This window comes from Silene latifolia, chromosome Y (genome assembly GCF_048544455.1).
Source record: "Silene latifolia isolate original U9 population chromosome Y, ASM4854445v1, whole genome shotgun sequence".
Classification (NCBI taxonomy): domain Eukaryota; kingdom Viridiplantae; phylum Streptophyta; class Magnoliopsida; order Caryophyllales; family Caryophyllaceae; genus Silene; species Silene latifolia.
In genome coordinates this window covers 186,291,124-186,363,212 of record NC_133538.1, presented here as the reverse complement: position 1 = coordinate 186,363,212, position 72,089 = coordinate 186,291,124, and the positions used below count along the sequence as shown (strand labels likewise).

Below are 72,089 nucleotides of genomic sequence, written 5' to 3'. Positions count from 1 at the left end.
TCACAACAATAATACAACATAATAATAAAGTGGGTAATGGAGGTCTTCACTCTTCCATTCTACCCTTGCCTTTCCTTCGGGGTACATCTTCCCCTTGTTCTTCTTGTTGGCCCGCCTAGCATGGATTTCCTCCCCGGAACGGATCCTCAACGGATCTAAGACGGCGACGGCCTTCGGTGTAGCACAAGACCCCATATTCGACCCAAGACGAGCCAATGCACGGCCCACCATATTCTTGGGACCGGAACTCATCCTCTTCGGTGGTCTCATCACATCGGGGGTAGCTCTATCGGCATACACCTCAAAGAAGGCACGGTTGGCCTTGCCAACCTCTCGATACTTCAAATCGACAACCTCGTCCTTACGAAATATGGATCTCTCTTCCAAGGACGGAGCACGTGACCACTTGACATAAGCGGGAGTCACCCATGTCGTGGCAGCGGGGTTTGGCACCTCCCAAAGCGGCCGAGTGGCCCACCATCTTGGCCACTCCTTCTTCAAGACATCAACAAAGAGGTACACATGGACACGGCAAAACGCAAGAGCCCTTCTCCTAGCCACCTACGAGACATTAGCATCTAGTCGGTTTGAAAAGATGTTGATAAGAGCCAACATATCCACACCATATGGAGCAAGAAGAAAGTTGATTTGGCTTGTTGATAAGCCCAACATGGAACGGAATTTCTCCTTGTAGCACAACCGAGTCGGAGGAAGCACCGGAGCACAACCCGGCCACCCACCAATGACTCCAACTTCTTCGGCAAGAGGACAAATTTCACCTTTCGGGAAAACAAAAACATGGTGTTTCGAATCCCAAAACCGAGAACATGCTTCAAGAAACGAAGGTTGCACCTTGACTTGACGAAGAACCAACATTTGACCGACTCCCATGCAATCGAGTTGATACTTCTCGGGAGGCGACAAATCTCGGCACCATTGTCGCAATGCGTTCTCAAAAGCATCCATGAAATATTTTTGTGGAAGAAGAAGAGGTTTTGTAGAGATGTTTTTGTGTTTCGGATGATGAAACAATGAAGCGCAAACGTCCCTATTTATACCAAATGATCAGCGCATTTTTCAAAAAAAGGGGAGATCTGGCTTCCATCGCCAAGCTGCTCGCGCCTCTTTGAGGCTCCTCCAAGATTCCTGTTGTTGACTTGTCTCTTTAACCGTGTGTTTTCTCCTGACACCTCAAACCTCCCGCTAGGAACCTCGCCCCTCTTCGGCATGATTCGGGAAATTTTGTGTTTCCTCACACTCACATTTCCTTGTTTTCGCGTTTTACGAAGTCCGACACGGTTTCCATGACGCAGCTTTAAACATACGGATTTTTCTTTCTTTTTTTAAAAGGAGGGAAGGGCTAGTCGCCCCGATCCGCGATGGATCGTTTCCATGTCAGTCGAATTCCGAAATTTTTTCGCTTTTTCGCAATTTTTCGGCAAAAATCAAAATCAAAAATTGATGACACGACATCAATTTTCCTCAAAAATTCAAGAACTCACAAATTCTAGTCTTGACCTCAAAAACCAAATATACTCGCAAAAATCTTTTTCTAAAATTCTTTCCCGACGGTCTGAGTTTGAAATTTTCGAGTCATCTTCAATAATTTCGATGCAATTTAACTCACGACACGAGTTAATTGCTCAAATTTTCAAATCATTTCCTTTTGAATTCCAAACGCGACGATTTGTCACGGAATTTTCAAAAGTCATTTCAAAATTTCAAATCTTAACTTCAAGTCATCTTGGTTAATTTTTGTTTTTCTATCAAATGCTTCTACGTGTTTACGTTTATGTATACATGCTATATGTTGCTTGTTTTCTACACTTACGATGCAGGAACTGGTGCAAAGCAAAAGAATCAGACAGCCGACAACGCTCCTCCGAAACACAACACAAAAAAAACCAAAATCACAAAATAAACCACAGTCCAAAAACACATATATACAAACCGCCTTACGCAAAATGTAAATATGTACAGACAAGAGTCCAAGACACGGACAAACTACAACAACTACTCAACGTCTCCCGTCGGACCAGTCCTGGTCTCACTAGGAGTCGCCTCCAACACAGACACCACCACCTGCTCAGGCTCCCTCTCCGGAGAACTCTCCAGCGTCTTCTCCTCCATCACGACGCGAAGCTCCTGCGCCGCAGCCAACTGAGCTCTGAGGGAAGCAATCTCCGCGTCTCGACTCCGCAGCTCGTCCTCATGACGCCTCAGCTCCTGGTCCCGACGAGTCATCCCCAACCCCTGGGCCTCGACCACCGACCTAGCTGCCTCTAACTCAGCACGGCCCCGAGCAAGCTCCGCCGGATCCGCAGCACTCTGCAAAACACAATAACAGATCCTCAAGATCTAAAAACATGAAATGCAACACCAGATACACAAAAAAACATCACACAAAACGTACCTGAGAAAGCCGAGCCTCCCTCGTAGCCAGGTCACCAGCAAGCGCCCTCCAGCGGTTAGCCATCCGCCACAAGTTCTGGTGACTAACAGTCGTCACCTACAAAACAAGAATGTCCTTCAATACAATGTAAGGCGAAATATAATCGGAGAAAATGTTCAAGTCAGGAACTCACCCTCAGAACAATCAACCTCCACTCCATGCCAGCATCGGTCACCTCGGCCACCGCGGGTTCCGGTAAGCGCAACTGAAGCTCCTCACCACCCGGCCCCTGAAAAGTGGTCTCCGTCGGGAAAGCTGGGGGCTGAGTCCTCATCAGCGGGTCGACTCCCTGCCATTTGGATCCACATCAAAGATGACAAACCCTCCTATCAAGGGAGGCAATGAAAATGAAAGAAAAGAGGAAAACATACCTCGATCGGGTACCAAGCAAGCCTCGACAACCGGAAGGTGTCATATTCGGCGTCCCGCAGCAACATCTCCTCACCTCCCTGACCGTGAAGGTGCTCCTCAACCTCGTCATGGGTTGACTCCTGGAACAACACCTTAGGCGGGTCAACCGGCACGACGAAAGTCTCGGTAAAGCACTGGCGAACTAAACGCTCACCCAGGTACCAAACCGGCTCAATCGCCGTCTCCAAGTACAGACGCAGGGAGCTGCGAGGCCGCAAACGCTCCCTGATGGCAGCCGGTACACCCGTGTAGTGCTCCCAAGGCCGCCCAACAAACTACATTCAAAGCAAAGCTATTCAGCTAACTGGGGGCTTCATGAGCTACCTAGTCATCCTATCTCTATCTATTTCCATAAAGGAGAAGGGAAAGAAAGCGGAAACTTACATCAGCAACCCGAAGCTTGTTCACGCGACGCCTGCAATCCTCGTAAGTAGACTTAGTTGACTTCTTCCGAGACATCGTCCAACCCCTCACAGCAGGTTAAGCCGAGGGAACACCGTATGTTGTCCCCGGATGCAGAGGAGTGAAGTAAGCATACAACCAAGCCTGTAATCAAACACAACAAACACAAATTAGCCAATTTCTCAAAAATTGCCAAAGTAAAAATCAAAATCAAACTAAAAAAAAAACTACCACAAAAAACTCGTACCTCAAAGATGAGGCTGGGACCAACCAGAGCAGGAGCACTACCCGCTCCCACTGTCTCTGGATGCACCGCCGCGTGCAAGTACCAAGTGAAACTCGCCAAAGCCGGCGTAACCCAGTCAAATCGACCCAAAGTGTCAAGGTCGGTGAGAAGAGGAAGCACCTTGGTCTACAAGCGCTTGCCCTTGTCGCCAAAGTACGTGGCACCCAAGAAATACCACAACCACAGCCGCGCCTCGTTCGCGTCGGCCTCAATCTCTGCCTCCGGACTCGCCAACGGTGCCGGAGCAACACCTGCCACTCTTTCAGTGAAGTGGTCCTTCACATACGAACTCGCAATCAGGTACGAAGTGACGTCGGAAGGCTCCGACAAAGCAGTACCGATCAACGCAGTAACCGCAGGAGAGGACACTCTCTCCGGTGTCGCGGTAAACTCAATGGGCAGCTCACCGCAGGGAAGGCCGGATACCAAGGCGAAGTCCTCTAAAGTCACGCTGACCTCCCCAAACTCCATATGGAACGACGACGTCGTATCCTGATACGTGTCGTTCAACACCAAAAATAAAAGCCAACAAGCCTATACTATAAATAGCTAGGGAAGTCGGGTCGAATCCACAGGGAGATGGGAATCCTATAGTCAACTAAGCCTGTCGAAAGTAACCAAAATGGGGGGTTTGTTGTTTTTTTTCTAAGAAACTACGAGCAAAGGAGAGAGTAAAAGGAACGAGAAAGAAATAAAGTAGGGATGAATAAGAGAGAAAAATACTAGGATTGTCGGTTCACCACGGCTTCTAAAGTCCGGACTAAATCGTAAATGCCCTAAGTTCACGCTGTGGGTAATAAACGTCACCTTTCGGTCCTTAGTTCGCCCTAGGCAATACTAGTTTAGCTTTCGCCCTAGCTAGCAAAGATCCTAATGAAACGCTGCAGAACTACTCTTTTTCCAATCTTTCGATCTAGGAGAAGGGGATATCGAGACAGTTAATTGAGTGCGTCGACTCAAACAATTAAAAGATATTAAAGCAGCAGATGCATACAACTAGACTACGGGTACTCTAATTAATTCGTCCTTCATACGCCATGGCTACCCTAAATCCTAGCAATGCGATTAGCTATTCATGATCGAAATAGAGGGCAATAATGGCACACAAATAACAATAGATAACATAATAAGAGAAACTGAACTGAAACTATATTAAAGATAATACCGAGTTCAACGAAGGAAGAATTGAGAAATGGCGATGAAAAGTATTTCCGATCCAAAAACTAAAGCAATAGTCTCCGTTTTTCGTCCTCAAATCCGATAATTAGGTCTCTAGTATTCCTTGCCTATTTATATCAAAACAATAGTAAAGAAACAAGGCGTATAAAACAACACAGCCGATCCAAAGCCCATCAGCGCGTGGCCTCTCGATCGAACTATACAGTTGCTCGATCGAGAGCTTTCCCTCAGTATCTCCCTCGATCGATAACAGGACATCTCGATCGAGGCCTTCACCTTCGCATTCACTCGATCGAGAACAGGACATCTCGATCGAGGGATTCTTGAAGCTCATGCCTCTCGATCGAGCTAATTTGGGAGTTCGATCGAAAGGTCTTAACTTCTTGTGTGTTCTCCTATTCCTTTGGATGCCTTCACGCATCTCAAGACGGTAAGATTTCACGCCGACTCTCTTAAGTAAGCTTGGGGACCACAAATAGGTGATTTCCAGTCATTCCGGTTCGTACTCACAAATAATGCAAAAACAGAACAAAGTAGACTATTCGGGGTATAAAATGACATAATATCACTCAAATACATAGAAATGCGTGCCAAAAGAGACCGTAAAAGTCTATGTAAAATGCACGCATCAAACTTTCCCAAACCAAACCTTTGCTTGTCCTCAAGCAAACTAATGCAACTAGCTAGGATGAAATGGATAGGAGTAGAACATAGACAAGCTGAGGACCGTCGGCTCAAACCGTTTAATGCATAAGAATCGACTACTCAAAGCCCAATGTCAAAGCAAACGAATTTATGCATATTTCAAAAAGATGTTGAACTTTCGACCTTGCAAGACTTTCAAAATCGGACTCTCACGGGTCGCTCAATCACACAATTAAGCATAAGGTGATATGTGAAATAAGATCGAAAGAATAAAGAACACTCGCCTAACTGCAACCTATAAGGACATGCATGCAGTCTAACATGAATAAAGTCTCTACAACCGTACATATGCATTCCAACCAAACTGATGACCAAGACACATGCCGAGGACTTACATATGGGTAAGTGAGGTAATGGGTAAGAAGGGGCTAAAATGAATTTGGATATGTGGGGTTAATAGCCGGGCTAGCAACAACGAATCCAAATTATAAAACTTCCCACTTCATACTCAACTAATCAAGACAAAACAGTGCAAAATGAATGCACACAACTCACTAAACACCATAAAATTGCCAACTCCCCATAAGATATAGATTAAACATGGGAGTATAAATCACAACAAATAGTCTTTCATTTTCCGCATATGATTTTGATTTTTTTTCTATTTTTTTTTCTCTTTTCTTTTCAAAATTTACTTTTTTTTTTTTTCATTTTTCTTCACTTCTTTTTCAATATTTCTCTTTCATTTCCTTCACCCATCCATCTCATGAAAAGATATAATAACCAACTGCAAATCAACACATTCCCAACATTGCTACCATTACTAGCTCGGCTAGGGTAGGAAAAATATGGATTGTAGCTAAATAGGGGCAAAATGGGCAATTTGGCTATGTGGAGCTCATGGGTAAAATGAAATAAAGGGGTTGCCTCTCCAAACATGTGTCACCAACCACAGACCCGAATGCATACAGGTACTAAGTAGACTAAACTCATGCTTATGCAATTTGATGTTACATGCCTTATAAGGAGTAACTACTCACTTTCTACATGAACTGGTCATGGATGACACCAGTTATAAGCTCTAAAACCTCGGAAAATGATGTAGTTTGCCAAAGTTTCAAGTCAAGTCTATTTGTTCAACGCATTTTGAAACGAAATTCGAGAAATTGCAAAGACTTTTGCTAAAAGATGTGAAACAATGCAAGGCTTAAGCAAAAAGACAGTCATCGGCAATGAAAAATTCCTATCAGACTCAACCTAAAATAAAGAAATAAACATGATTTTTTTTTTGAATTTTTGAATTTTTATGAGATTATTAGTTTTTATGAAATAAAATACAATGCAAACGTAAGAAAACGTGATAACAGAAATGCAACAAAAACAACATGCAGACACGATATGGATGCAAACCCTCCCCAAACCAAACTGTACAATGTAAGTAAAGGAAAAGAGATGCGAACTACAGAGAGGGAAAACCGAAAACTTACAAAAGCGCGCAGACCACGGGCCTCCCCAAACCGAACCAAAAAGAGAGGTTAGTAGGGCTCTCGATCGACAAGGGAGCAGGTCGATCGAGAAGAACACGGTACTCGATCGAGACAATTAACACTCGATCGAGTCTTTTAGCAGCGCACAAACTCGATCGAGAACAGGACATCTCGATCGAGGGCTTTGAAGGGGAATGACCACTCGATCGAGCAAGAAATCTACTCGATCGAGGGCTGTTGCATCAGTAAGCAACAGTACGGTACCTGTGCTGTACAAATTACGCATAAACTCTATTAAAATTGTTCAAACGCACACCAAACAGAAATAAAGAATGTCAAAAGTTTCAAAAACAAACACAACAAAATACAATCGGGTTGCCTCCCGAAAAGCACAGGTTTATGAGGTCCCGCACGACCTATAAGCGTCAAACATCACTCTCCGCCATCGTGTCGAAAAAGAGAACTTCGACGCGTCCAATCACAGCATCGGCCCCATAATAATGCTTCACTAGATGACCATTAACTTTGAAGCGATTCCCCACGGAGTCCTCTAACTCAACTGATCCAAATTTAGTGACGCCAGTCACCGTGTACGGACCACTCCACCTGGACTTCAGCTTACCAGGAAATAGTCTCAACTGGGCATTAAACAGTAACACCTTTTGCCCCACATGGAACTCACGGGGTACAATCCTCTTATGGTGCCAACGCTTAGTCTTCTCCTTATAGATTCGGGAGCTATCATAAGCGTTCAAATTAAACTCCTCCAAATAATCTAGCCGCAATAAACGCTTCTCACCACACAAGTCAGCATCATAATTAAGCTGGCGGATAGCCCACCAAGCTTTATGTTCTAGCTCAACAGGAAGATGACAAGACTTTCCATACACTAAACGATACGGTGAAGCACCGATTGGTGTCTTAAAAGCCGTCCTATAAGCCCACAACGTGTCCTCTAGTTTAGCACTCCAGTCTTTCCGTGATTTAGACACTACTTTACTCAATATCTCTTTTAGTTCCCTATTAGAGACTTCGACACATCCCGCTAGTCCGAGGGTGATACCCCAAACCTCTACGGTGTTTGACACCATATTTAGACAAAGAAAAGCGATCAACTGTTGTTCTCTAAAATGCATACCCCTATCGCTAATGACGACCCTAGGGACACCAAAACGGGGAAAAATAATCTTACGAAACAGCTTAATCACGGTCCGGGCATCACAATTGGGAGTGGCAATTGCCTCCACCCACTTGGACACGTAGTCTACCTACCGAATATACCATTACCCTGGCTAGACGGGAATGGCCCTTGATAATCAATGCCCCATACATCGAAAATCTCAACCTCTAAGATGCCGTTACGGGACATCTCATGTCTCTTGGAAATGTTTCCCGTTCACGACAAGCATCACAACTAGCAACAAAAACTTTAGTGTCGGCGAAAAGAGTTGGCCAATAAAAACCCGATTGCAATACCTTAGCCACATGACGCAATGGACCGTGGTGTCCTCCACAAGGGGCCGAATGACGGCCTTCTAGGATAGCTTTGGTCTCCCACTCACGGAATACATCGTCTGTAGAGACCGTCTGCGCACTCCTTAAATAAATAAGGGTCATCCCGAAAATATTGTCGTGCATCATGTAAGAATCTCTTGCGGCTGCGATGAGATAAATCCGGTGGCAATGCCTCGATCGACAAAGAAAAGTTAGCATAATCTGCAAACCAAGGTTCAAGCACCATCCTTAGAATTCACGAGGTAACAAAAAACATCAACGAGAAAATAAGGAGTCGTCACAATAAAGAATCATTAATGGGAAGAGAATCCCCCCCCTCATTTGCGTCGGGCGACGGATGGTCATCGGCTACGACATTTTCTGCTCCCTTCTTATCCTTAATCTCCAAGTCAAACTCCTGTAAAAGGAGTATCCATCTCAGAAATCTGGGCTTAGCCTCCTTCTTGTTCAGAAGGTGTTTCAGCGCTGCATTATCTGCAAAAATAATAACTTTAGAACCCAACAAATATGATCTAAACTTATCTAATGCATACACAACAGCTAAAAGCTCCTTCTCCATGGTAGCATATTTCACTTGAGCCTCATCCAGAGTTCGGCTCGCATAATAAATCGCACTCAGCGCCTTGTCTTTCCGCTGGCCTAGCACCGCTCCTAGTGCATAATCGCTGGCATCGCACATAATCTCAAAGGGCAGTTTCCAGTCCGGAGTCTGGATGATGGGTGCAGAGACCAAAGCCTGCTTCAAAGTGTTAAAAGCAGAAAGACATTCATCATTAAAATCAAAAGGAGCATCCTTTAAAAGCAATTGTGTAAGTGGTCGAGCAATCTTTGAGAAGTCCTTGATAAACCGGCGATAAAAGGCAGCGTGACCAAGGAAACTCCTCACCCCCTTAACATTAACTGGAGGGGGTAATTGCTCGATTACTTACACCTTTGCTTTGTCTACCTCAATACCCCTATTGGAGACTAAGTGCCCAAGGACTACGCCCTCATTTACCATAAAATGGCACTTCTCCCAGTTTAACACCAGATTAAACTCAATACATCGCTGCAAAACTTTATCAAGGTTAGCTAATCAATTATCAAAGTCATTCCCATAGACACTGAAGTCGTCCATAAAGACTTCCATGATAGACTCGATATACTCAGAAAAGATCCCCATCATACACCTCTGAAAGGTAGTAGGGGCATTGCACAAACCAAAAGGCATCCTGCGATAAGCAAAAACACCCTTTGGACAAGTAAAAGTAGTCTTTTCCTGATCATCTGGGTGAATAGGGATCTGGAAGAACCCTGAGTACCCATCCAGATAACAGAAAAACTCATGAGAAGCCAATCTCTCTATCATCTGATAAATGAAAGGAAGGGGGAAATGATCTTTCTTGGTGGCGGCATTTAATTGCCGATAATCTATACACATCCGCCACCCGGTCACTAGTCTAGTAGGTATTAGCTCATTGTTTTCATTTCGGACAACTGTGGTACCTCCTATCTTAGGTACCACCTGAACGGGACTTACCCATTTAGAATTCCCAACTGAATAAACAATACCTGCGTCGAGTAGTTTCATAACCTCACCCGTCACAACTTCCTCCATCTTTGGATTCGGCTTTCGCCGACCACATCGTCTCGCAAGGTTTGTGATCATCCTCTAACTCAATCCTATTCATGCAGACATCAGGGCTGATGCCCTTAAGGTCATCCAATGAATATCCCATCGCCTTCCTATTTCTCTTAAGAACAGTCAATAAAGCAGTTAACTGTTCGTCGTTGAGCTTAGCACTCACAATCACTGGGAACTGCTCAGTATCATCAAGAAAGGCATACTTAAGGTGAGAGGGAAGAGCTTTACGCTCGGGGACCTTTACCTCGACTGAGCACAAAGTGTGTGCCAAGTTCTCTACCTGTTCCAAATGAACGTCGAGACGACTCTATCGATCTGTAGTAATTCCCAGCAGCTCCTCAACATCATCCTCGTCATCTGAAAAATCTGCATACTCATCTAGAAACATCAAAGACTCCTGCGGATCCTTAACAGAGGAATCCAACCAAAACTCATAAGCAGACTCATCAACAATATCAACAGAATAACAAGTATCCTCTATCATTGGTCTAGACAAGGTCTCGGGCAGACTAAACGTAATCAAATCATCCCCTACCTCTAGAGTCAAACGCCCGAGTTTGACATCAATAATAGCTCCAGCTATACACAAAAACGGTCTACCTGAATAATGCTGCGGGTATCCTCGAATATCTAATACAATAAAGTCAACTGGAATAAAGAATTTTCCCACCTTAACGGGCACATCCTCTAAGATACCTAAGGGCCGTCTAACTGATCTGTCGGCCATCTGTAGGGTGATATTGGTCATTTTTAGGTGACCCAATTTAAGCTTAGAAAAGACAGAATAGGGCATGACACTGACACTAGCTCCAAGGTCACACAGCGCCCTATTTATCACCATATCTCCTATAACACAAGAAATAGAGAAACTACCCGGGTCCTTCAGTTTAGGGGGAGACTTTCCTGAAATTTGACTACTAGACTCTTCCATGAAAGCGACAGTAGCTGTTTCTCCAAATTCCCTCTTACGCGTAATCATATCTTTCATAAATTTTGCGTAAGGAGGTATTTGGGTAATTAACTCAGCAAAAGGAATAGTTACCTGAATGTTTCTTACCATATCCGCAAATTTGCTGAATTGTCTCTCCGTCTTTGTGTCGCGTAATCGACTCGGGTAAGGGACCTTAACCATAGGAAGTGGGTCCTCTTCTTTCTCTTTTCCTTTATCAGTTCTCGACACCCTCGCAGCACAGGAGGGCACCCCACTACGGTCAGCATTGGAATGCGTGTCTGCAGGCTCAGCTTCTCTCGATCGAGGCTCAGAAGTGCTCGATCGAGAGCTTTTCTTGCTAACCTCTCTCGATCGAGAGGTTTCATCGTGCAGATTACTCGATCGAGAGGTACAGTCTCTCGATCGAGTGTTTGCTTCCTCAGCATTGGTCGATCGAGAGGTAAGTTCACTCGATCGACCACCCTTCAGCAATTTTTCGTCATTTTGCTTTGCAGTGATCCCTGCCTCGGCGTTTGAACCTTCTGGAGTATGTTCTGGTCCGTCATAAGTGCGACCACTCCTCAAACTTATTGCATTGACCGGGTCTTCCTCTAAGCACATTGACTCACACTTTTCGAGTAGTTTACGGAAGACATCCGCACCAGATTCCTGCTCAAGATGTTGTGTGTGAATGGCGGCCTTAAGGTTGTACTCGACCTGAACATTATCAGAATAAAGCTCGAGGGAAGGGCCTCCTTGCCTAATCTTCCGATAGGCTAGAACGCTTTCGGACGTAGCCATACATGAAAAGGGACTGTGTCCCCATTCGCCACATCTTCCACAAATGACCTCCATAGTTGAACTATAACCTGTAAGCACAAAAACACTCGGGCCAAGAATGAGAACTGTCTCAAGGAATAAATTCCCGGAGACAAAAGACAAACAAAGAAACTATAAAATTGCACCCCCTCCCTGGCAACGGCGCCAAAATTTGATGCGTGTCGTACAACAACAAAAATAAAAGCCAACAAGCCTATACTATAAATAGCTAGGGAAGTCGGGTCGAATCCACAGGGAGATGGGAATCCTATAGTCAACTAAGCTTGTCGAAAGTAACCAAAATGGGGGGTTTGTTGTTTGTTTTTCTAAGAAACTACGAGCAAAGGAGAGAGTAAAAGGAACGAGAAAGAAATAAAGTAGAGATGAATAAGAGAGAAAAATACTAGGATTGTCGGTTCACCACGGCTTCTAAAGTCCGGACTAAATCGTAAATGCCCTAAGTTCACGCTGTGGGTAATAAACGTCACCTTTCGGTCCTTAGTTCGCCCTAGGCAATACTAGTTTAGCTTTCGCCCTAGCTAGAAAAGATCCTAATGAAACGCTGCAGAACTACTCCTTTTCCAATCTTTCGATCTAGGAGAAGGGGATATCGAGACAGTTAATTGAGTGCGTCGACTCAAACAATTAAAAGATATTAAAGCAGCAGATGCATACAACTAGACTACGGGTACTCTAAATAATTCGTCCTTCCTACGCCATGGCTACCCTAAATCCTAGCAATGCGATTAGCTATTCATGATCGAAATAGAGGACAATAATGGCACACAAATAACAATAGACAACATAATAAGTGAAACTGAACTGAAACTATATTAAAGATAATACCGAGTTCAACGAAGGAAGAATTGAGAAATGGCGATGAAAAGTATTTCCGATCCAAAAACTAAAGCAACAGTCTCCGTTTTTCGTCCTCAAATCCGATAATTAGGTCTCTAGTATTCCTTGCCTATTTATATCAAAACAATAGTAAAGAAACAAGGCGTATAAAACAACACAACATCCAAAGCCCATCGTGGCGTGGCCTCTCGATCGAACTACACAGTTGCTCGATCGAGAGCTTTCCCTCAGTATCTCCCTCGATTGAGAACAGGACATCTCGATCGAGGCCTTCACCTTCGCATTCACTCGATCGAGAAAATGACATCTCGATCGAGGGATTCTTGAAGCTCATGCCTCTCGATCGAGCTAATTTGGGAGTTCGATCGAAAGGTCTTAACTTCTTGTGTGTTCTCCTATTCCTTTGGATGCCTTCACGCATCTCAAGACGGTAAGATTTCACGCCGACTCTCTTAAGTAAGCTTGGGGGACCACAAATAGGCTGATTTCCAGTCATTCCGGTTTGTACCTGCAAATAATGCAAAACAGAACAAAGTAGACTATTCGGGGTATAAAATGACATAATATCACTCAAATACATAGAAATGTGTGCCAAAAGAGACCGTAAAAGTCTATGTAAAATGCACGCATCATATCCCAATACCGATCCAACATAGCGCGGATCAAACACAGGTTTACCATAATCGAGGACCTGTAAATGTCCCGGCAAGCGGCCACCAACGGCCCAAAAGCCGACCTCTCTATCAATGCCCTCAACCAGGCTCGAAGAACGTCGTAGAGACCCAAGCAGGTAGGAAAGCCCGAGAAAGTCCTCATGGTGCCGATCTCCTGAAATCAAAAAAAGACAACGTCAGAATGCCTATTAAGGCTCGACACTTCGAAAATGACAAAATTCAACCAGGGAATGCGACTCACCATGCCCTCGTGAGCACTGTAGGAAAGGTTTCGGTCCAGTCGAAGCAACAACTGGCTACCGTCAAAACCCTCGGCCCACTCAGGGGCCGCCCGTAAAAACAACCCCCGCGGGGCCGTAACTCGCCTGGCTCTCCAGCTCGCGACGTCAGCATCGTCCTCGGCTGTCTCCGCTCTCCGCCTCTTATGACCGCGAGACTCGACGTGGTGGATAGGGCCCAACTCAACGACCCTGTTGACGTCACGCAACAACCGCCTAATCGCCCGAGGACATCGCTCCCCCGAAGAAACTCTCCTCCCGGAGGTACTCGCCTCAACCCCAGTCTGAGCTCTGCCGGTGCTAACAGCCCCAACAACGGGCTCCTCACGCCCCTCGACGGCCCCTGAGGCCCCAACAGTCTGCTCAGGAGGTCTCTCCTCCTCAGTAACGTCCTCCACAACCACGGCGGGCGTGCTAACCGGAGTACTAACCGGGCCTGACCAGAACAACTCCTCTAGGGTCGCAGCGACAGACCCAGTCTGTCCCGAACACTCTCCTACAAACAAAATACGTCAGCCGAAATTTCGGCATTATGACGGCATGAAATGGATAAATCCAAAAACAAAAAAGAACACAACCTGCAGTACAAAAACAAGAGGCAATCCCGCCCCAAACCATTCACAAAAAAAAACACAAAAATGACTCGCCCTTCTTTTCAAGCAAAAGACGAGTCAAAACCACAAAAACGGCATTTCAAGACCCATACAAGGTCTGCCTACAACCCAAAATACATTCCCGACACAATGGGGTATCTTTCTACGGCTCAAAAAGGCAATTCATACGCTAATTTGAGCCCAAACCGGTCAAAAATTCAAAATCAACCGCAAAAAGGCAACCGTGATTTTATCACGCCTCAAGGTGGCCCAAAATACCAACAAGGTCCATTTCAAGGCAAACTGACTCAATTCAACCCCAAACAGGCGCTTATTTTGTCAGACGTAAGACCGTCGCAAAAGGCAAAAACCCAATTTTGCCCATAAACATCCAACGAAGGTCCTTAGATGGCAAATACGGGTTTTCCCAACTACAATGCAACCTAGTGGGACCCACTACCCAAACAAATAAACTTGGCATTGTGAAATGAGACAGTTTCTCGCCTCACTCACGTTTTTCGAGCATAGGGAGCAGGAACGGGGACCAAAATGCAAGCTAAAAGCACCCCTACACTCCTAAACAGGTTTCTAACCTAATGCAAGCATCAATTTCACTCGAAATAGGCTCAATCAAAAACGCCCAATTCGATGTTTTAGGGCAAGATTCGCCCTAATTCAATCAAGCTAAGGATCAACTGTTTTAAATGGATTCAAGAGGAAATACATACCTTGAGATGACATTTGTTGACGATGGCACAAGTGAAAGCAAGCTATAAGGTCCTTCAATGGCGATTTTGCGGGATTTTTGAGGTTGAAGATGAATAATGAATCATCCGCAGCTCAACCTCGCGTCTTTTAACAGAAGAAAGGGAAGCCGGCTTCCATCGCCAGATGGCTCGCGCCTAAACGAGGCCTCCCCTTTGCTTTTCAGCGGATTTTGGGCTTCAGCCCAATTTCCCATAACAAACTTCAAAGTTTTCATTGACGATATTGAATGTCGTCATTTCCTCAAAAGCAAACAAAACCAAATAGTGAAAATTTAAATTCGCAATTTTCAAAAATTTCAAGCAAACGGTGATCAAAACCGCCAATTTCAAAAATAATGGTGAAATCAAATTCGCCATTTTCCTTCAATTTCAAAATAATGGCGAATATTCAAAATTGTTATTTCCTCAAAATCCGAACGACGGCGATTAAAACCGCCAATTTCAAAAATAATAGCGAAAATTCAAAAACCGCTATTTCTCCAAATTTCAAGCAACGGCGGCACATAAACCGTCACTTCAATCAATAGTGAAGATTCCAAATTCACTATGTCCATCACATGTCAACGGCGGCACATAAACCGTCACTTCAATTAATGGTGAAGATTCCAAATTCACTATTTCCATCACATGTCAACGCCGGCACATAAACCGTCACTTCAATCAATAGTGAAGATTCCAAATTCACTATTTCCATCACATGTCAACGGCGGCACATAAACCGTCACTTCAATCAATAGTGAAGATTACAAATTCACTATGTCCATCAAATGTCAGCGGCGGCACATAAACCGTCACTTCAAGCGCTATAGCAAACTCAAATTTGCTATTTTCCTTCAATATTAAGACAAACGGCAATCAAAACCGCCACTGCAAATTCAAGCCAACGAATGGTGAAGATTCCAAATTCACTATTGCTTCAAACACCAGCAGGGGGCTTCCTCGCGGAACCCACTCATTCCAAAAATGGTGATAGTGAGAATCCGTACTCACCACTTCCCCGGCGACATCACGAGTTCGCTACTTTCAAAAAAAGCCCATTCGACGCGGCTATTCCCATGGTTCATTAACCGACCGTATCATTTGGTTGGCGAGCCTTTGTCCGCACCCATTCAAGGACATATCCCGAAGATGCCTCGGGTACATTTCCGTACCATTGGCTGGCGAGCCTTTGACCGCGACCATTCAAGGACACATCCCGAAGATGGCTCGGGTACATTTCATTACCACTGGCTGGCGAGCCTTTGTCTGCGACCATTCAAGGACAGATCCCGAAGATGCCTCGGATACATTTTCTTATCATTCGGCTGGCGAGCCTTTGTCCGCAACCTTTCAAGGACACATCCCGAAGATACCTCGGGTACATTTCCTTACCATCGGCTGGCGAGCCTTTGTCCGCAACCTTGCAAGGACATATCCGAAGATGCCTCAGGTATGACTCCTTCTTATAGCTGGCGAGCCTTTGTACGAAGTCTAACGGACTTTAAACGACCCGCACGGACAGTCAACAGACTCTAAACTTTTCCCGACGATAGGTCCTTGACTCGTACCCTCAAGTCGCCTTGGCATTGCCCTTTCCGACGGCAGGTCCTTGGCCCGAATCCTTTCGAACCGCCTCGACGTCGCCTGGGTCTCCAGGTTGTAATCTTCGATTGACCTGGGGGCTCTACTTTGAGTTTTGCCCTGTCCAAGCTTCAGTCAAAGTGGGGGCTCTGTAGATACCCGGTATCTGCTGAGACTCCAACCAACACCCGATGATTATCGGACTACAACATATTTTGGAATTGCGGCGTTTGATCGACAGTTTGTGTACAACTTTACGTCGGAAAACTTAAAACAATTTCGAAAATAAAACATTTCAAAACATTTCAAAAATACCTGGAGTGTTAAATGCACGACGACGGGGTCGCAATGACACTAACTAGAGTCAAAACCGACACCAGACCAAAAACCGACTCAAAAATTCAAATCCCGACTCCAACAACGAGTCAAACCGAGCCAACCACAAAAAACAAAAATTTCAAACCTTCTATGCTAAGATTTCCCGGATTTATGAATGGTCAAGTACCAAACATATGATTACAAATCCTAGGATAGAACAAATCATGAATGCGTTTGTTGTGAAAGCGACAACACAGCTCGAAGACCCGCGACGTGGCTCGCGCCTCTTTGAGCAGCCCAGGTGGCCACGTCGCTCAAAACTCACACAACCACTCATTCTCCTAAAAATACCCCTCAAATGCCACCCATTTGAGAGTTACGCGAGTGTCCGCCCCCTCTTTTCTCCCTTAAAATTCTCGACTCGACTTCTAAAGTCACAATCCGACGCGTATTTACGACCTACCGATCGTAAACACGAGCCTTACACATTGTTTGGTACCGTCATCGTGCATTAAACCACTTGACCGACCACTTCGACCACTACACCATCACTAAACTTTTAAAACACTCTTTTACTTACCAAAACGGTTTTAAACCGAGTTTTTTCCGATCAAACGAGTTGTTACACTTACGTCGGTCACTCGCCATAACCAAACATGTAAGTATGAGGGTGTAAAAATCCTATTTTATTATGTTTTCATTTGTTTCATGACTCTAACATGCTAAAACATGCATTACATGAACCAAAACATGGAAAAAACGAGCAAAAACTGATTTTTGGTCTGAGGCAGAAGCCCCTTAGGTCACCAACTGGCTCGCGCCTAAATGAGGTATTCAGACCAGAAATCAACCGTGTTTGTTCTCGTCATTTCCCTTAATCCATTTTTCATATGTGTAATCGGTTTTTACCATTTCAAGTATTTTCGAAACTTTTTTGTTTCATTTCACATGTTTTAACCATAAAGCATTTTTCACCCTTGGTTCTTCATACCATGACGGTTAAATCCGTCTTTCGGTGATAATATTTGGTTAATGACATTTAGAAGGTATTTTAAAGCCTTTTATTTCATTTCTTCACATTTTTCAAACAAACATATTAGTTACCAACACAAAGTCATCCTTTGTTCTACATACCATGCCGGATTTTAACCCGGGTACGATGATGAGTATCGACTAATTACCCAAATGGACTTAAAACAATTAGTCCATCATCATTTTCAAAACTATTTATGTTAAGTTTGTCAAATCGAACCCGACGCCGAATATTATTAAATAATGATGATTATTCGAGTCTAGTTCTTCTAATCAACAAATGCGGTCTAAACGACCCTTTCAAATCAAACCGGGTTCAAATAACCATTTTTAACACGTTTTATAACGTTTTCTAAAAGGTCAGAACACGGCACATAAACCGTGGGCTTACCCGCGCCTAAACAGGCTCCCCATTTCTCATTTTCAAAACCAGAGGGAGGCCCCTTACACCGCCGGCTGGCTCGCGCCTCTTATAGCCGTCTGGTACAGGGCATGTTCCTTTCCAGCATTAGTCTAGGACGATCTCGACTCTGGTTAGCTCGGATATTGGACGGATCAGATGATTATTCGATTATTCAAAACCATATTTGCAAAATGCCTTACTAAGACAAATGGATCATGTTATGCACCCTAAACCTAATACGGTAAATGGATGTTTAATTTCCGTCTTGCATGCAAATCAACCATTAATCCAATTCGACATCTTATACTTGATACTTGGATTAAATTAACCGACTTAGAAAGCTCTCACATGTTAGGTTTAAATCATTAGATGCGCATTCATGCATTTAAATCGTTTTATCAACTTTTGGATTCAACCAACCAAGATCGATCAGTAGAGGCCGCTAAACGCGGGCAGGATTGGGTGTCTGATTAAAGGGCTTCCCAATACGTACCTTCACCTCTTACTCAGAAACTTTGGATAGTGGACGACCTTATCCAGGGCGTACGAGAGTCATTCTAGAGATAGGATGCTAAAGAGGGACGATTTCCTTATCTTTAGTACCTATGTCAAACGTTGCTTTGTGCTTCGATTTGGCCGATGTATAAAAAGGAATTCGAACGGGTTCCAGGCATCCCACAAATGCTTGGTGGCGACTCCGAACATATCTAATCGTTTCGAGACCCTTACCGAGACCAAACCGACCGATCTAAAACGACCCGGTCGAAAGCACCTTTACGCCGCCGAGCGTGGCTTTCAAAAAATACCGCTGCCATTGTCCACAGATTGGCTGGGTATACGCAGGTGGGCCATGTCCACAGGGACACGTTTGTTTTTTATATCCTATAAGAATTGAATCCTATATATTTCATAACCTACAAAAAATTAGAAAAATGCTGCAAAGATTACACTTGTTTTTGTTTGTTTTTCGATAGTTGTAGTTTTGAAAGGATCTTTGCCTTTCTCGAGGGCTTATGATCTTCAGCCTGACTGGTGGGCTTTGATTATGCCTGTCTGGAGGGCTTTGTATGAGTTATCAGGATCTTTCACCTTCGTCCCCGTATAAAAGGATTTTTACCTGGCTGGAGGGCTTATTATACTTAGCTTGGCTAGAGGGCTTTGATTATGCCTATCTGGAGGGCTTTGATTTTGTCATTTTGGTGTTGGTAACAATTTACATTTAGGCACGATTGAGTGCTATAGAGGCTAAGGGAGTGGCCCTCAATCCTGAACATTTGTTTATACATACTATAGAAAATTGATAAATGAATATATTGAGCATAAACAATTTTTCAGGATTCAAGTAAAGCAGTTTTTATTAGAATAGTAGGCATCTGAATTTATAGACAGGTAGGCAGGAAAATAATGCACATTGTCACGTATCATATTCAGGAAAGGCATATTGATCATTCATGAATTGCACATGATACATTCAGATGAGTAGGTTAGGGTTTTTACCCTGAACATGCAGGATAAAATTTACCACGAGTATGATTATTCTTTATGCGTGGAACATTTTTGGATAGGTGACATTCCAAGATGTTGGAATCATGTAACCTTGTAGTGTTTATGGCCTGTAAGTGTGTTGTCCAATAATTGAATCAATTGGGTATGAGCCTTCTAATGTAACAGCAAGTTTTGCCTGATGACATATCTTTAGTATTTGAGAAGACTTTTCGCCAGATAAGGTGCTCTGTCTTTGAGAACTTTATGCCTGACATTCTTGTTGTAACTCTTGGCTACTGCGTGGTGTTAGGATGTTATCTTGATTCTAGCTGCATCTCTAAGTTCTTCCTTCAAGGTAAGGCTTGTCATTTGTTTTAATGGTGTTCATGCCGTATCTTGGTGTTGGTATGTAGACCTCTGCAAGGATTAGTACTACGAAACCATAGACCAGGGAACAAGGAACCTGACCGCCGGGGTAGAATTTTCGGAGTTATCATATCTGCTCATTGGGTAGTGGTACCTCTTTAGCCCATCTACCCTGCTTCCTGATCAGCTTCTTTTTCAAATATTTTATAACCACTTTGTTGTTTGATTCTGCCTAGCATTTTGCTCTTGGATAGCTTGACATCCTGCTGATAAAGAAAAAGGAGACAAGTAATCGTGTTAGATTATTGGAGCATGTTTGTGTCAAGCTTCACATATTGTGTTGTAGTCCAGGCAATTGTCCCTCAGCGTTGGCCAATAATAGTCAGCCCTGAGCATTTTTCTGGCCAGACTTCTTCCTCTTTGTGGTTGACACAATATCCATCATGTATGCCCTGGAGATCTTGCTTAGATTTGTGTGGTTCAAGACATCTCAAGTATAGTTCAGCCTTGAGCCCTGCTATGAGAGCTTTGTATCGAGCTTTATTATTGACAACTTTGAATAAACAGCTTACAACATGTGCTATTATGTCCCCTTGTGGAGATTTTAGTACTAAACCTAATCATGTCCCCTTCATGTTGGTTGCTCCATATGTAAACATGGTTCATCCCTGACCGGAGGTCTAGGTGTCTAATTGGTTTAAAGTTTGATTCTAGGTTAGGACTGAAATCAGCCACAAAGTCTTCTAGGGCATATGATTTGATTGTTGTCCTAGGTTTAAAGGTGGTATCATGTATGCTTAGCTGGACAGACTACGTGGCATCTTATTGCCTGATTGTTCAGGCTTTCTCAGGACATATTGAATGGGGAGGTTAGTCCTGACGATAATGGGGCGACATTCATAGTAGGGATGAAACTTAGTATATGGCATAACTGTAGCTAAAACTTATTTTTTAAGAAAGTCATACCTCATGTCCGCGTTTAGTGGACTTTTACTTACATAATAGGCTGGGTGTTGCTGATCATTATCTTCCCTGACTAGGACTGTACTGACGGTTGTCTGAGTCACAGGAATGGGTAAACTGATAGTGGTTTTCTTTTGTCTGGCTTGGCCAGTAATGGAGGAGTAAAAAGATAGTTTGTAATATCGTCTCATGAACAGGAGTCCACACGAATAATTGTGTTTTCCTTCCAAGGAGGTTATAGAAAGCTTTGCATGTTTCTGAGGCCCTGGATAAGAATCTATCTAGGGCTGCAACTTTTCCTACCAGGCGAGAGCTTTTGGATGCCCCTGACTGACTTTGGTGATTAGAGTTCCAGTTTGCTTTAATCTGTTCAGGATAGGCTTCTATGCCTCTTTTGGTTTCCTTGTAAGTTATAAACTTACCACATGGCACACAATGTTGTATTTGACAGGACTGAAATTATATCATATCTTCCAAAATAGTCACAAGTAGTTTCTAAATGATTCATATAAATTATTCAATTACAACCATGTTGACTAGCTGATCAGGATAGATTGTGTCTTTAATTGTCCGGGCATCGTCAACCATTAATACTAACGATTTTATTGGTGCAAAGTTTTTAGTTTTATACTACACAAGTTTGAAGATAATAGGAAAAGTTAATGAGTAATCATGTGAGAATTCATTAAGGTAGTACGATGATAGACCTAAGCATATCGGGACTGACTGGTCAGGCCAGGCCATGCCAATTTATCTCTCCAAAAAAAAGTCAGGTCAGGCTGATTTTTCTCTCCAAAAACAGTCAGGCCAGGCTGATTTTTCTCCCCAAAAACAGTCAGGTCAGGCTTATTTTTCTCTCCAAAAATAGTCAAGTCAGGCTGGGCTGACACTAGTGTATCAGGACTGACTAAGACTATCATACTTAAGATGCTTGCTGTTTAATAAATATTTGATTTAATGTTATTTCGGAATCAATACTGCGATGATGTATTTATTGAAATATTATAGAAATGATAGGGACATATCTGTGTAGGAATATTTGAACACCCTTGGTAGGCCAGGATGAAAATCCTATCCTGACTAGGCTTTGTGAAGCTTGGAAATATCTGGTTGGGATATTCTAGGCAGCCCAGCAAACGACGACCAGGCATTAGCCAGGAGGGGGAATGAACGACAGCCTATCATAGTAGCCTTGCACAATAATTCCTGGTAGAACTTTCTCCCCTGCATGAAATTCTGTTAGAGCAACTCTTATGATTCGTTCCTGGGCTGCTGCGTTACATAGTTTTGGTAAGCATTCCATGTCCTGATAAGACTGGTCTGTGTTACACTGCTACTGTTCAGGGCTCGCTTTTAAGCCTATTCCGGTCAGGGCTAAGTTGTCCAGCCAAGCTTGTATTTTGATGTTCAAGGTTGAATTTCCTAAGAATATAAAATTATTAGAATTAACAAAATCTAAAATTTAAATGTAGAAATAAGATCAAAGTACCAAAATTTTAAGATATATTGTTTAGAGTTTGCGAAACTTGTATTGGATATGAGAAAGACTTATCTTTGAATTTCTTTAGTGGGAAATTTGAACCTTAACTCCGCATTATCTTAAGCAATGCTATACTTATAGTTATTGGAAGGGCTTCTAGCTTGTCTTGACAATATTTCTCTTGGATTCAACTTTTGTTCGTTCGAAGTGTAGAGTTATGGAAATTTGTGTATCGATTTTTCTTAAGGCTCTCAAAACTTGTTGTGGAGAAGAAAAGATATTGTGAATAATTTTTAGGAATGATAAACTAGTTGCCCCACGTTGGGCGCCAATTGTTTTAGCCGATTTTCACGCAGCCTGGAATCCGGCCAGGCTATTCCAGGGTATTCCGGCCAAGTGTGTCACCTTCGGGAGCACCTGTGTTATTTGTCAAGAAGAAAGATGGAAGTATGCGGCTGTGTATTGATTACAGGGAGTTAAATAATGTGACCATTAAAAATCGGTACCCTTTACCTCGAATTGATGACTTGTTTGACCAGTTGAGTGGGGTTGGGATATTTTCTAAGATTGATTTGTGGTCGGGATACAATCGGTTGAGAATTGAGAATGAAGACATTCCAAAGACTGCATTTAGGACTAGATACGGACACTATGAATTTGTTGTTAAGCCATTTGGGTTAACTAATGCACCATAAGTATTCATGGACTTAAGGAACCGTGTGTTTAGTCCTTTTATGGATAAGTTCGTAGTAGTCTTTATCGATGATATCCTCGTGTATTCTAAGGTTAAGGAGGAACATGAGAATCATTTGAGCATTGTGTTGCAGACTTTGAGTGAGAATAATCATTATGCCAAGTTGAGTAAATGTGAGTTTTGGTTGGAGAATGTGGCGTTTTGGGTCATGTTATGTCAAAAGATGGAGTGTCGGTAGGTCCAAGTAAAACTGAAGCTGTGTCCAAATGGGAGAGACCGAAGAATGTGGGTGATATTAGAAGCTTTCTAGGGTTGGCTAGCTATTATAGGAGGTTTGTAAAGACTTCTTTAAAATAGCGAAGCCTTTGACTACTTTGATGAGGAACAAAATTAGATTCAAGTGGGATGAGAGTTGTGAGAAGGCATTCCTAACCTTCAAGGAGCGCTTGACTACAACACCTATTCTTGCCTTGCATGAAGGGAGTGAAAATTTTGAAGTGTACATGAATGCCACGAAGAATGGTTTGTGGTGTGTACTGATGGAGAATGGGAAGGTAATTGCTTATGCCTGGAGACAGTTGAAACCTTATGAGGAGAATTATTCTACTCACAATTTAGAACTGGGAGCCGTGGTTTTTGGCTTGAAATTATGGCGCCATTATCTTTATGGAGCTACTTTTAAAGTGTTTTCGGATCACAAGAGCTTGAAATATTTATACCCAGACAGAGTTGAATATGAGACAGAGAAGATGGGTTGGGCTAATTAGCGACTATGACATGGAGATAGTTTATCATGAAGGGAAGGTAAATGTAGTGGCCGATGCACTAAGTAGGAAATCTGTGCATGCTAATTGCACTGCTATGTCAAGGGTGAAATTGCATGAAGAGGTGAAGAAAATGGGAATTTGTATGATTCGAAAGGGTGATTCAATTAGGGATTTGACCATAGAGATCGAGTCATATGATGAGATCAGGGAGAAGCTGAAAGACAATCCTAGAATTGCTAAGTGGCGCGCGGCCGTGGATAACACCGTGGACACTGGGATTGTTTCCAAGTTCGAGATTCATTTTGATAACAGTCTTAGATTTGCTGGAAGGTGGTGTGTACCTTATAATGATGAATTGAAAAGAAAGATCCTTACTGAAGCTCATTCTACACCTTATTTTGTTCACCCTGGAGGAGACAAATATTGTAAAGATTTGAAGAAGACTTTTTGGTGGCCAAAGATGAAGAAGGAAGTAGCTGAATTTGTTGCAAGATGCTTAGTATGTCAAAGGGTGAAGGGAGAGCACAAGAGACCGCAAATAAAGTTCAATCTTTAGATGTGCCAGAATGGAAGCGGGAGAGCGCTTCCATGGATTTTATTGTTGGCTTGTCAGGAACTCAGAAAGGGAATAATATGATATGGGTGATTGTGGATAGATTAACTAAGTCAGCACACTTTATTCCAATGAAAGATACGTGGAGTAAGGCAGAGTTGGCTAAGGCTTATATCAAGTAAGTGGTGAAGCTTCATGGTGTGCCTAAAGATATTGTTTCTGATCGTGATTCGAGGTTTATATCTAAGTTCTGGCAGGAGTTGCAATCTTTGATGGGAGCTTAGTTGAAGATGGGTACAGAATTTCATCCAACAACGGATGGTCAAACTGAGAGGTCTATTCAAACACTGGAGGATATGTTGAGAGATTGTGTGATGGAGTTTGATGGATCATGGGAGGAGAGATTGGATTTGATTGAGTTTTCTTATGATAATAGTTATCATGCTAGTATTGACATGACACCTTTTGAGGCATTGTATGGGAAGAAGTGCAGGAGTCCAGTTTGTTGGGACGAAAGAGCAGATGAAGTAGTGTTGCGACGTGAAATGATATAGGAGATGGTGGAGCAAGTACAAGTTATTCGACAGAAGATGAGAGCTGCGTAGGATAGACAGAAGAGTGATGCAGATTTGAAAAGAAGTGAGATAGAGTTTGAGGTAGGAGACAAAATGTTACTAAAAGTATCTCCTATGAAGGGTGTGATGAGGTTTGGGAAGAGAGGTAAACTGAGTCAAAAGTTTATTGGACCGTATGAGATCTTAGACAGAGTTGGAGAGGTAGCTTATCGATTATCACTACTGTAACATTCCGTTTGATGTTATGAGTATTTTGATATTAGATTTTCTAGTGGATGATATGTTACGGAGCTAGCAGTAGTGTATGGAGTTAGTGTCGAGAGAGATATAATGTAGTTGATACGATATCGTGAGACATGTTGTGGAGGTAAGTATAGTTGGTGGAGTTGGTGTTAAGAGTTCATGTGTTATAGGGTGAGGTTTTGTTTTGAGTTCTTAGTTGCGTTGTTGTGTCTTAGTCAAGTTGGTAGGTTTGTTTTTATGTATGGGTTGAACATCAGGGACGAAGTTCTTTTTAAGGAGGGAAAACTGTAATACTACGGTTTTATGAGTCTCCGGGTACTCTATCGAGTGGGGCTTACTCTGTCGAGTAAGCATGTTTTGATTTAAGAATCAGTGTTCTGCCTGTAGGGTACTCGATCGAGTAGCCTTGGCACTCGGTCGAGTAAGTGGCACTCGATCGAGTCTTAACGGGTTATATCTCAAGGGGTTTTGTAAATAATGTGAAGTAGTAATTATATTACACCGTCATCTTTCATAAACACTTTTTATAAACCTAATACACTCAAAAGAGATTGCAAACTATGTTGTTCTTACTATTCGCATTATTGGCGAATCCCGGAGCTAGAGAGGTCGGATTTCATCGTTCTTTGTATCATTGTGATCCTTGCGTCAAGGGTAAGTCCTACGTACCATTTTTATAGCATTTGGTTAAGGTTGTTTAAACCCTAATTTTGGGATTGGGGGTTTTCTATGTTTATGTTGATGTGGTAGTGATTGTATGATTATGTGTATATGAGGAGGGTTCGTAGAGGAAAGGTTTTGAGACAGCTGGTAGATCGTCTGCTGTTTGTGTTGCATTCTAGGTAGGGTTTCCCTACTCAGTATTAGTCACATGATATGTGTGGTGATTGTGTTGTAGTTAGTGATTGTTGATTGATTCAGACGGTTGTAATTTCATATTGTTGATTGATTCAGACGGTTGTGATTTCATATTGTTGACTGTTTCAGACGGTTGTTGATTTTGTGTTGTGGTTACTGTTTATCTGTCTGTGTTCTTCGGGGTGCGTCCCTGGCTGAGTGGTGTCACTTGCGGGTGTGGCTTCAAGCCCCTGATTCGCCTCCTGTGGAACCCGCCACAGGAGGGATGTGCACATTAAGGAACATGAGTTTATCGCTCGATGAGATGAGCGGGGCTTAGGTGGGAACGGCTGCGGTCCCCCGCTTGCGGCGTGGAATACCTCTTGCGATGGGTACTCTGGCAGGGCTACACACTTTAGTGTGTAGTCAGTTGTGTGGAGGTTGATGATGGAGACTGGGGATTGATGTGTTGATTGAGCTGCTTGGTATTTGCTTCATGTTGGTTTGTATCGTGTAGTAAGTACTGACCCCGTTTAAATGTTTTAAAAACTATGGTGATCCATTCGGGGGTGGTGAGCAGTTATTGAGCAGGAATGATATGACGCGTATGGGATAGCTGGGATGAGTCATCACGTGGCAGTTAGAAGTCTTCCGCTCTGTCAGACGATGTTTTATAGCTTTCATAGTTTTTGCAGTAGACCGTCTGAGAATCTTGTATTTCAGTTTTAGAGTTTTGGTTTTGATCATGTAATCACTTTAAACTATACTGTTATTTAAATTATGTTTCTTCATTGTCATTTGATTATCATTGCCTCGGGTAACCGACATGGTGACGTTCTTATACCTTAAGTGGTCCTGGTAAGGCACTTGGAGTATGGGGTGTCACAAAGTGGTATCAGAGCGACGATCCTGAAACCTGTAACCCATGAATCTAATAAACCTAGGGAGTCTAATTTAAATGAACCCGAGGTAGAAGTTGTAGGAGCTAATGCAAAGGCTTGGGAGACGCCCTAAAGTCGCGAACTCGCCCTACAATTTTGAACCGGTCACCATCGGATATGAGTCGGGATCGCTATGTGTTTATCTTGTGAATTGTGCATCTTTGTAGCAAAGTGTAGTATGAATCGGTGGATGTATGTATGTGGAGAATGGGAAATGTGTAGAGAAAGATGATAATGAGGTGATGTTATACATTATTGATTGAAAGCATGATAGTGGTTTTACGATATGGCATTATAGAAATACGCAATGAAAATTTGTTTGATTTGAGTTATACATAGAGTTATGTATACATATATGTTGTTGGTAATGTTGTACGAGTTTATATAGCTGAAAGTTTGAGTAAGAGCATGAATAATTGGTGGAAAAAGATGATAATTGTTGCATGATAATATGATTTTTGATAAAGCATGTTGTATGATGGAAGAGATTTTATAATGTTGTTATGCTAGTAACACGTGAATAGGAGACTTGATGTTATATATTTGTGATATTGTTTACGTAAAGTTATAGAATAAATACATGTAGGTAATACATGCTTGGTAAATTGAATGATGCATGTGCATAATAGATGTTGTTGCTTGGCTTTTAAAGATAGTAACATGTGATTAGGGATACTGGTTTTATGAGCATCAAGTTGTTTTTGTTTACCTTGTTGTCGTTGAAGTTGTTTGGAAGTAAAATCAAGTAGTTGTGTTTTCGATTATAGAGAGGTTGTCTTTAAACTGTTATAACTTGAGATGCATAAACTATTTTAATGTGATTCCAATTGGAGGTGATAGCTTGTTCTTTTACGATTCTAACGATAGGTCACACGCCCAAAACGACCAAGAAACGAGTGAGTTATGACCGTTTTACGAAAACTGGACAGTGTTGAGAAATGCTTAGGGTACTCGATCGAGTGGCCCTCACTCGATCGAGTGCACCTTGGTACTCGATCGAGTACCCCTTAGTCGATCGAGTTGTCCTGGTAATTTTTTTTACGTGCTTCTGACCTTCACCCACTCGATCGAGTAAGTCACTCACTCGATCGAGTGGCATGTACTCGATCTAGTGACCCCTGTTTTGGGTCATATGCTTATCTTTTGACTTCGTTTCATATTATGTTTAATTCAAAGGTGTTATTTTACTTCTTTATGCATTGTTTTACATGTACGTTGGTTTTGATGCGTAAGTTACCCAATCTTATGGTGTAGTGAGTGACACCTGTGGTGAGTATGAATTCGGTGGGAGAACATGAGTTATGTGTGGTTGTGATGGATAGTGGAAAGAGCAAATAAGGATTGGTAAGGCTTATTAAGGCATGGAGCATATTTTATGAGAAGATATGAGTGATATGATTTTGTGTTGAGTAATGTAAAAGTGAGTAAATATGGGCAAGGGATGATGTGAGTCTAAGGTACGTGAGAATGAATAGATTGAAAGGAAGAATGTGGATAGTAGCAACATGAAATGTGTAAAGAATTATGGAGGGAGATGGTTAGGAATTGTGACGGTTAAGAATATATATAATGAAAGGTCGTTTTAGAGGGATTGAGAAGAGTGGTATATAGTGAACTTAATAGAGACATGTCGCGACGTCGATTTGCAGATAGTGACTGAGTTTGGGAATTTGTGTTATCAAGAGGTTAAAGTAACGTGTGATTTCCTTGGGCAATTAACGGTATAAAATGAATTTTGATTTCTAGAGATGTAAAAAGGGAGATGCAATTGTTTGAACAAGTAAACGATGATTCTATGGATGGATTGTTGGCAAGGGTGAGTGATAGCATAATAAGAGAATATTTATGGTAAGAAAGAGTTAGATGATATCGATATGAAATAATGAGATGTGAGTTTTGGAGCAATGAGAAGGTAACCGGAGCATTAAAGAGTTAGGTAAGAGGTAATAAGGAGTTGAATGGTTAATAGGTTTTGTCGAGTGTAAAAAGAAAAGAATGAGGGGAGTAAAACTAAGAAAATGTTCACCGGAGATATGTGTTATAAAAGTAAGCAATCGTCGAGATGTATGATACTATCATGAGGATTTGAGTTAATGGTTATATAAGAGTTTCAGAACAACATGATTAGTCAGGAGTTTCGAGGAATTAAGTAAAGTAAAAATTGGGTAGAGAATTTGCACGATATGAGATCCTGGTGGTGAGTCGGGTGACGATACAATTAAGGATGGAATTGGAAATAGTGTTGAGATGATTTTTGTTGATGTATTTGATGTTCGTTATTTGGGATGATAACCAAAGATAGGAAAAAAACTGTGATGTTTTGATGTACGAACGGTGGTAGTGTGGAGGTGTTGTCACTAGTGGTTAAGGGTGATGATAAATAGGAAAGATGGCAATTCTAAAGAGGTTGATTTTGTAGAGACCGAATTGAGATGTATGGTTATAAGGAAGTATAAGACGTAGTCTTAGGAGGCGGTTCCTCATAATGAGGGTTAGCTGTATGGTTATGTAAGGCAGAAAGTGTTGGTTATGCGAATGGGAGAATGTGTTATAAGGGGCATACGAGTTAAGCTCGGGTGAGAGGTAACCTTTACCAGGTGGTAACTTACGTGATCAGGATTGACTAGTTGGATGTGATTACTGGTCTATGATGTGTATGAATGTTTGTGTGAGGTTTTGACCTCACAAGAAGTGGTATTGTGTGATAATTATAAAGTTGTCTGAATTTTCTATATGTTGAGTACGGTAACCTGATTGAATGATAAAAAAAATGGTAATTGTTTGATTGATCTGGCATGGTTAGTTATAATCGTATGTCTTCCGTGAAATGGTAGGGATGATTGTCATGAGGTGCTTATCCGTTTATTCATATAATATGTTGCGTTGTGATTTAGTAAAGTGGATTTGAGTAAGGTTTCTTGTCCGAGAAGTTATTTCTGAGTCAGTGTTTATGGGATTGTGTATGTTGCGATGTCTATCAGTGTGGTTGTGGTGCCTCGGGCGGTGATCCGGGCACGGTACTTAGTGTTGTGATGCGGATATTTTCGCACTGCGGTGTGGCTGTTGGTGACGTTGTTGGGATGCCGTCACCGGTTGTCGTGGAGTAGGCGGGATGATTATGATTCGAGTTTCGAAAGTGCATACCAGTTATACATAAATTGTTGTTTTGTTTGATGTTGCTTCCTGTGAGTTTCAGTTTGTACAGATAGACAGTTGTTTTGTTTATTGATGTTTCTTACCAGTTAAGTTTTGGAATGAGGGTAGAGTATGATATGAAAGAGAGAGTATTTGTTTCCATGGTTGTCATGGCATCGGGATATTCTGTTGATGAGACACAGTTGTCAGAAGTTGTTACAGTACATTTGATCTTGTTGTAGATGAGGCATTGGTGCACATAATCATGGCAAGTAATTCGTAGAACATGTGTGGTAATGATCTGAAAGCTGCAGGTGGTTCATAATCTTTCGTTGAGACAAGGAGTGTAGGGTGTTGGGAATTAGTGTCATGTTAAGTTATGTATGAGTTTTGCGGTAAAGAAAGAAAAGAACTTGAGGATCTAGTGTGAGTGTATATAATAATTGTGGATCGGGATTTATGAGTATGGAGATAGGTGCAGGTATAGAGGATTATGTCGTTTTGGCAGTAATAGGGAACAATTGAAGTTTTGGTTAAGCTAAAGATTTTGAGGTATAGGTTAGGTGGCGTGGCGAGTGAATTGAAGTATGAGAATTGTTTACGTAAGAGAGCCTTAGATTTATGCATGGCGAGTGTTCAGATTATAGGTGGTTATCTTTGACATGCGTTGGTGATGGGGATAATGAGAAGATATAGCTAGGATTTAGTATTAGTGAGTTACGAGGACGTAACATTTATCTGAAGACGAGTAGGATGCGATAAAAGAGATTTTGATGGTTGTGCATATGGTAGTATAATTGGAAGTAGAGTGTTGGTGTAGCATAAAGGACGGATATTTGTTTTGATTTTATTAAAGGTCATGACCGTGCTTGTAGTAGTTCGATGTTTAGGAATGAAAGAATATTTCAATAGTGTTGACAGTTGAATGATGATGTTATGAGTGTGAGTACACTTCGAGGACGAAGTTCCTTTTAAGGGTGGTAGAATGTAACATTCCGTTTGATGTTATGAGTATTTTGATATTGGATTTTCTAGTGGATGATATGTTACGGACCTAGTAGTAGTGTATGGAGTTAGTGTCGAGAGAGATATAATGTAGTTGATACGATATCGTGAGACATGTTGTGGAGGTAAGTATAGTTGGTAATGTTGGTGTTAAGAGTTCATGTGTTATAGGGTGAGGTTTTGTTTTGAGTTCTTAGTTGCGTTGTTGTGTCTTAGTCAAGTTGGTAGGTTTGTTTTTATGTATGGGTTGAACTTCGGGGACGAAGTTATTTTTAAGGAGGGAAGACCGTAATACTACGGTTTTATGAGTCTCTGGGTACTCTATCGAGTGGGGCTTACTCTGTCGAGTAAGCATGTTTTGATTTACGAATCAGTGTTCTGCCTGTAGGGTACTCGATCGAGTAGCCTTTGTACTCGATCGAGTAAGTGGCACTCGATCGAGTATGTTAGTTACTCGATCGAGTAAGTCGGATAACGGGTTATATCTCAACGGGTTTTGTTAAGAATGTGAATTAGTATTTATATTACGCCGTCATCTTTCATAAACACTTTTTATAAACCTAATACACTCAAAAGAGATTGCAAACTACGTTGTTTTTCCTATTCGCATTATTGGCAAATACCGGAGCTAGAGAGGTCGGATTTCATCGTTCTTTGTATCATTGTGATCCTTGCGTCAAGGGTAAGTCCTACGTATCATTTTTATGGCATTTGGTTAAGGTTGTTTAAACCCTAATTTTGGGATTGGGGGTTTTCTATGTTTATGTTGATGTGGTAGTGATTGTATGATTATGTGTATAGGAGGAGGGTTCGTAGAGGAAAGTTTTTGAGACAGCGGCTAGATCGTCTGCTGTTTGTGTTGCATTCTAGGTAGGGTTTCCATACTCAGTATTAGTCACATGATGTGTGTGGTGATTGTGCTGTAGTTAGTGATTGTTGATTGATTCAGACGGTTGTAATTTCATAATGTTGATTGATTCAGATGGTTGTGATTTCATATTGTTGATTGTTTCAGACGGTTGTTGATTTTGTGTTGTGGTTACTGTTTATCTGTCTTTGTTGTTCGGGGTGTATCCCTGGTTGAGTGGAGTCACTTGCGGGAGTGGCTTCACGCCATTGATTCGCCTCCTGTAGAACCCGCCACAGGAGGGATGTGCACATTAAGGAACATGTGTTTATCGCTCGATGAGATGAGCGGGGCTTAGGTGGGAATGGCTGCGGTCTTCCACTGGCGGTGTGGAGTACCTGTTGCGATGGGTACTCTGGCAGGGCTACACACTTTAGTGTGTAGTCAGTTGTGTGGAGATTGATGATGGAGACTAGGGATCGATGTGTTGATTGAGCTGCTTGGTATTTGCTTCATGTTTGTTTGTATCATGTAATTAGTACTAACCCCGTTTAAATATTTTAAAAATTATGGTGATCCATTCGGGGGTGGTGAGCAGTTATTGCGCATGTATGATATGACGCGTATGGGATAGCTGGGATGAGTCATCACGTGGCAGTTAGAAGTCTCCCGCTGTCTCAGACGATGTTTTATAGCTTTGATAGTTTTAGCAGTAAACCGTCTGAGAATCTTGTATTTCAGTTTAAGAGTTTTGGTTTTGATCATGTAATCACTTTAAACTATATTGTAATTTAAATTATGTTTCTTCATTGTCATTTGATTATCATTACCTCAGGTAACCGAGATGGTGACGTTCTTATACCTTAAGTGGTCCTGGTAAGGCACTTGGAGTATGGGGGTGTCACAACTACCTCTAGCTTTGGACATAGTTCATAATGTATTTTGTGTTTCGCAACTTAGGAAGTATGTGAGTGATCCTACTCATGTGTTAGAGCCTGAGCACGTGGAGATAGATGAGCATATGTCTTATGTTGAGATGCCTAAGGAGATATTGGACCGCAAAGGTGAGAAAGACTCAGAATGGAGAGGCAGCTTTAGTGAAGGTTTTGCGGACTAATCATAATGTAGAGGAAGCTACATGGGAAGCTGAAGCTCCTATGAGGTACAAGTACCCCTAATCTTTTTGTTTAATTTAGTTGGTTACGGGGACATAACCATTTTTTTAGGGGGATATGATGTAACATATCGTATCTTATTTTATTTCTGATGATAAGTGATACCGTCGTTTTAGTACCAAAAATAAATACCTAAAACAACTAATAGAAGTTAGTGGAAGTAGGGTCGATCTCCACAGGGAGGCGGTCACTATCTACTCTTTATTCAGTCTGTCTACGGTCACAAAGTAGGGGGGTTTGTGTTGTTTAAACTAAACTAAAAACAGAATTAAAAGTTGTGAGAGAGATAAAGATGTGGTCAAATGAGAGAAGAGAGTGCTAGGATTGTCGGTTCACCATGGTTTCGTAAGAATGAAAAACTAGCATCAAAGGTCGGCATAAATTCGGTCTGCAGGGTAGTGAAAAGGTCCTTCCGGTCAGCTATTCACCCTAAAACATTACTAACTTAGCTTCCACTCTCATTTCAATGCTCTAATGTTCACTGCAGGTCTTACCTCTTCCAATCTTCCGATCCAGGTCAAGGTGTACCAAATTTATTAGCTAAATGCGTCGACTCAAGCAGCTAATTATAGTTAATAGCAGTGATTAACATCACATTCCGATCCTAGTCACCGTGGCTCCCCTATACCCTAGCATAAGGAATCTAGCTACTCATGATAGTAAATAAAGTATTAATGAAGGACAAAGCAAGAGTAAACATTTTAAAGAGAGATAAGCAAAGGAGAATTGAAATAAATAGAGAAAGTAAAGAGAAATTACAGAGGTTTTTAATCCGGCAAAACAATAGCAGAGTAACATCCAACAAGAATAGAAAAGTGTTTTTGAGATGTGGAAGAGAGATATCAGGAGAGAAGAAGGAGAGGAGACCCCCTAAACCTAATGACGACTTTCCTATTTATAGGTAAGACAAATATTAAACCTAAAACACGAATTTAATGTTAAAAAGCCCCCGTCCAACAACTAAATACTCGATCAAGGACTTTCATATCACTCGATCGAACAAATCCAAGATAAAACCTCTTGATAGAAGACTTTATGTACTCGATCGAAAACCTATCAAAAAGGCACCATTCGATCGAGTAGAAAAAGGACTCGATCGAACAAGATAGTAATCGATCGAGTACTTTTCAGCGCACAATTCCTGCTTCGCGCACTGAACTTCAAATGGCCGCCATTTATTCGTTACTTGGGTAAACAGAGCGTTTCTGGTGGAGTTGGAAATATAATAGGACAAGCTTTCATTTTGCAATTTGAATCACTTGAAAATCAGTTGTAGAACTCGAGATATGGCTCTTCAAAGTAGGCACTAACGATATGAAATTCTTCCTTCCCTCGCCTAGCTATCTTACTTCTTTGCGCATCTCAAAATAGTAGTCTCCAAGCTCCGACTCAACTCATCTCCTAAATGCATACAAGAGAAACCAAAGTAGACAATTCGGGGGACATTTGTAGCTTAATACTACGTAATATGCGTGGAAATGCATGCAAATATGGTACAAAAAGTCTATATAAAATGCACGCATCAATAAGTTTAATAATTAAAGTATGTTTTAACAGTTAATAATAAGTTGGAGTTTGATTTTATTCGACTATTGTGAAGTACTTTGAGTGAACTTTGGGACGAAGTTCTTTTTAGGGGGGGGGGGGGAAGACTGTAATACCCCATATTTTAGTGACATTTAAAATATCTTTTAATGAATTATTTACGATTCTTATAATTTATAATAAACATAAGACGGAATAATAGAATAAACAAAGAGTAAATAATAAATAATGGTTGAGTTGGGATTTTAGTAGTAGCCGTGTAGTAGTCGGGATTTTTAGTAATATTCGTATAAGGTAATAATCATAATAGTAGTGGAATTTTCCTAATTGCCTTTCTATCAATTATAAATTGAAAAGAGGGGACCTTATCCAAGCGTACACAATCATAAATCTGAAAATAATTTACATAGAGGGAGAATAAGAGATCTAGAGACAAAGGATGGAGATTTAAATCGCATAATAGACAAAAGGTAAAATTGTCTCGCAAACTAATTCTTTTACGCTTTCTATTTGTTTTAGCCGTGTATATAACTGCCTTTGACCACTGTGTTACCGTCGGTGTGATCGTGTCTTTGACCGTAGCTGCTTCTAGGACCACCACCTTTTCGCCTGACCTTTTCCTGACTGTCGACGACCTTCACCTAGGTGTTTGATGGGGTGGTTTTAAGAGTGGTCGTGAGTTTAGCCATGTAACTGAAATAGGGAATTGAACCCCTTTGAGTGGTTGTCGTGACCTGGGTGTTGGGTGGCTGGTCGAGGGGGGTTAAGTTGCCCATGGTGGTGGTAGGAGGGTTAAAGGTGGAGTCTTGGTGGTCGGAAAAATGCAAAACAGGGGTATTGTTGTGGTTAGGGTGAAACCGTTATAAGACGGTGGTTTTTACTACGGTGGTTGCATCGAGGGTAATTGGATGCCACCACTGGAACCGCCGTCAGCCAATGGAGGCCATGATGTTGGCCAAAGGAGGTGTGGGGCAGTGTGTTGACCGTGGGTCAGGGATGTATACACGGTGGTTATGGGGGTTGCTGAGTGTGTCCGTACAGATTATACCTAGGGCAGGGGCGTTTGTCATGGTGGTTGGGATCGAAGGGAAACCTGGTGGTTGGCTGGGTTCACCGTGGTGGTTGGTGGTTGACCACGGTGAGGCACGAGTGTTTGGGGATGGTGTCGGGTTGTTTGAACCGTGGTTGGGACACAGGTTAAGAGGTGTTTGTGGGTTTTGGCGAGTTGAGTTTTATTTTATTAAGAGGGGTTTTACTTTCGTAAATCGTATAATTATTAATAATAAAACCTAAACTAATTAATAACTGAATTTCGGTAAAGTTTATAATTAAATTATAATATTGTATTTAGGTGACAGATTTCAAGTGGAGTATTTCTGATTATTATTCTCTGTGCTGCGTTATTGGATTATAGCTGCTGAGGTAGGTTATCTACTCAACTTGAATGCAATTTTGTGTTAAAATAATATATGGATGTTATTTGGAATTGAATTTTAAGTGTTGGATGATTATTGCTAAGTATTGCTATTGTTAATCCATTGATTAAATAATTTATGTTGCGTATATTTATATTGTTACTGTATGAATACCCCGGTCCAGAGATTGGTGGGATAATTTGGTGACTCGGAGTTATATTTGGGTGTCTTGGAGTTATATTTGGGTGTTTCGGAGTTGTGAATGGGTGTCTCGGAGATGTGAATTGGTTTTTAAGCATTTGCATATCTTGATAATATATTCTCGTGTTCTATTCATATTGTTTAGATATTCCTAATCAACCGTTTGGTTGACAGTGTATTCGTTAAACACCTGTGATGAACCAATTATTGGAGAGCAAATTGATTGGCAGGTACTAAAGGATAGCTGACTGGGAGCTTGGGATGTGAGATGAATAAAGATGGACCACATAGAAGTCTAACTCACTTAGATACTTTATTAGATACTTCACTATTTTCTCTCCGCTACGAGTATTGTATTTAATTATTTCTATTAAGTCTTTTGGTTAAATATATTGTAATAAGGCCATTAAACATTATTTATTTAAAGTACCGCGGTTTGTTTTACTTTGTTATTCACTATCTCGGGCAAACCGAGATGGTAACAACTTCTTTTATCTGAGAATGCCTAGTTAAGGCTCTTGGATAAATAGGGGTGTTATACATCAACTTTCAGAACAGCAATAGTCCAAGACAATGTTACTCCTGGAGAGTCCTCAATCTCTGATGTGGAGCCATCTTCTGACTAGCAAACAACAGTCACGGAGACTACATCTGAGGGGGAACAAAACACTATTGTTCCAAGAAAGTGGAAACAACAAAGCTCCCGTCCACTCTCAAATGTAACAAGTGACTTAAACTCTGGAGTTAGAACGAGAGGCTCCCTCAACAACCATGCATCTCTCGGCGAATTTTGTGCTCAAAATGCCTTTAGTCCTTATTTGGACAAGTTCGTGGGGGTGTTTATTAATGACATCTTGTTCTATTCAAAGACAAAGGAGGAACATGAAGAGCATTTAAGGATAGTGTTACATACTTTGAGAGACAACCAACTTTACGCCAATTTGAGCAAGTGTGAATTTTGGCTAGAGAAGGTTGCCTTTTTAGGCCATGTGATATCCAAGGAAGGTGTGTCAAGGTAAGAGTCAACCAAGACTGTGGCGGAAATAAGAAGTTTTTTGGGTTTGGCTGGTTCTTATCGGAGATTTTTGAAAGACTTCTCCAAGATAGTAAGGCCTCTAACCGCTTTGATGAAAAAGAAGAATTGTTTCAAGTGGGCCAAAAGTTGTGAGACGGCATTCCTAACGCTAAAGGAACGCTTGACCACCGCTCCCATCTTGACTTCGCTAAATGGAAGTGAAAACCTAGAAGTTTATATCGATGCTTCCAAGAATGGGTTAGGGTGTGTGTTGATGCAATAGGGTAAGGTTATCGCTAGGCTCCAACTTAAAGCATATGGGGAGAACTATCTAACTCATGACTTAGAATTGGGTGATGTGGTCTTCGCATTGAAAATTTGGAGGCATTACCTCTATGGGGCTACCTTCAAAATGTTTTTCGACCACAAGAATTTGAAATATATCTACACCCAAAAGGAGTTGAATATGAGACAACGGAGATGGATCGAGTTGATCGGCGATTACGACATAGAAATATTATACCATGAAGGAAAGGCCAACGTGATGGCCGATGCCTTGAGTAGAAAGTCGATGCATTCCATTTGTACCGCTTATCAATGATGAATTTGAAGGAAGAAGTGGGCAAGACGGGAATTCATGTGATACAAAAGGGGGATGCTCTAAGTGACTTCACCATTGAGCCGGAATTGTACATTGAGATCCAAGAGAAAAAACTAGAAGATCCAAAGATACGAAAGTACATGGAAGCATATGGAACAAGTAGGAATTCAAAGTTTGGTGTGCATGAGGATGGTAGTCTTCGATTCAAAGGAAGATGGTGTATCCCTAATGACGATGATCTTAAGAGGAGGATCATGGAAGAGGTGCATAATACGCCCTACTCGGTACATCCGGGTTGTGACAAGCTGTACAAGGACCTCAAGAAAACGTTTTGGTGGCAAGGCATGAAAAAGGAAGTAGCGGAGTTTGTCTCTCGATGCTTAACTTGTCAACGAGTAAAGGGAGAGCACAAAAGACCGCAAGGCAAAGTGCAATCTTTGGAGATACCGGAGTGGAAGTGGGAGTCTATCTCTATGGACTTTATTGTATGCCTACTAAGGACCCCGAAAGGGAACAATATGGTATGGAAAATCATTGACCGACTTACAAGTCCGCTCACTTTATCCCAATAAAGGACACTTGGAATAAGGTGAGTTGGCAAATGCCTATAGGAAGCATGTATTAAGGATGCATGGAGTGCCTAAGGACATCGTGTCCGATAGAGATTCTAGATTCCTATCAAGGTTTTGGCAAGATTTGCAAAAGTCGATGGGAACTAACTTAAAGTTGAGTACCGCGATCCACCCAGCACGGATAGACAAACGAAAAGGACGATACAAACTCTAGAGGTCATGTTGAGGGCGTGTGTTATCGAATTTCGAGACACTTGGGAAGAGAAGCTAGATTTAATCGAGTTCTCATACAACAATAGCTACCATGCAAGCAGCGGCATGGCACCATTTGAAGCCCTATATGAAAGGAAGTGTAGAAGACCCGTTTGTTGGGATAACAGTGCCAAAGCGGTGTTACTAAGACCACAAATTATCCAAGACACCATTGAACAAGTGAACATGATCCGCCAAAGGATGAGAGCCGCACAAGACCGAGAAAAGAGCTATGCAGATCTACATCGCCGTGACATTTCTTTTGAGGTGGGTGACAAAGTGTTGTTGAAAGTATCACCTATGAGAGGAGTGATGATATTTGGTAGAAGAGCAAGCTAATCCAAAGGTACATAGGTCCCTAGGAAATCTTGGATAGAGTCGGAGAGGTGGCGTATCAGTTGACACTACCACCGATACTTGAGAGAGTGCACAATGTTTTACACATATCACAACAAAGGAAGTACGTGAGCGACCCGACTCATGTACTAGAGGTGTAGCACATCGAGTTGAATGATGCGCTATCATATGTCGAGACTCCTAAAGAAATCCTTGATCGCAAAGTAAGGAAGACAAGGCACGGAGAAACAGTTATAGTGAAAGTTCTTCGGTCTGATCACAAGCTAGAGGAAGCAACATGGGAGGATGAGGAAAGCATAAAACAACTCTATCCTCATATCTTTGAACAGGTATGAGTCCGGTTACGAGGTCGTAACCTTCTTTATAGGAGGGTAGAGCGACGCGCGCAAGTATGAGTCATTTTGCCTAGTTGAGTCTTTTATTTCATCTTATTATAGGGATTATATAACTAGTTGTCCTTTTTTGTCTTTTAGGTACCATATGTCGAGAAAAACTCGTAGGAGTGTAATCGTTGTGGAGAGTTGGACGAGAGGAGATGTACGAGGAGTGGATGTGAACTTCGGGGACAAAGTTCGTTTTAGGGGGGGGAGATTGTAATACCCCTCCCTTCAAAGTGATCCACTCGATCGAGTGTGAGGGAACACTCGACCGAGTGCCCCTCTACTCGATCGAGTGAACTGACCGAGAGAGTTTGTGTGATCCACGTCTGAGTAGTCACACTCGGCCGAGTGAGATGTACACTAGACCGAGTTGGATCCACTCGATCGAGTGCCCTAGCCACTCGATCGAGTGAATTGGGTTCAGCCCAATTTTCTATAGGGTGTCGCTATTCTTCGTGTCAATTACGTTGTAAGTTCGATCTTCGTCTTTATTTATATTTTACAAGACCTAACCCTAATTTGGAGTGGTTTGGGGGAGTTTTGATAGTAATTGTTATAGAGTTTTGTTATAGTAATTGTTGTTGCGTTATTCATGTAGGGGATGACTTTGTAGACGAACATTTCTATTTGCCTGGCGTATTTGTGACGGATTTGCAATTAAGGTAGGTTTTCCTACTCAATATAGTTATATGATTAATGATAAGATCAAATGTGTTTATATGATTATGTAATTATTGTGATATTGTGGTTATTGTTATGATGATGATGAAGATGGAGATTATAATGAGATTGTGAAGAAATGTCGAGAGATTGACTTCACCCCTATGTATCGTCTCTTGTGACTCTCATCACAAGGGGAATGTGCACATTAATGATCTGGATTCGCTCGTTGCGATGAGCGGGAATTTTGATGTTCAGTGCTGCGGTCTGACATTGCCAGGGGTTTGGAGTTGATGGAGATTGGAACGGGATGTTTGTGTGGAATTGTATGTAGATTTTATATAGCTTGTGATTAATTGTATAACCATACTGACCTTCGTATGTTTTCGAAATTGTGGTGAATCATTTGATATTTCCGGCAAATGGGGAGCAGTGAGTCTAGCAGGTGATGATGATTGAGCTTTGATGCGTGCATTTTATATAGTCTTTCTAAACCGTATTTGCACGCATTTCTATGCATTTTCTGTAGTGTTTACATACAAATGTCCCCCGAATAGTGTACTTCGGTTTGTCTTGTATTATTTTCAGGTATGAACCGGAGAGGAGCATAATCAAGCTTAATACATGTCCCGATGCATGCATTTAGGAGATGAGTTGAGTTGGAGCTTGGAGACTACTATTTGGAGATGCGCATAGAAGTAAGGAAGCTTAGCGGACAAAGCAAGAGCTTTATATTACTAGTGCCTATTTTGAAGAGCCATATCTAGAGTTTTACAAATGATAATAATGTGATTCTAATTGGATATGAAAGCTTATCCTCTTAGCTTTCCAACGCCACCGAAAACTCCTGATTTGCCCAAGTAACGAAGAAATGGCGTCCGTTTGAAGTTCAGTGCGCAAAGTAGGAATTACGCTCTGGAAACCGCTCGATCCAGTACTCTAGTGCTCGATCGAGTACTTAATGTCCTCGATCGAGAGGTGCCTTTTTGATAGTGCTCGATCGAGTACTAAATGTCCTTGATCGAGAGGGTTTTGCTAGGAGTTACTCGATCGAGGAGTTCTAATGTCCTCGATCGAGTACTTGTCATCATATCTTAGGGAAATAAATATCTCTCCTATAAATAGGAGAGAGTTAATTAGGTTTTATCATCTGGGACATCACCTTTTCTGCTCTTTATATTGTTCAACGTTACAGTGCTCTTTAACTTCCGGATCTCGTTCTATGTAATCTCTCTCTTACTCTCCTTCTATTTAATCTATTTCTCTTTTGCACATCTCTTATTATTATGTTTGTTCTCGCTTTATCTTTCGTTATTGTTTTATTAGTTATTATACGTAGCTAGTCCCTTAATGATAGGATTAGGGGAACCATGATAGTGAATTGATGATGCTTTAATTGGTTTAGGAGGTTTTGTTGTGAGAATTGTTTGACAGCAATTTAACTGTAATTGTTAGGTTGAATGCATGCAACTGAATCAATTAAATTGGTTAAATTCAGACCTAGATCGAGAGATTGGAATGAATAGACCCTTTATGAACAATAGACTACACTAATGAGGGCGAGAGCTAAGTTAGTAGTATTCTAGGGCGGATAGCGGACCGAGAGGACCTTTCCTTTACCCTTCTCACATCAAACCGACTGACCTTACCTTTAGCTGATTTGTATAATATTATGGTGAACCGACATCCTAGCATCTTTCTCTTTATTTTCTCTCAATCCTTTTCACTCCTACCTTATTAATTGATTTTCCTTTTATTGCTCTTTAGTTTAGTCAAAACTACTCAAACCCCTAAATTGTGATTATAGACAGACTAGAATAGCGAGTAGATAGTGACCGCATCCCTGTGGGTACGATACCCGACTTGCCTCTGATGCATTAGTTAGAGTTTGTTGGATTTATTTTTGATAGGGTTGCGACAGCCTTGTCAAATTTCGGCGCCGTTGCTAGGGAGGCAACTATTTTATTTACTTGTTTTATTTTTGTCTGTCTTTAGCTTCAAGGAATTTATTCCTTGAGGCAGTTCTTATCTTTTCTTCTAGTGTTGTTTTTATAGGTCCTACATGTGCTACCTAGACAAGTTTCTAGGAGAAAATCATCAAAGGGAAGGCTTGAGTACCTTTGACTCTTCTTCCAGGATGTCTAACGTCTCCAAAATCATAGCACAATTTGAAGCTTAGAATGAAAGATCTGGCAAGCTGGAGAGTAGACAATCTTGGGGTAGTCCACCTCAGTTCCATAATACAGCGCAACAGGTGGTCTACTGTGAGAGATGTGGTTCTGCGGGGCACGATGCTGTTATTTGTTTGGCAGAGATCGACGAAGTCTATGCGTTCAAGCAGCATAGACAAGCTAGTCACTCCTTTGCACATATGCCACCAGATGCGTTTCAGCAACGAGACTATCAAAAGCCTCCATTTATCTGGCCGCCGCAACTACAAACCTCTCATCCCGCTAAAAAGAGTGAAGAAATTACTGAATTGAAGTCTTTGGTGAAGGCACTTGCACTTCAAGTGCAAGAATATGATAAAGCTAGAGAGGCTCATTTCAAGCTATTTGAATCTCAAATAGCTCAATTAGCTGCCGAGTTGGATTTTAGGCACTCAGGGATGGTATATGCTATCTCTACCGACAGCGTTCTTTCTTATGAAGGGCCTGAGTTGCCTATTGACGATGATGATATGTATGACTCAGAATTTGAAGATTTAGCTGAAAATGACGCATCATAGGAAGACTTATGCACTGTACATCAACAAAGATTCGATCGAACAGCCTACAACGTTCAATCGAATGACTTATAGGAGGAGGAAGTGTTCGATCAAACAGATTACACCATTCGATCGAACAATTTGTACGAGGAAGACCTCGATCGAACACCCTACATTGTTCGATCGAGCACTGCTGAGGAAAAAAGACCTCGATCGAATGGTCAGTAATGGTCGATGAAGTAGTTTTGGTGAAGAAACTCTACGATCGTGTACTGTTCTCTCTCGATCAAATGATTTGGCTGTAGAGAGTGTTGACTCGTCATTTGCGCCTATTTCGAATGACGACATAAGGTAATTGAAGAATAATGCTGTCAAATTGGAGGTAATGTTATTCCATCTGTTGAACTCAATAGGATTCCTTCTATTCCTTCCGTTAAATCATATACTGTTGTTGATTTGACGCCCCCGCCCTAGTTTGGGAGCAATTTGGAGGAATGTCGTCTTGTTTCTTCTTATACAGGTCTTGACAGGTTAGAAGACCTGGGAAGGGGATTTGAAGATTCCATCCCACATAAGAAGAAGGTGTGGGATAAGGCCAGGAGAAGACGTGACGTAGTTGATGCTGTAAAGAGCCGCTGTTCTTCCAATGCTTTGCTGTGGCAACCAAAGGTAAAAATTATGGACGCTGAAGGGACTGCATTCAATCAAAACCCTTGTTGTGGGCCATTAATTCTTGTTGGTTGATGAAGACCAGAAGGTTGAGCTGGGACCCATCTGAAACTAGCGCTGTCCGGGAGGCAACCCGGAGTTTAAAACTTTTTAGTGTTTTTCGAACATTTCAGTTTTGTTGTGTGCTTAATAATTAGTTTTCAGACTATAAACTGTGAATAATTTAGACTTGGTTTTTGGTCGCCATTTGTAGTCTGCAGGTACATCTCGACCGAGTCCTTTTGTTCCTCGATCGAACATTTCCGCGACCCATTGTACTCGATCGAGTTCGCTGTTTTGATTCGCTTCAAGTGATGCTGCTATGAAGCTATTAGCAACCTCCCATGTTGCTGGCTGGTTTGAGAAGGTCCCTACTTCACGTTATCTTGTAAGTTTTCTGCATCTTTACTCTTCTTTTCAGTTTGCATTTCCTTTCCCTATTTTTGAGTACAATGGGGGCATTGTACAGTTTGGTTTGGGCAGGGTATATGCATCCATATCTTTGTCTGCATACTGTTTTTATTGCATTTATGTTATCACGTTTAACTTTCCGTTTGCATTGTTATTTATTTTCAAAAAATAGGAAAATCTCATAAAAATTATAAAATTCGACAAAATTCAAAAATTTCACGTTTACTTTTGCATATAGGTTGAGTCGAAACGGTGTATTTCGATGATGAAATTGCACTACTTTTTGTCATTTTGCTTAAGCCCTGTATAAACTAATTATCTTTTTAGCTTTGTCATTTTGCATTCTACGAGTTAATGTAAAAATTTAGCTGAACGAATAGACTTGACCTGAGATTTTGGCAACCTACTCATATATTCTAAGATTTAAAGCCTTAAAACTAGTGTCATTTATGACCATTTCATGTAGTATTGTGAGTAGTTACTCCTTGCATAACATGTATCATTAATTTGCGTAAGTATGAAATTCAATTGGTTTTTGCCTGCATACATTCGGGTTAGTGGTTGGTGTCACATGCAGGGAGGTGATTACATTTCCCTGTTCTTTCATTTTACCCATTAAATCCACATTTAGCCAAATTTGCCTTTTAACCCTTAACTACATCCAATTTAGCCTGCCTTGTCAAGCTAGTTTAGATTAATTTTTGTGGTATTTTACTATTGATCCGAATTTGGTTTGTATTTGATTATCGGAGTTGGTAATGTTGGAGTAAGTGTCCTAAACAATAGTGCGATCACATGATTAAACATCATAATTAAATCTCATAATAAGAATACGTAAGGAATGATTCAATTATATAGTCAACTGATCAACTTTAATCGGTAATGATTGGCTAACTAGAGTTTGACATTACTGTCATTTGACGGTGGTGACCAGTTGATCCCTTAAGGTCACACCTATAGGACGATTCCCAAACTGAAAAGTTAATTAATCGTATATTGATACGGATTAATTAAATCCTTAAATTGAACAAATTTATTTATAAGTGAGAATTATATATGTTATTGTAATGTGATTAAATAAGATTCAATTTAGTAATTAATTTGTTATATTACTAAAATTGATTAAAGTTTATGAAACATTTGAAATAAGAGTAATTGGTTAGTTATAATTACAAAATATTTTATATTTTATTAACTAGACTTAATGTGACCCATTTTATATACATATAATTGTGAATTGCTTGTTAATTTGTTAAATGTAATTTACTTAATATATAATGATATTTAATTTGTTAAATATGCATTATTATGCCTAATGACATGTTACATGTCACACGTCACAACATATTACAAATGACAAATTACAAAAGATAATATGGAGTCCATTTTAAGTCATGTGCACCGGTTTTAGTGGGTTATTTTAGAGTGTTGATAGTTGTTGTTTTTAATGAAAAAGAAACACTATAATTACCTAAGGATGCTAGATCCCTACCTATGGTTTTTGAGAAGGCAAAAAGAAAAGACCACTCACCCTTACCCATGTAGAAAACCGGTTGCCCTATGCTAAAAGGAGAAGAGGTTCTCATTTCACATTATTCTTATTCCAATCTTCATGTTTATCTCTCTCTTTTTCTCTCTCTACATAAAAATTGTTTTGTGCATAAAACTTGTTCAATAATTATAATAATGCAGTCATATTGCTAGAGTAGTAATAATAATAATATTAGAATTAATATTTAAGGTAACTAATACATATTATCTAGTTCATAATTGTATTAGTGTTTAGGTTAGTCTTGGGTGCAACTAAGAGGAGTGTCTCTATACTTGAGACTTGAAAATCTTGGAGGATCATTCCAAATGTATTGAGCTCAAGAACAAGTGAAAGTGGGAGACCTTACTTGTGCCCAAAAATTCGAACCATATAGAATGTAAGAAATGTAATTTTCTTCTTATTTTTGTTCATTTTGTTATGCATGCAACTAGATCAACTAGTATATAAATTATGGGTAATTTATAAAATGAATTAGATGAGTCTAATAAGGGTTTATGAATCCAACAATTGGCATCCAGAGCTTTGGTGTTGCATGCATAATCGGTTTGGTTTTTCCGAGTTAAATGTAACTTAATTAAAACTAATAATTTGTGATTTATTCGATAAAGCCACGAAATCATAATATATGTTGTATATTCTGTTGCTAAAATTTATTTAGGTCCTTTTTATGATTTATGGTATTTTATTTCTCATTTTAATGATTTTTAGTGATTTTATTACATTTTAATAGTTAAAATGGTATTTAAAATGCTAAAAACAGTTTTACATAGTTTCTGACCTTGAAATTTTTATATGACCTCACATGCATATTTTAGTTATTGTATGTAAAATTTCGTATAAATTTTATTTATTTTGCATGATTTATGATTTTTATGATATAAAAATGGATTAAATGGAGGTAAAATGGTTAAAAAATGTTAAACTTCGAAACAGGCCATGAAATTTAAATATATGTCACATGCACATTTTAGTCACCATGTGTAAAATTTAAGATGAACTTGATTCATTTTGCATGATTTATGAATTTTTAGTGTAAAAATGACATAAAAAGGAGCAACCCATGGTTTGGTTTCTGAGCAATTTCTTCTTGTAATGTCTTCCTTCTCGTCATCCTTGCTTTTTAGCCTAAGATGCTTCTATATACTCTTTATTTATACGTCCTTGGTCATCATTCTTACCTCTTCTTCATACCTAGTCCATCAAATATCGTCAACAAGCTTCCAAAAATGCACGAAAGACGGGAATTTCCTCCTTATTATCTTTTTTCCTATAAAACATATAAAATGCACTAGGAAAGCAAAATAGAAAGCATTTGACGGGTAAAATGGTTATGAAATATTATAAAAGTATTCAAAATAGGTTCAATTAGGGGACTAAATGTGCGCAAATAATGTTCACATCAAATATCCCCAAACCGAACCTTTACTCGTCCGGAGTAAAGTGGTGACTAAAACTAGACCTTTATTTAAACTATCCTACTAATATAACCGATATGAGACAATTAGCGGGTCTCACTCCGCCCCTTCAACTCACAACAAGACATCCATGAGGTAGGATGCCTTCTTGCAAGGCAAAGTGGGGCTTGCCAAAATGGCGACACATCCAAGCATTAAAGCACACAAAATCAAGTAATGGATGCATCTACAAAAGAATAGCCACTTTCCTCATCTAAGTGGCGGAAATTATCTATAGGGAAAGCAATTCAAGGGTACACACTCCTTTATAGTTATGGTTTCTTCAAACTACTAAGCCTAGAAGGATACAAATAAATCACCTTCAAGTTGTGTCAAGCTAGGGTACCTTTGTCCTCAATTGTTAAATGCTTTCATCAAGAGTAGTCTCCCTATGGTGTTAGAAACACTGGAGGATCGCGGAATTCCCCTTCTTGGCAAGACAAGAAGAAGGGTCGTCAAGAAGAAGGGTCGTCCCTCTCTACCATGCACAAAAGTGGATACGATGGAAATGGATCAATAGATTTTGAGTTTCATGTGGGAGTTTGCTTCTGTTGTTGTTTTTTCCTCCAATTTCTTGTAGCATATGACGTTTGAGAACACTTTCTTTTTGCCATTTCTTTTGATGTTTGGCATTTCAATACTTGACAATTTTTCAAATTTTTTGCATTTTGTCTTTGAACATTTTCAAAGCTACCCCATTTGTAGGGAGGGTGCTTATATTTGAAGCATAAGAGTTTATTTTTGCTCCTCTTTTCATTTGATGCAATTGCAAACTTTTTGACTTTTCATTTCAAATCTTGAACTCAAATTTTGAACAATTTTTGTACCCATTCCCTTTGATGATAAAATGTGGTAGAATATGCATGATGGTTGCATGGTTTCAAGGGTCACCTTGGAATAAACGGTAGCCAAGGAGTTATCACACCTCAAGATACTCTTGACTAGGCCTTAATCCATGGGTCAAAGGATACTAGCATGACACATCCTAGGGTGTTTTACAAGTATTCTAACAAGCAAACTCTTAAGAAGAAAAAGTATCTACAAGGGCCTTATATACACTTGTCAAGTTTCCCTAATAGATGTTTTCACAAAAAATTTCCTAAATGCAACTATATGCCATGATGCAACTAACATTTATACATCATAATGCATATGCTTCTACCAACTAGTATGCCATATAATCTAAATGAAATCCTAAAATCACATTATTTTTACCGCATCAATCAAAATAAAGCCACATAGTCATTAACATAAAGAGGAAAAAGGAGATTGGAAAATTCATACCATGCGGTCTTCAATATCGTCATGTCTCGGATGTGGCGTAGTCAATTAATGTGAATAAGGATGAACAAACACAATATATACAAACAATATATACAAGACTACACTACAAAGGAAATGAACATGTTTTTGTGTTTTTCAATTTTTCAAATTTTTATGGGTTTTATTTTTATGAAATTAAAAGACATTTTTGTGATTTTTCGAAATTTTTCAATTTTTATGCATTTTTGGAATATAAATTCCCATCCCCCGCTTTATTTTGGACATTGTCTTCAATTTACATGTATGAGTAGGAATGAAAAAGAAATACATTTTTATGAAATTTTGATATTTTTTTTTGAAATAAAGTACAAATGCAATGATATGATATGAATGAATGCATGCTCTAACTAAACGCAATTCTATATGACATATATAACAAACGAATGCAATTTAAACTATACTAGATGATGCATGCTAAATGCTTAAGTCACCTATGATCAAACCTCCCCAAACCGATTTATGCACTATTTCTAGTATAGAAAAGAATAGGATTGGTCATTAGTGATTATGCATGAATTCTAGTCTATATGCAACTATCTACATGAATTATATGAGATATATTACAATCCAACTATACTATATGAACTAACTAATGTAAATGCAAGATAGTACAAATGCAAGCTAAATGTATATGTATATAACTAAATGTAAGTCTAAATGTAATGCAAAGTCAAAGGAAAGGGTATCTTACAAATGGTGGTTTGAGGGAGGACTCCACCAAACTTCTTCATTGTTGCCATGATTATTGATGTTGTCCATGTTGCTCAATAATCGGTCAAATGCTTGAGCACAATCCTCAAATAAGCATGAATACGGTTTGTTCCGATTAAAAATAAAGCTTGGCTAAGGAAGCTTATCACTTATTCTCTCTTTCACCTTGCCCTTGTCACTTGAGTCTTTGTAATGCTTCAAACCGGAAAGCCCATGATTCTTGTCAACATAAGGTATGAAGTATGGTTCATATTCGTCTGGAGACTTCCACTCACCACCTTCTCCTTCAATTTTTGTGATGATGATAGCATTTGGATTTATCAATCCTTCAAGAGTAGAAGGAGAATTCTCATAGCATTGATGATCGGATACCTTAGGAATTGATGTTGTGGGTGCCAAATTTCCACAAGCAAGCTCATTTGCAATTTTCTTCTTGAGCTTTTCCACCAAGTACCCTTTATATGATGATTTGACTTTTTGGAGAAGATCCATCATATCATCTCCAATAATCATAGGTTCCATGGTGGGTGCAAAAAGGTCTTCATGGTCAATAGGAGAGAGGAATTCATCTTCTTCATGGAAGCATACCTCAAACTTCTCAAGGATGAGCTCCTCAAGTGAGGCAATCTCATAAGTCCATTCCTCTTCTTCATTCCATGACACATATCCCGCATAAGCTTCTTCCATAGGCTTGTCATCATCACTATTTTCATATGAATCATAAATGGGGGCTTCACTCTTCTTCACCAACTCTTTCTCCAACACCTCAACATCCACTTCAAATGACACATCCTCATACTCACAAAGGCTAAGAGTACTTGACTTACTCAATCTCATATCTTCTTCATCAAACACCACACTTTCATACTCACAAGAGCTCAAGAAGATTGGCTCTTCCCACTTCTCATTTTCCATATCAAAGGTTACTACTTCAAATTCACATTCATGATCAATGTCCAAGGAATGGTGGGGAGTGATTTCTTGGGATTCTTTCATTTGGGCAATTTGAATCTTCAACTCCTCACCTTGGGGAACAATGTCTTGAAGAACATTTTCCCTTTTTTGGCTCTCGTCTAACTTTTGTTTGAAGAAGTTTTATTGATCTCCCATCATTTGGAGAATCACATTTTGAATGGGCTCATCTTCTAGTTGTGGGATTTATCAGTATGCATCCCTTTAATTTTAATGACTATAACGAATTATAACATGATGAATTACTAGTCATAAAATAAAATGCATAAACAAGATCCTAAAGGATTAAGAAATAACTTTCGGTCCTAGCAAATTCGGCCTAAGAATAATATCGCAATGATATTCGCCTATTAGTTGCACCCAAGACGATATGAGAAATGCCCTTTGATTATGCTAGAATCGATCCAAAAATTAACTTATTAATTTTTAGGTTTTTGTGTTTTTCTTCTAATGAGATGGAGGCAAGAATGGGAAAAGAATTAGGTTAAGAAAAAAACCCTACTCTCCTCTTATTGTCACCGAAATTAGGGTGAAAGAGGGAGATATTTTTTCCTCCTCAATTCGGCCCATCTGACCGAAATTAATAAGGAATAATATCTCCTTATTTTCGGTTTTGGCAAAAATGTATAAATGTGTTAAATATAAATTGTCATCTAGTGAGGATCGAACCCATAACCTCTTGGTTTGAGTACCCTCACTATTACCACTATGACACATTCATCTTGTTGATATTAAATATAACCGATTACATTTAATTACGAATTAACATATTAATTCGTCCAATCTAACATTACATACATTTAATTAAATATAACTTATTATATTCAATTTACGAATTGACAGTTAATTCGTCTCAACTAATATTATTTAATCTTCATTAAATAATTGGCTCATCAACACATTGACTAACTGTTTAGTCATCTAAGGCATCAATGTGATTATATTTCTATAACCACATCTCTCAAACACATCCGATAGGTGTGAACTTTAGGGACCAGTTGATCACCGCCATCTGTATCATAATAACATCAAATTTTCTAGCAAGCCAACCGTTATTAGGTAATCGTTAATCAACTGATTAAAATACGAAGTATACCCTTGTGAACCTGTAAGAGATTTACAAATGTTATCACATTAATTTGTGGAGGACACAAGCTCCAACAAACTCCCACTTGTCCTCACAAGTGTATGTGCGATAACCGATTCTCATATCCTAAAATTTCTCCCACTCAATGTAAAACAATTTGCAAAATCCGTATTCGCAAAGGTCGTATTTTACAAGCGATAATCATCAAGAGTGGTTTCCCCGACTAGAGAGTAACTTAACTGATAAACGAATCATCATTCAAGCATGGCCATGCATTTCAGTTATAACTCCTCGAGAAGCCATGAGAAATAACTATACCTGATAAGGGTTGGATATTTTCCTCAACTCGAATCCTGCCGATGTAAGCATAGTATGAAATGACCCAGAAAAAATCTACTTAGCCTCCTGTTACGGCAGACCGTGAGAAAGAAACCAAAGTCACCCAAAAACTACCTTAATCTCAAGAGACAGTCGATAGTCAAAAGAATCGACTCTAGGAACACAATGGATGTCCTATCCACGACCCGGCACCGAATGTTTTAAACATTTAGGACTCCATTACGTTGTCACAAAAATTTTTTTTTCCTACGAGGTATCGTTATAATCTCGTATTTGTGAACGATCAGTCAACCGTTTGACTTATGGCTCGTTGAACCCACCATCAATCGACTGCACAATATAATAGCCAGAGTTATCAGCTCTTGGAGGCGATTACGGACCAAACAAAATAAAATGTAATTCAGTTCACTTTGTGGCGTTCAAAGTTGTCAGTACAATCCACATGAAAAACAAAATATTATAATAAAACGATGAAGTTTTAAATAGTATATGAAAAAGATAATGTATCAAATTCATAATCAACTACTACAACTTAGGAACACATTTAATTCCCATGGAAATAAAGTGCCCTTCATGCTTATCAAAATTCAACGGTTTAGTGAGAGGGTCCGTGATGTTATCATCTGTCGCAATCTTGTCAATCACTATCTCTTCTTGCTCCACGTAATTACGGATCAGGTGAGCTTTCCGATGTACATGTCTAGATTTGTTGCTAGACTTAGGCTCCTTAGCCTGGAAGATGGCACCTCTATTGTCACAATAGATGGTGATCGGGTCATTCGAATTAGGAACTATCGTAAGTCCTTGTAAGAATTGACGCATCCATATCGCTTCCTTAGCTGCTTCCAAAGCGGCATAGTACTCGGATTCAGTAGTAGAATCTGCTACAACACTCTGTTTGGAACTCTTCCAACTGACCGCAGCACCATTAAGAGTGAAGACGAACCCGGACTGAGATTTTGAATCATCTCGATCCGTTTGGAATCTAGCATCTGCGTAACCGATTACGCATAGCATAGTATCGCCTCTATAAGTCAATACCTTATCCTTAGTCCTCCGTAGGTACTTGAGGATATTTTTAACAGCTATCCAATATGTTTCACTTGGATTCTTTTGGTACCGACTCGTCAAACTCAATGCATATGCCACGTCTGAACGTGTGCATATCATGGCATACATGATTGATCCTATTGCAGATGCATAAGGAACACGACTCATGTGCTCAATCCCTTCAGGCGTCGTGGGTGACTGAAACTTGCTCAACTGCATCCCAGACGTCATTGGAAGGTTCCCCTTCTTGGAGTTGGTCATGCTGAACTTCTCAAGAATCTTATCCAAATAAAACTCCTGACTAAGTGATAACGTCCATCGTGATCTATCTCGATAGATACGGATTCCGAAAATGCGTTGTGCCTCACCCAGATCTTTTATCTGGAAATGGTTCTTCAACCATTCTTTAACCGAAGATAGGAGAGGAATGTCATTCCCAATCAGGAGTATGTCATCGACATACAATATCAAGAATACAATCTTGCTCCCACTCGACTTGATATATAAGCATGGTTCTTCGACCGATCGAGTAAAACCATACTCTTTTATCACCTGGTCGAAACGATGATTCCAACTCCGAGAAACTTGCTTAAGTTCATAAATGGAACGCTTAAGCTTGCATACTTTCTTAGGATGTTCAGGATCTATGAAACCTTCGGGTTGCACCATGCACAACTCTTCCTCCAAATAACCGTTTAAGAAGGCGGTTTTCACATCCATTTGCCAAATTTCATAATCATGAAAAGCGGCAATTGCTAAGATTATCCGAATGGAACGTAGCATGACTATAGGTGCAAAAATCTCATCATAATGCAATCCGTGCACTTGAGTGAAACCTTTCGCCACTAGTCGTGCCTTATAGGTATCTGGTTACGCGTCTACAGAACGCTTTATTTTGTAAAGCCATTTGCACTATAGAGGTTTTACCTTATTAGGTAAATCAACTTGATCTCATACGTCATTCTCGTACATGGAGTCCATCTCGGATTGCATGGCTTCGAGCCATAGCTTTGAGTCGGAACAGGCCATAGCACCTTTATAGGTAGCGGGTTCATTACTCTCTAGGAGTAAAACGTCATTCTCCTCGACTATACCAATGTATCTGTCCGCAGGATGAGAGACTCTACCCGATCTTCTAGGTTCCTCAGGAATATTAACCGTATCATCAGTTGGAGGAACAACTTCCTCCATCTGTTCCTCGGTTGTTGGTTCTGGAATCTCCGACAGCTTGAAGGTTCTATTACTTGTCTTGTTCTCGAGAAATTCTCTCTAAGAACGTCGCACTAGCCGCAACAAAAACTCGATGTTCGGTAGACGAATAGAAGTAATGACCAAATGTTCCTTTTGGATAACCTATAAAGTATGTCTTAAACGATCGCGGGCCGAGCTTATCCTTGTGTCTCCATTTGACATAAGCCTCGCACCCCAAACCAGAATAAAGGACAAGTTAGGGACCGTTCCCTTCCACATTTCATATGGAGTCTTGTCGACAGCTTTAGTTGGACTTCGGTTAAGTATAAGAGCAGCTGACAAAAGAGCAAAACCCCATAATGAATCAGGCCCTACCGTGTGACTCATCATGTATCGAACCATATCAATTAAGGTTCGATTTCTCCGTTCGGGCACACCATTTAATTGAGGTGTTCCAAGTGGAGTTAACTGTAGAACGATTCCACATTCTTTAAGGTGTTGATCAAACTCATTTGAAAGATATTCGCCATCCCGATCTGAACGGAGTGCTTTACCCTTTCTACCCAGTTGGTTCTCAACCCTGTTCTGGTATTCCTTGAATTTCTCAAAAGACTCACTTTTATGCTTTATTAAGTAGACATATCCGTATCTACTCAAATCGTCCGTGAAAGTGATAAAATATCTATAGCCATCTATAGCGGTAATTGACATAGGTCCACAAACATCAGTATGTATGAGTCCTAATAGGTCACTAGCGTGCATTCCAACACCTTTGAAGGAAATTCGAGTCATTTTGCCAATGAGACAAGACTCACACGTGCCATATGTAGAAAAATCGAATGCGGGAATAGTCCCATTATCGACGAGTTTCTTTACGCGTTTCTCATTTATGTGTCCCATTCGACAATGCCATAGATAGGTTTGATCTTTGTCACCAACCTTTAATTTCTTATTATTCATGTGTAATACTTCCGTGGTTTGATCTAAGATGTAAATTCCATTCATGGAAACTGCTTTGCCATAAATAATTTCATTGAAAGAGAAAATACAGCTATTATCCTTTATTGAAAATGCAAAACCGTCTTTAGCAAGTACGGAAACAGAAATAATGTTGTTAGACAAACTAGGTACATAGTAATAGTTATTTAAAAATAACTCAAAACCACTAGGGAGTTGGATTACATATGTTCCCTTCGAGACAACAGCAACTCGTGCTCCATTGCCGACTCGCAGGTCCACATCACCTTTTTCGAGAGGTATGATGTTCTTTAGGCCCTGGAAATGATTACATACACAGATGAGAACCACAACCAGTATCAAGTACCCAAGTTCCGAAACTTGCATGGTTAATCTCAATCATATGAATATAAGATGACATACCAACAGGAACGACGCGGCCTACTTTGATGTCCTCACGGTAGACGAGATAGTTCCTCCTCTAATGTCCAGTCTTGTGACAATGGTGGCACTCCATGTCACCGCCCTTGCTCTTTGCCTTGCCCTGTGAGCCACTAGTCTCACCGGGCCCACTCTTACGGTTTCCTGGCTTTTAAAACTTTGGCATACCTATAGCTAGGTCGCCATGAGCCCTGCCCTTACGTTTACCCTTGTTGGAAATTGTGAGAACATCCTGCTTCATGCTCCCACTCAATTTCATATCCTTCTCGGTCTGTACGAGAAGGGAGTGTAGCCCATGAGGACACTTTTTCAAGTCATTCACGTAGTAGTTCGCCGTGAAAAGGGCAAAAACATCATGAAGAGAATGAAGCATTCGGTCAATGACAATGCTCTCACTGATTTTGCAATCAAGAGCCTCCAGCTTCTCGACATTCTCAATCATGTGAAGAATGTGTGGGCTAACCGGTTGGCCCTTCTGGAGTTTCGCATCAAAGAAGCGACAGGTATGCTCATACATAACGATTCTCGGTGCTTTTGAGAACTTCTTAGTGAGCATGGTGAAAATCTTGTTCGCACCTTGGGCAATGAAGCGTCTCTGCAAATTGGTTTCCACTGCAAATATGAGTACGTTCTTTATCGCACCCGCTTCCATAACGAAGTCACTATAAGCGAGTGACTCGTTGACTCCTGCATTGGGGCCTGGGTTTACCGGTATTGGCTCAGTTAAGTACCTGAGCTTACACGGCAATGGCGACATTCAGTAGTCTTTGCCTCCCAATCCGCAAAGTTGGACCCGTCGTTTTTCAGACGTGTGAACTGATTCATTTGGTCCATGAATATTTTAAGCCAGGACTCGCGTCCAAGTGTGGCACTAGGCATTTAGATTGCGTTATTTCCAGACATTTTGTTGTAACAGTAAAATAAACGTGTTCTACACTGCGAAAAGAAGAATAAATAATAAGCATGTGCATCAATTTTAATTTAAGTCTGATGATCTAATGTCATAACGCGAAGACTCAAAACATTTATACAATTGACCTTCCTCAAGAATTATATAAATGATGTCAAGACTCAATTATCTGTAAATTGATAAGCCAACCTTTTGGCTAATTCTACTGTTAGAATTCTTGGTCGATAAGTTTCTGTAAATTCTATCTTTAGTCCATCATAATCACGAGAAACTCTTCGGACTATCATGTTGAGATAAACTAAGTCAACAAAAACTACTTACCCAACGTAGAAGAGGTCATATTATGCCTACCGACAAAAAAGGGATTCATAGTTGTTTGCCCTTATAAAGACTAATCTCAATTTCCGTTTTAGAGGAAGATCCCATCAACTTTATTTTAATTCATTTTAAGTGAACTAATATCTAGCATGCGTGAATGATTAAATTAAGATGATGGCTTAATAAACATGTGACATCTGTATGTCTATGAAAACTAACATACAACCTATATGTGTCAATTTTCATGCATTTTAGTAGGTGGTTTGGTTTTAGGCGGAATATGATGCATAAACTATCATGTGAATGAAAAGCAATAGGAATGAAAAACGTAAAAACAATAAAAAGTCCTAGTGTGGCCTATCCGATCAAAATGAACATTAAAACAAGTTTGGAATCCATCCTTGGACCCGAGATGCTTGTCTCGATGTTCCATCTTGATCCATGTAGCGGGAGTGAGCTCCAATCTCCATCTTTTAGTCTTCTTCGAAAATTACAATAAATAAATTTACATGATAAACCTATTTATTACATTTTAATTTCAAAACCCAAAACTAAAGGAAAAATAAAGGAGATTCGAGATCTCATAATTACATAAAAATGATGTTTCCTTCATTACGAAAACATAATTTGACTAAGGCCACACTAAGTATTACAAATTACAACCGATTGCAAAAAAAAAAATGCGTAAATAAATTCATTCAACGATTCATTCAACAAAAAATAAAATGCATCAACTAAAAATAAATTAAACATACATGACACAATTCCTTAATTATGTTGATTAATTTATCCAAACCACCTATTTAAATTAACAAATTAAGTGACAATTCCTCAATTAATCACATTAATTTCAAACTTAATTCATATTAAACTTGTAATATGAATTTAATCCATCAATATTTTAAACTGCTTTAAAATAATTCGGTATCTATTAATTATGAACCGCTTCGCAATAATAAATTTGCCAAAACAAAACAAAATAAAGACTCCCTTTTTTTAATTTGTCTCGGTAAAACCGAAAAAAAAAAACAGAAAATATATATATTTTTTTTTTAATTCTGCCCAGTCGTGAACAGTAATAGAAACTAAAAAAAAAAATTATTTTTTTCTCGGCTGAAAACCGAAACAAAAACAAAAACCCTTTTTTTTAAAATTTTTATCTTCACGGTTTTTTTCTGTAAAAACCAAAAAAAAATTTTATTTTTATTTTTATTTTTTTTATAATCAGGCCACTGTGAACAGTAACCGAAACATAAAAAAAAAAATTCGGCTCAAATTAAAACAAGAACCCTAATGCCTCTTTTATGTCTCTTTTGCGGCAAAAATGCCCTAAAACATAAATTCGATGAAGAAAATCGTTTATAGTTGCTATTAAAACATGATGAGCATATGAATTAATAAAACATGATTAATCTTATATGCCAAAAACTATATAGCAAAAACAATTTTTATATCATCAACATGACGATTCCATTTGAATTTTAACTTAATCTTCATTAAATCAAAAACTACCAATTTATCATATGTTTATATTAACTAATTAAACAACAATATGAAAAATCGAAATGGAAATAATCATCAACAACAAAGGGAAAAAAAAACAGACGGCTAAAAAAAACTTTCGGCAAATTTTTTTTATTAAACCGAAATCCCCTTTTTATTTCGAAACCCTAAACATAAGTTTACATCCAATTTTATGAAAATCATCAAAATTAAAATCCGTGGCCTTGGCTCTGATACCACTTGGTGATTTATGTGTATGCATCCCTTTAATTTTAAGGACTATAACGAATTATAACATGATGAATTGCTAGTCATAAAATAAAATGCATAAACAAGATCGTAAAGGATTAAGAAATAACCTTCGGTCCTAGCAAATTCGGCCTAAGAACAATATCGCAATGATATTCGCCTATTAGTTGCACCCAAGACGATATGAGAAATGCCCTTTGATTATGTTAGAATCGATCCGAAAATTAACTTATTAATTTTTAGGTTTTTGTGTTTTTCTTCTAATGAGATGGAGGCAAGAATGGGAAAAGAATTAGGTTAAGAAAAAAACCCTACTCTCCTCTTATTGTCACCGAAATTAGGGTGAAAGAGGGAGATATTTTTTCCTCCTCAATTTGGCCCATCTGACCGAAATTAATAAGGAGTAATATCTCCTTATTTTCGGTTTTGACAAAAATGTATCAATGTGTTAAATATAAATTGTCAACTAGTGAGGATCGAACCCATAACCTCTTGGTTTGAGTGTACCCTCACTATTACCACTATGACAAATTCATCTTGTTGATATTAAATATAACCGACTACATTTAATTACGAATTAACATATTAATTCGTCCAAGCTAACATTACATGCATTTAATTAAATATAACATATTATATTCAATTTACGAATTGACAGTTAATTCGTCTCAACTAATATTTTTTAATCTTCATTAAATAATTGTCTCATCAACACATTGACTAACTGTTTAGTCATATAAGGCATCAATGTGATTATATTTCTATAACCACATCTCTCAAACACATCCTATAGGTGTGACCTTTAGGTACCAGTTGATCACCGCCATCTGTATGATAACAACGTCAAACTTTCTAGCAAGCCAATCGTTATTAAGTAATCGTTAATCAACTGATTAAAATACGAAGTATACCCTTGTGAACCGTAAGAGATTTACAAATGTTATCACACTAATTTGTGGAGGACACAAGCTCCAACACTAGTTGTAGGTGGGTGTGAAAGTGGTTGTATTGTGGCAATTGAAATTCATTGTGAAGTGGGTATTGGGTGGGTGGTTGTTGTGGATATTGAGTGTGGGGATTTTGGTGGGAAAAATTGGGGTAGTAGTTAGAATTTTTATTGTATGAGGTGTAAGGTAGGTTTGTGTTGACTTGCTCCTCAAACTCCCCGAACCCATAGTCATACTTAAAAGATCCACCACATACTCCATGTACCAAGTCTTGGGTCATCATCATAGCTAAGACAAGGAAACAACTACAAGCATGGAAACTACACAAAAACGATAAAAACGAACCTTGAGGAACAAGTTCCTCAAGGCTAAAGCACAAATAAAAATAGACAAACAAGCAAGAACTTAATCACATAGCACCATCCCCGGCAACGGCGCCATTTTTGACGTGAGCGTGTCGTTGTACACCCAATCAAAACACATTTATAATACTCAACAAACAACTAGTTAGCGGTAAGTCGAGGTCGATCCATGGGACGGTGTGCTTTGGGTTCTAAGTCTATCTATCTCAATTTATGCTAGTGTCACAATTGATGGGGTTTGTAGTTGTATTCTAAACTAATGAAAGTAATAAAGTAAAGCAAACAATGAACTAAGAAATGTAAACAAATGACTAAAACCACTAGGATGTCATGGGGCATAGGGGATTCATGGTGTTGATCATACAAACATGTTTACAAAGTTGCAAGTGACGGGCTAAAAGTCGTATGCCTATCAAATGTAAATTTATAATCACTTACTTACTAAACTACTAAAACAGTAATATAGCGAAAGCAAGGGTCGAACCCACAAAGAAGGACTAAGTCAATTAAAGTGTACGATAATGTAGAGTAAAAAATCTAGTTTAGGGGGGGATTTGATTTGTTTGATTAACTAAAGAACTAAGATTAAGCAAATAATGAGATAGATGAACTCAGATAATTTAAAAAGATCTTGGGTCAAGCACAAATCCGCAACTTAATACCAATTGATCATTGTAAGATGGTTCTAATTAATTATCTTGACTACCTCATCGTGAATTATGAAATTCCAATTCTCCGTAAGATTAGCTAATTAAAACGTATCCCGTTCTTAACTAGCCCTAACTATTAAACAACCTCAACAATCCAGTTCAGGGTTTAATCTAACAGCAGCAATAATGAATAGAAAATTCGACAAGGGATAAATAAGCACATACAATCCAGTTGTACTTTAGATATATGTTAATTGCTCCTAAATACTAAAATCAACGATTCCCGTTCAATATTAATACCTAGTTGTTACAAGTATAGAGTAATCAATAAATCCTATTCAATTAACTCTAATAACAATAGAATGATGAATTAGATAAACTAGTTGCGCATCTAGCAATCGTAAGACAACATTCATAACAATAAGAACAAAGCAATTAACAATAGTCAAGACAAAGATTAGAACATTCAAACTCACAACTGAATAATAAGAGCTTCAAAGTCTTGAACCAAGAAAGGGATGAATTAGTTCCTCATAATAGATCTAGAATAATAATTAGGGTTCTTAATAATAGTCTTCCCAATAACCAAGCTTGAATGATAATATAAAATAGCTACTTAACCTAATAATAATAATCTAATAATAATAATAATAATAATAAAAACGAAACTAGGAAACACGGAGACAAGGTACGAAAACAACTCTCGAACTGTCGCCATTCGGGCGACCCGCGCGTACAATCCGCGACCCGCGCGTTGAGGCGGCCAGAAAACGTAACTATTCTCTATTTCCTTGAGAACTCCTTCTTTGTTGTTGGCCCAAGAGGGGACAACCCATGTGCTAATGTTTAATTCTTGTTATTTAATTAAGCCCAAAATGATGGACTTATTTGGACACTTTCTCAACACCAACCCAAACACACTCCAACACTTTATTAATCCATATTTCCATCTAATTACTCCACAATAACATCAATATCATAAAATAATAGATTATGCAATTATACATGTAAAACTTCCCGTTTCGTCAACAATAGTCATCTTAATCGATACTCATATACCGTACTAAACCCGTCTTATCAACTTCCCCACACTTAGATTTTTACTCGTCCTCGAGTAAACTCAAAGGACTCAATAACAAGTTCACAACAACACCAATCCACAGAAGTATAAGAAAATCAATAAGACTCACAACGCTTGTACCATACGGTCTTCAACATAGCAACTAGAGAGCAAATAGCATCGGAAGAATTTTTCTTTACCTAAATCTCTCATTTTGCCTAGAGCGCCTGCCCTTGCGGGTTTTCACTCTAGCTTATTCATTTTTTTTCATCTCACTCTACTCTCAGTGGCACGCAACTCAATTCTTTATTTTACCCGGAGCGCACTTTCGGGTTTTCACTCCGTCCCCGGCCACATCCGAATATTGCCTACGCGCCCTTTTTGGTTTTCACCTAGCCGGGATACTTTCTTTTTCTTTTTCACTTTTTTTTTTCAATTTTTTTTTGTTTTCTTTTTTTTTTTTTAGAATAAAAATAACTGAAATAAAGCACATCACACAAGTACAATGAATTACAATCGGAACGATTCTCCTCCTCACACTTGAATTAAACATTGTCCTCAATGTTGCAAGGACACAATAAAAGGAAGAGAAGAATACACACCTCATCTAAGAAAGCGCCAATGACGACATAAACTGTGAAGCATACCTCAACACCGCATGAAATAAAGCAATCCACGCACCACACCTCCTCCCCACACTTGGCCATTGGCATCCTCAATAAAGCACAATTACACAAGGCCAACAAAACCACAACTAATCCAATCGTAATAAGAAGGTGCCCAAAACATCACACCGCGATTACACCTCACCTTAGTCACTAACCTATCCAACCATCCTTCTTTGTCGCCCTTCTTATGACGCCAACACCATAAATATGCAATGAATCTTGAGGTATTGTCTGATCCTTTTTTTTCTTTTTTTTTTTTTGGATTTTCGTTTATTTTAAGATTTTTTTTTTATTGAGCAAAAATAAAAATTTACGGGTTGCCTCCCGGGAGCGCTTTTATTTAATGTCGCTGGCTCGACATCTCGCAGAATGGTAAATCCACCCGACTTAAGCTGAGATAGAAAGATTACCTGAACTTACCAATGGATCATTCAGAATGAGTGAAAAGCCAAGTCATGCGTAGAACATCTTAATGCCCTCAGTAACCTATCAGACATGATAGCCCACAAAAACGAAAAGTGACAATAATAGTGTAAGAGCAGCTGAAACCATACATGTACGAAAGAGGTATAAACACACAAATACTTTTCTTTACCTCCATGCTTATCAAAATTAGCTACCATGTCACGATATGGCTCCTTATATGATGAGGTTGATATAGGGATAGTCAAGTAAGGAATGGGGATAATATAAAATTTTTTAGGAACTAACACGGATTGAGTCTCAAAAGGTGGAATGGGTGATTCCTTCTTGTGAATATAAGACTCATTAACTACCTTGTCCTCTCCTTTCCCCACCTTTTTATCAAACTCCATGTTAATGAATTCATTAAGTGTAGGAAGGTCATCTTTAATATTATTAAAAACAAGTATCTCCTCTTCTTTCACCCTGCTCACTATGGTTTCATCACATGACACAAACACCCCCTCTTTCTCATGCTCAACAATGACATTTGAAAAATTAATGATCGAAGCATTACTCAAATCACTTTGCATCAATGAATTATCAACATGTGTCATCTCAATATTAGTGCAAGATAAGTTAACAAGCATAGAAACAGGGGAAGGGGGTGAATAATTTATCACACCATATTCATCCTCCTCATCATCCCAAAACCATCATCATCACTATCAACATCACACTATTTATAAGAGTGCTTTACTTCAGGTCCAAGGGAAAGGGGGTCATGAAACTTATCAACATGCTCAGTTTGCCACTTAATATAATAAGAATCAAGTTCTTCTTGTTTCACTGGCATATCAAAGTAGTTAGTCACTTGTTCAACACAGTCCTCTAAATCTTGACTAACTAGGTTAGTCTCACATGGAAAAGGTGTAACATTAGCACAAGAAGGATTTATATCGGTCATTAAAGCACGTATCATGTCTTCAGTAGACATAGGTGAATTATCATGATAATTCAAAGCACCAAAATAGAGGGGCTCGGGTTGTATAGGAAGTGAATTGTATCGCACCCATTCTTCAGTGTCATGAGCCAAATATTGAAAAAGTTCCCACTTTTCCTCATAGCTCAACCCATTAATGAAATTTCCCCCACACAAAGAATTCACATGACCAAGAGTCTCCTTATTCAAACCATTATAAATTAAATGACAAAGCTCCCATGTTTTATAAGGATGACGACATCTTATAACATATTCATGGAGTCTATTGAAATATTTATAAAACAGTTCATGCTCATATTGGGGAAAATATTTAGTAGCCGTCTATCTATCAAGTAAACTAATACGAAACTAACTAACTAAAACTCTCTACACTAATACACAAAAAATAACTATTGCCTTCCCCGGCAACGGCGCCAAATTTGACGGGCTAAAAGTCGTATGCCTATCAAATGTAAATTTATAATCACTTACATACTAAACTACTAAAACGGTAATATAGCAAAAGTAAGGGTCGAACCCACAAAGAAGGACTAAGTCAATTAAAGTGTACGATAATGTAGAGTAAAGTAACTAGTTTAGGGGGGGGGGGGATTTGATTTGTTTGATCAACTAAAGAACTAAGATTACGCAAATAATGAGATAGATGAACTCAGATAATTTAAAAAGATCTTGGGTCAAGCACAAATCCGCAACTTAATACCAATTGATCATTGTAAAATGGTTCTAATTAATTGTCTTGACTACCTTATCGTGAATTATGAAATTCCAATTCTCCGTAAGATTAGCTAATTAAAACGTATCCCGTTCTTAACTAGCCCTAACTATTAAACAACCCCAACAATCCAGTTCAAGGTTTAATCTAACAGCAGCAATAATGAATAGGATATTCGATAAGAGATAAATAAGCACATACAATCCAGTTGTACTTTAGATATATGTTAATTGCTCCTAAATACTAATATCAACGAATCCCGTTCAATATTAATACCTAGTTGTTACAAGTATAGAGTAATCAATAAATCCTATTCAATTAACTCTAATAACAATAGAATGATGAATTAGATAAACTAGTTGCGCATCTAGCAATCGTAAGACAACATTCATAAGAATAAGAACAAAGTCGTCTTCTCTAGGGTTTGGAAAAACTTTTACATATTTCTTGATCAATGACAAGACAATCTAATCATTCTATACAATTGAAACATCGTAGATCAAATACACGTTCAAATAATAAAATTACAATAATTAAGGAAATGAAACAAAGAATCATGCATGGTCCATCTGTGGATGATGTGCAGAGGACAAAAAACATACATGAGATTAATGGTATTCCCACGTTGGAATTAGATGGTTTCACAGTTGAAGATGCTGCTGAATCTGAATCAGAGACTGAAGAGGATTCTGAAGAAGTCTGGTTCAGAGACATGGTAAGAAGGTTATGAGGATTATTTAAGAGGACCCTGATGATATACTGCAACTCTCTGATGAAGATGTTCAAGGTGAGTTGAAATATTGGCAGAATGTTGTCTATAGTTTTGTTGTGGGGGCAAACCCTCCATGGCAAATTCTTGAGGGATTCCTGAAACGCATATGGAATAAATTCACATTAGATAAAATATCGTTCTTGCCCAATGGTATTTTTCTTGTGAGGTTTCAGACTGATGAGATGAAGCAAAAGGTGCTGAAAAGTGGTCACTTTTTATTTGATAATAAACCATTGATCATTAAGCCATGGATGCCTGATATTGAACTGACTAAGGAAGAAATCAAAAATGTTCCAGCTTGGATACGACTTAATGATTTGCCTATGAAGTTTTGGGGAAATAGTTTACCTAAAATTGCAAACTTGGTAGGGAAATACATTAAAAGTGATATGTCAACTAAAATGAAGACTAGATTGGGATTTGCTCGAGTAATGGTTGAATTGCAATTGGGACAAGATTTACCATCCAAGATCAAATTCCTTGATGAGAAGAAACAGATAATTACTATCAAGGTAGATTATGAATGGAAACCCACTATTTGCACTACCTGTAGGAATATTGGACATGAGAAGGGCAATTGTAGGAAGGGCAAATCAGTAGGTAAGCAAGCAAATATGCACAAACCTGTGAGGAAAGAATGGAGGCCTGTCCAAAAATTGGATATCCCTCCTGCAGCTGCTGTGTCAAAGCCCCCTGCAACAACCAAGGACACAGTTATTGTGGTGAACTTAGAAAGTTCTCTGGACAGAACACCTAAATCAAGTCCTAGGCATATAAGTTGTGGATCAATGTCCCCTATCAAGGTTACTAAACAGGGTAATCCTAATGTGACTAGGGTCCTGCATACCTCCCCATCCTACATAGAAGTTCTGAGTGGTTCCAAATCTCCTAAGGCATGCATTTGCATTGTGAGTGGTAGTGACAGACCATCAATAAAGTCATGATGCAAATAGGGTTTTAGAATGTGAGAGGGATGAACAGGGAGGAGAAACAGAAAGTGGTAAATAGTTTTTTGCATAACTATAATGTGGGCCTCTGTGGCTTACTTGAAACCAAAATAAAGTCGAGTAGTTTGAATAAAGCCTTGAATTCTATTTTCAAGGATTAGTGTGTTTCAACCAATAATGCACATCATCAACGGGGGAGAGTGTGGGTGCTCTGGAAACCACATCTTTTTTATGTCAATTTTTTAGAATATGATGCCCAATAAATTCACATGCAAGTATATGACAAGAATTCTCAGATGCAATTTTTTTATACAGTTGTCTATGCTTTCAATGCTATGGCGGACAGAGAATCATTATGGATCAATCTGAAAAGAATACATACTCAGCAATAAGGTCCATGGGCCATAGGAGGAGACTTTAACTGTGTCTTGCAGTCTAATGAGAGACTAGGGGGCAATTTCAATCTGGCAGAAGCAGAACCTTTTCAACAATGAGAGACTAGGCGCCAAATTTGACGGGCTAAAAGTCGTATGCCTATCAAATGTAAATTTATAATCACTTACTTACTAAACTATTAAAACAGTAATATAGCAAAAGCAAGGGTCGAACCCACAAGGAAGGACTAAGTCAATTAAAGTGTACGATAATGTAGAGTAAAGTAACTAGTTTAGGGGGGGATTTGATTTGTTTGATTAACTAAATAACTAAGATTAAGCAAATAATGAGATAGATGAACTCAGATAATTTAAAACGATCTTGGGTCAAGCACAAATCCGCAACTTAATACCAATTGATCATTGTAAGATGGTTCTAATTAATTATCTTGACTACCTTATCGTGAATTATGAAATTCCAATTCTTCGTAAGATTAGCTAATTAAAACGTATCCCGTTCTTAACTAGCCCTAACTATAAAACAACCTTAACAATCCAGTTCAAGGTTTAATCTAACAGCAGCAATAATGAATAGAAAATTCGACAAGGGATAAATAAGCACATACAATCCAGTTGTACTTTAGATATATGTTAATTGCTCCTAAATACTAATATCAACGAATCCCGTTCAATATTAATACCTAGTTGTCACAAGTATAGAGTAATCAATAAATCCTATTCAATTAACTCTAATAACAATAGAATGATGAATTAGATAAACTAGTTGCGCATCTAGGAATCGTAAAACAACATTCATAAGAATAAGAACAAAGCAATTAATAATAGTCAAGACAAAGATTAGAAATTTCAAACTCACAATTGAATAATAAGAGCTTCAATGTCTTGAACCAAGAAAGGAAGGAATTAGTTCCTCATAATAGATCTAGAATAATAAATTAGGGTTCTTGATAATAATCTTCCTAATAACCAAGCTTGAATGATAATATAAAATAGCTACTTAACCTAATAATAATAATCTAATAATAATAATAATAATAATCTAATAATAATAATAATAATAATAATAATAATAATAAAACGAAACTAGGAAACACGGAGACAAGGTACGAAAACAACTCTCGAAATGTCGCCATTCGGGCGACCCGCGCGTACGATCCGCGACCCGCGCGTTGAGCTGGCCAGAAAACGTTACTATTCTCTATTTCCTAAGACCTTCTTCTTTGTTGTTGGCCCAAGAGGGGACAACCCATGTGCTCATGTGCAATTATTGTTATTCATTTAAGCCCAAAATGATGGACTTATTTGGACACTTTCTCAACACCAACCCAAACACACTCCAACACCTTATTAATCCATATTTCCATCTAATTACTCCACAATAAAATCAATATCATAAAATAATATATTATGCAATTACACATGTAAAACTTCCCTTTTTGTCAACAATAGTCATCTTAATCGATACTCATATACCGTACTAAACCTGTCTTATCAGCAAGCAATTAATGTTGTAGAGGAACCGAGTTGGTCTATGTCTTACGGTTCTTAGGAAGAGTTGGGTCCCGGAGCCGAATCAGTTAGATTTTACAACACCGACAAGTCGACTTAATTTCCTCCTAATTAACTTCTATGCATGGTCTAACAAGACTCGAGTTGGTTTATATCTTACAAGTCTTGTTGAGTAGATAAGAGATGGGTAACAATGCAAGGATTCATAGGCTTAGCATTTCATCAAACATAACATGTGCATAGGTTGACATCACAACAAGCAAGCAAGTTAATTATGAAAACATATTAGATTAAGCATGATTAATCCCATGTTTGTTTCCCCTAATTACCTACTAATCCTAGTTAAGAGACTACTCACTTATTATCATAGTAAACGTGTCATTGATGGGGTCAATCATCACAACAAGTGTAAACATGATAATAGAATGAGGAAATAAACAATAAAGAGTAAAGGGTAAAAGAATTATACCAAACTTGAGATGATTCCAAATAATAAAACAAAGAATAAAAGAAGAGAACTTGATTGATTGATGAAGGGTTGTCAATCCTCCAATAATAACCCAATAATCTTTAATTACCTAATAATAAACTTGAATAATAAACTTGAACAATAATTAAGGAAAGATTAATGTGTAATTTTGTGGAAAGATTGAGATTAATTTATTATAATCTACTCCTAATCTAATCTAAGAGGAATTTCTAATATGGGAACTTGGTGGTTTGATTATTACAAATGGGGTATATATAGTGGTGCATCATTAGGTTAAGCAAGGGTATTTTAGTAAATAGCATTGCTATGTTTGAGTAGGGAAATGCTCCTCTCGAAAAAAGATGCGAGTCTCCTTTTTGCTAGTCTTTCAAGAAATATGCGCGGATCATGGTTCACATAGCAAGGAAATGTTGGAATGTCCCTGACAATAATGCGATCACAATTGTCGATCATTATGATCACATGTTTAAATCTCATTTTTTAAGAATACGTAAGGGATGATTCATTTTATAGTCAACTGATCAACATTAATCGGTAACGATTGGCTTGCTAGTGTTTGACGTTACTATCGTGGGACGGTGGTGGTCAGTTGATCCCTTAAGGTCACACCTAAAGGATGATGCCCTAATCTGTAAAGTTGATTAATTGTATGACGATACAAGTTAATCAATTCCTTAAAATTGAATAATTCAATTCCTGAGAGAGAATATTGATATCTTATTATAATGGGATTAAATAAGATTTATTTTAGTAATTGAAATATTTTATTACTAAAATTATTTATTGTTTGTGAAACAATAGAGATGAGAATGAATGGTTAATTATAATTACTAGATGTTGTGAATTATAATTAAATGACCCATTTTATTTATGTGATCAAGTATTACTAGTCAATTTGTTGTATGTAATTTAATTAATTCATAAAATGATATTTATGTGATAAATATGCATTACATTAATTAATAACATATATCATACTACATGTGACATATTGTGTGACAAGTGACAAAATGACAAAAATAAAATGGTAGTCCATTTTAAGTAAATGGACCTAAATGAAGTGGGTTTAGTGGATGGTGGTGATTTATTTTAATAAGCTAAAACAAACATCATCATAACACTACTTACCTAGCCTTACATGCCTAAGGTTTTGATAAGAACAAAAGGGAAAAGGGAAGGACCATATATTGGTCTCCCAACCTCCCAAAAACCATGACCCCCTTCAATACACTAGAGATTTTGTGCTCTACCTATTCAACTCATGCATGTTCATTCATACACATGCATAACTTTCCTCTCTGTCACATTATTGTTCATCTTTCTCTAAAACTTGAGAAATGATGATCCAAATTGTTCATAAATGATTAATAATATTATTAGTGTAATATATGGGTGTTAGTAATCTATTTTAAGGTAAACTACTAAACAAATATCTGGCACATATTATTTAGTAGAGATAAGGGATAATCTTGGGCGCTATCAAGAGGAGTGGCTTCTATACTTGAAGTCTTTGGAGGATCATCCTATTACTCATCATAGCTCAAGAACAAGTGAAGGTAGGAGACCTTACTTGTGCCCTTTAATCCGAAATCCATAGTAAGAAAGACGATTTCTTCTCTATTCTTATTCAAGTTTGCATGCATAAGATCTAGTTTTAATTTTATGACTAAATTAAAATCACATATATGATTATGTAAATTAATGAGATTAAAAATTCCAACAAGTGGTATCTAGAGCCTTAGCTTGTTTGCATGCAAATCGGTTTATAGTTTTTTCGAGTTATATGATTAACATACAAAACTAATTAATTTGGTTTTATGAAGACAAACCTTAAAATAAATTTGCATGTTAAAAGTTTCTGGTACTAAGTGATTTTTAGGACATTTTTGTTTATTTATGGATTTTATTGTTCATCTTATATAATATTGGCATTAAAATGTGATTTTTATGATAAAAATGTCATTTTTGGACGAAAAATAGCTAATCTTCGAATTTTTCAGTGATTTTTGGATATGTTTTCACATATATTATCTACTGATGGCCTGTAACATTTCATGATAAAATGAGTTTTTTTGATCGAAATATGGATTTTTTAATTTAAAATTGTGTTTAAATGGGTAAATAGGTTAATATGAGTTATATTTCGAATATGGTCATGGAAATTTAGTATGTTGTCACATGCAATTTTACAAGATATGTGTAAAATATTTGGCTATAATGAAGTCTTTATGCATGATTTATGAATTTTTGATTAAAAATCACATAAATAGTGACTATAATTAGTAATAATGCTAAAAAATACTTCATGACTAAAGAAAAAACGTCACATGCTGCATTTTATCATATATTTCAGATCTAAAAGTGAAAAGTTGATGAATATAATTTTTCTCATATTTTTATGGTCATAATTGTTAAAACCGATAAACCGCAACATTGTTTTTCTCGATAAATTTTCGAAATTTTTAACCTAAGTTTTGAACATTATGCGTGTCATGGTATTTTTCTAGAATGTTCATGAGTTTAAATTTCAAATTTCAAATTTATTTGAAATTTTTATAATTTAATTTGAAGTTTATAGCATAATTTTGTATTTTTAGGTCCATTTATGAACAATATTAAGAAATCAAGGTTAATTATTGTCAAAATTTTAGTGTAGACTAATTTTGAGTCCTATGATGGTTAGGGTAATTAACTTGTACATAAATATGAATTTATGTAATTATTGTGATTTTAAAAGGTTAAATCACGCAAATCCGTAAAAACCGATTAATATACGATATTGGCTCTTAAAAGGCGATTTAGCATAAAATTTGGCATGCTCATACATATTATAATGCTTCATTTTATTTATGATTGTCATATTTTAGTTTTATGTAATTTTTGAATTATGTAATTTTACTTAGTATGGCCTTAGTTTTAATTGGTATTACCGGAAATGTATGGAAATATCGATTTGGTTGTAATTATTGTGATCTCGTATTACCGTTTTATAATTTAATAGATTTATTTTTATTTTATTACAAATGTATAATAGGAAATTATGTAATTCTTTATATAATTTATTTATTCCGGAGTACCTTGAAGACGGTGCCACTCGAGAAGGAGATCCATCAAAGAAAGTGTTGCCTTGAAATGCGTGCCAAGACCGAAGTTCAAGGGACCAAAGGAGTTGGTTTCCAAATTTGTAATAGATATTTTATTAGATTTACTATTTTAGGAAGGCCATACTAGGATTTTATTTATGCTTTGCATTTTATTTATATGTTGCATGCATTGCTAAATCGCCATAACAAAAACATGCATTATCATTTAATCGAGTTTATCGACCATGTCAATTACAATTATCGTAGTTCACCGCGTTAGTTCACTTAAAACGTGATAGATAATAAATTGACATGACCTCTCGCTAAAATAAACAATTGAGACTTAGCCTTACCAAAAAGTAGAAACCATGAAAACCTATTTCGTGAGGGAGTGCACTCGGCCTTACCGGGGTACAAACCTTGCTACGTAGGGGAAGTGGGTGATAAATGTCTACCCACCGAATTTATAAAGATGAGGGTTGTATTCGGCTTTACCGATGCCCAAGTTGATGTAAATTTGGATCATGGACACATTTATTCGAAATTTGGGTTGAACTCAACGAAAGTATTCTCGACGGTTGCCGGATGTGTTTCGGGCTAAAGATAAATATAATGTAATTTTATCGACCAAGAGTTCTAAAAGTAGAATCGATTAAAGAGTTAATCCACCGAGTTATATTGATGAGGGCTGTATTCGACTTTACCGATGCCCAAGTTAATATGAATTTGGATCTTGGAATCATTTATCATGGTTGGGTAGAGGTCACTATGTAAATGCTTTACTTGTTATTTACAAGTATTAATAAAACGATAAATGTTAAGTTTTCCACTATTCCGTTATCATATTGTTCTTTTTCTTTACCACAATTCATATACGATATCATTTCGATTTTTGTTCAAATCTCCAT

The 72,089-nt window shown here is 38.9% G+C and overlaps 1 protein-coding gene across 1 annotated transcript; it reads left to right on the top strand.

The window, feature by feature from the left end:
* The first annotated feature begins 23,999 nt into the window (after nt 1-23,999).
* LOC141629614 (uncharacterized) lies at nt 24,000-24,545 on the top strand. The gene has a single exon (XM_074442590.1). It carries the CDS (start codon nt 24,000-24,002, stop codon nt 24,543-24,545), a length of 546 nt encoding a protein of 181 aa, XP_074298691.1.
* Nucleotides 24,546-72,089: the final 47,544 nt, after the last annotated feature.

Excerpts from the sequence above, each read along its gene's own strand:
- LOC141629614 (XM_074442590.1), top strand. The coding sequence starts at position 24,000 with ATGGAGATAGTTTATCATGAAGGGAAGGTAAATGTAGTGGCCGATGCA.